The sequence below is a fragment of the Hevea brasiliensis genome, chromosome 2 (assembly GCF_030052815.1).
Source record: "Hevea brasiliensis isolate MT/VB/25A 57/8 chromosome 2, ASM3005281v1, whole genome shotgun sequence".
NCBI lineage: Eukaryota > Viridiplantae > Streptophyta > Magnoliopsida > Malpighiales > Euphorbiaceae > Hevea > Hevea brasiliensis.
The window spans coordinates 37,507,762-37,579,850 of NC_079494.1; the positions used below are offsets into that span (position 1 = coordinate 37,507,762).

General features: G+C 36.1%; 1 protein-coding gene and 1 long non-coding RNA gene across 2 annotated transcripts; both read left to right on the forward strand.

Annotated features, from left to right (window-relative positions):
- Positions 1-15,187: 15,187 nt before the first annotated feature.
- Positions 15,188-24,820, forward strand: LOC110663800 (SUN domain-containing protein 1). The gene is made up of 2 exons (XM_021823211.2): positions 15,188-16,370; positions 24,256-24,820. The coding sequence occupies exons 1-2, from the start codon at positions 15,258-15,260 to the stop codon at positions 24,559-24,561; spliced, it is 1,419 nt and encodes a 472-aa protein (XP_021678903.2). The 5' UTR covers positions 15,188-15,257; the 3' UTR covers positions 24,562-24,820.
- Positions 24,821-25,201: 381 nt separating this feature from the next.
- LOC131173258 (uncharacterized) lies at positions 25,202-27,342 on the forward strand. The gene is made up of 2 exons (XR_009143512.1): positions 25,202-26,400; positions 27,097-27,342. It is a non-coding gene; the product is annotated as an uncharacterized LOC131173258 (long non-coding RNA).
- Positions 27,343-72,089: the final 44,747 nt, after the last annotated feature.

Sequence of the window (72,089 nt, forward strand, 5' to 3'; positions counted from 1 at the left end):
GTGCTAGCATAGTCAGTTCACTTGCTGTTCCATGTGTCCAAATGAGTTTTGAAGTGCTAGTAACTAGTCCGTTAGGACAAGAGGTCCGAGTCAACAGAATCTATAGAGACTGTCCTTTGGTGATCCAAGGACATGTTTTTCTGCAAGATTTGATTGAAATGCCCTTCAAAGAGTATGATATCATCTTGGGCATGGATTGGTTAGCCAGGCATCACGCCATGATTGACTGTAGACTGAAGACAGTCACTTTTGGTCTCCCTTTGTACGGTGATGTGGTAATACATGGGGAGAGGCATTTACTACCATCAAACATCATTTCGGCTGCACTAGCCAGAAGGATGATCAGAAAGGGGTGTGAAGCATACTTGGCACATGTGATAGACACCCAAGTGGGGAGTCCAGCACTAAGGGACATTCCTACTGTATGTGACTTTCCAGATGTGTTTCCTGAGGAATTACTAGGATTACCTCCAGAAAGAGAGGTGCAGTTTGAGATTGATGTTATGCCTGGTGTGGACCCAATCTCTATAACACCATATAGAATAGCACCTGCAGAATTGAAAGAGTTGAAAGTGCAGTTGCAAGAGCTGCTTGACAAGAGCTTTATCCACCTCAGTGTGTCACCTTTGGGAGCGCCAGTGTTGTTTGTTAAGAAAAAAGATGGCACTCTCCGCTTATGTATTAATTATCGGCAGTTGAATAAGGTGACAATAAAGAATAAATATCCATTGCCTCGCATTGATGACTTGTTTGATCAATTGAGGGATGCAGCTGTATTCTCCAAAATTGACCTGAGATCAGGTTATTATCAGCTGAAAGTACAAGAGCAGAGTATTCCTAAAACTGCCTTCAGAACCCATTATGGCCATTATGAGTTCTTGGTCATGCCATTCGGGTTAACTAATGCTCCGACTGCTTTTATGGATCTGATGAACACTATCTTCAGACCATACCTTGACTAGTTTGTTGTGGTATTTATTGATGATATATTGGTATATTCGAGGAATATAGAAGAGCATGATAGACATCTACAGATTGTACTGCAGACTTTGAGGGAGAAACAGCTATATGCCAAATTGTCGAAGTGTAAATTTTGGCTGAAGGAAATATCTTTCTTGAGGCATATAGTATCAGAAGAAGGCATCAAGGTAGATCCAAGTAAGATAGAAGCTGTCCTTAATTGGAGGCCACCCAGAAATATCATGGAGATTCGCAGTTTTCTGGGTTTAGTTGGATACTACCGTCGATTTGTAAAGGGATTTTCCATGTTGGCATCTCCATTGACCAAGCTGCTTAGAAAAGATGTGAAATTTCAGTGGACGGATAAATGCCAACAGAGTTTTGATGAATTGAAGAAATGTTTGACTGAAGCTCCAGTCCTTACTTTACCTACCCCGGGTAAAGAATACACAGTTTAGAGTGATGCTTCTCACAAGGGGTTAGGCTGTGTATTGATGCAAGATCGAAATGTCATTGCCTATGCATCACGCCAGCTAAAACCGCATGAAAGAAACTATCCGACACATGATTTGGAGCTTGCAGCTATTGTGTTTGCTCTTAAGATCTGGAGACACTATTTGTATGGGGAAAAGTGTTACATCTACACAGATCATAAGAGTTTGAAGTATTTGGGTACCCAGAAAGAGCTGAATTTGAGACAGAGGGGATGGTTGGAGTTGATAAAAGACTATGATTGTCTGATAGACTATCAGCCAGGGAAAGCTAATGTGGTGGCTGATGCATTAAGTCGCAAGACTATGGCAAGTCTACGGGTTACTCCTTTGTCTATGGTACATGAGTTGAGATCATTACATGCCAGCTTAGAGATTAATGATGATGGGCAGACAGCAGTTGCATGGCATGTACAGCCAGTGTTGATTGATCAAATCGTAATGGTCGCTCGTAATGATGAAAGGTATCGGTCGTTGGAAGTAGTCCGGAAGGGCAAGAAACTAGAATTCTCAATCAGAGATGATGGTCTACTGCTACACCAGGGCAGAATATGTGTTCCTAATGATGTTGATTTTAGGCAGATCATTTTAAAGGAAGCACATGAGTCTCCTTTTGCCATGCATCCTGGTGGCATAAAAATGTATAGAGGGCTAAAGGAGCATTACTGGTGGATGGGTATGAAGAGAGATGTGGCAGAGTTTGTTTTCAAATGCCTAACTTGTCAACAAGTGAAGGCAGAGCATCAAGTACCGGCTGGGTTGTTACATCCACTACCAGTACCAGAATGGATATGGGAAAGAATAACTATGGATTTTGTTATGGGACTTCCGAGGACACAGAAGAGTCATGAAGTAGTTTGGGTCATTGTTGACAGACCAACCAAGTCTACTCATTTTCTGCCAGTCCGAATGGACTACAGTTTAGAAAGATTGGCCAAGTTGTACATTGATGAGATTGTGAGACTGCATGGGGTGCCAATATCCATCACATCAGACATAGATCCTAGGTTCACTTCTAGATTCTGGGGTAGTCTTTAGAGAGCCCTAGGAACTAGATTGAACTTCAGTACTGCATTCCACCCACAGATAGATGGCCAGTCTGAGAGGGTAATTCAGATCTTAGAGGACATGCTACGGGCTTGTGTGATTGAATTTGAGGGCAGTTGGGACACACACTTGCCTTTGATTGAGTTTGCTTACAACAATAGCTACCAATCAAGCATTGGGATGCCTCCATATGAAGCTTTGTATGGCAAAAAATGTAGAACCCTGTTGTGTTGGGATGACGTGGGTGAAAGAAAGATGATTAGACCCGAAATTGTTTAGCAAACTGAAGAGAAAATCAGAGTGATCAGGGATCGACTTAAGACTGCATCAGATCGTTAGAAGTCCTATATTGATTTAAAGAGGAGATATTGAGTATGCAGTGGGTGAGAAAGTATTCCTCAAGATTTCCCCTTAGAAGAGAATTATGAGATTCGGTAGAAAGGGAAAACTGAGTCCTCGTTTCATTGGGCCATATGAGGTTCTGGAAAAAGTGGGTCCTTTGGCATATCGTTTGGCACTACCTCCAGAGTTGGAGAAGATACATAATGTCTTCCATGTATCTATGTTAAGGAGGTATCGATCAGACCCATCTCATGTACTACCAGTAGAGGAAATTGACGTGAATCCAGACCTCACATATGAGGAAGAACCCATGGAGATTCTGGCTTATGAGGTGAAGTAGCTACGGAACAAGCAGATAGCATTGTTTAAAAGTGCTGTGGAACCATTATTCGGGCTAAGAAGCTACTTGGGAACGAGAGGAGGACATGAGGAGACAGCACCCAAAACTTTTCAGAGATTGATACCAGGTAAAATTTTGAGACGAAATTTATTTAATGGGGGGGGGGGGGAGAATTGTAACACCCCTAGTTGCATAGCCTGGTATATTTTACTGTTCCGGTGATCGGTGTCGGTCCGGACAATTAAGGGGATTAGAACCACACTTAAGACAACTAGATAAGCTATAAATACAAATAATTAGTAATTGCAAATTAGTTAAGTATAAATAAGAAAAACAGAACATAAGAAGTTAAACGAGCCGAGAGTCATAGCGATGGGTGACCTTCTCGGGAAGGGTTACGAAGTCAATTTAAACTCAAATTTCGAACCGTAAAATATGACGCCGCAGTCCTTAGGACCATTACGAACACAGTGGAAAAGAGAAAATCACGAAAAAGAATTGTTAAGCCAGTCAAATAATTAAGTCAGGGAGCTGGAAGAAATATTAAATTATTTACAAATCGAGTTGAACTGGCGAGGGGCAATTTGGTCAATTGACCCCGAGAGCTGACTCCTAACCTAACTATCAAATAAAATTAGAGAAAAGAAAATTTTGAAATATATAATTAAATTGAAGAAGTTATCGGAAAATAAAAGGAAAAGAAAACAAGTTTAATGAAAGGTTATTACATCATCTTGTGACATCATATATGAGGTCATAATTAATTTTTATTTACTTGATAATTTGGCTAAGTCAATTAAAGGATAAATATACAAAATAAAGAAATAAAATTCATTTCCCTTCTTCCCTTCCAAGCCAGCCGAAACTCCTTCTCTCCCTCCTCCATGATTGTCCACCATAAAAGAGTTATTCAACCATGAATAACTTGATGTTCTTTCACTGAAATTAACCCTAAACCCTAGAAAGCTTCTCAAGAACCCTAGACAAGAAGTATAGAAGAAAGAAAGAGGAAGAAAAATAGAAAATTGAAGTTTTGGGAATCCAAAGCAAAGGTTAGAGTTTTAACTCTCTATTTCCTAAATTTAATTTATGTATAGTTAGTGAAATAGCTTGTAAATTATGAGAAAGTTGAAACAAATTCAAAGTGGGAACTATAAGTGAATTTTGGCCAGCATGTGTGTAGGGGTATTATTGCATGGTTTGATTGAATTAGAAAGGGAAAATAAACATTAAGGATTTGAATGACTATGGTTAAAGGCTTTGAATTAGATAAAATGCAAAGAATTGGTGAACTAGGGTTTGGACACTTAGGGTTTAGGAGACAAAATTTGGAGAAATGGTGAGATGATGTGTTTGACCTAGTTTGAAGTGAGAAATAGTCATTTGGGACCAAATAAAGTGTATTGGAAGTGTTTGAATTGAGGTTAAATTCGGATTCAATGTGGTCATGCTATAGGCAGCAGGACCAAGGTCCCTTTGAGGGACTAAAACTGAAAATTTACAAGTCCAATTGATATGAGACCAATTGGGAATGAAACAAAACACAAAATGACACAATTTTCATTTAGGAAGCATGCCCAAAAAGTGACCAAAACCTAGTGAACAAATTGACCAAATCCAGAAATTCTCAGTCTGACCTGTACAAATTGACCAAATGAATTGGCCAAAACTTGAGCTAGACAGGTCTAAATGACCTGGAATTTTACCAGTGGACAGATGAGATATAGACCTAAAACTTTCATAAAGAACACAAACCCAAATTATGCCATTAACCAAGTCATTTGGCCACCCAAAATTGGTGACCTAAAACTGCCATAACCAAAATTTGCCCAGAAATTCTGGGTTAAGTCCAATCCAGCAGCCATGGTTTAAATGGCTATAACTTGAGCTACAAAACTCCAATTAGAGTGATTCAAAAAGGAGAATAAACTTAAGACAATAGGGAAAATTTTCTATGAAGAAAGTTTTGCCAAATTCTAATAGAAAAATAAACAATGGAATAGTGCAACTTAAGACACCAAAACTAAAAATTTGCAAATTTGCCTAAAAGACATAGAATTTAAGTAAACAACCAAAACCAACAAATTTAGTGACCAAAATGTGGTATGTAGGTGAAGTTGGAATTCCCATACCTATTAAGCCTTAGAAAGTCAACAAATTGACTTGAATAGTGTAGTGAATAGTAACCCAAAACACAAAAATTAAAGAACGTCAAGATTAGCACATTAGAGCTAGGCATAAGTGAATGTGAATTTATTTTTGGACTTATGATGAGTTATGATACTGAAACACTATGAAACTGTGCGTTTCAGTGAAAAAGAACACCGGGAAAGAACTCGAGGAATCGAGTCAAGGCCAAGAGGCGACTCGTTTAAGGTTTGTGCACAACATATAATTTTTGTAAATTATCTTCTGCATATTGTTTTGAATAATGTGAAATATTGAATTATGACATTCTTATGATGCTTTTGATTTAAATTGTTGAAAGTTAATTGTGTATATTTGAAATGGTAATGTTTAGCAAATTGTTAAGATAAGTTTTGAAACCACAGTGTCATGACCATATATTTGAACACCTCACTAGCATGACTAGTGGGGGTAATCAATTTCGAATTTTGATTCCTTCTCTGGCTGAAGTGTTGAGGTGTGTACCAGTAGAAGAAAAAATTGAATGGATATCCATATATTTGAGCTAGCCTTCCTTGTGATGTGACTTCTCTTTAGCCTCTGGCTATTGAGATTATATTTGTTTCGAATGGCATGATATAACTGTGGGTTTTATGAAATATGTTTTGATACTTCGAAATGAACTTGTTTGGATTAAAATCTCATAATTCATGTTTTGTATTTAATTCTCATATTCAGTCCAATTTTTGAATAAATGTGATTTAAATTCTGTATAAAGATTATTTTAGTATGCTGTGCATCACTGAGTCCTAGTACTCAGCGATAGTTGTTATTGTTGTCTCAGATATAGAGACTAGAAGAGCAGCTGAGTGAGCTGCTGAGAACAAAGGAGCTACCTGCTTGAAGCTATATCGGGTATAATTTATACCCTGATTGTAAATATTAATTTTGATGTATGTATTACACGTAATTGTATGGACATGTAAAATCGGTCTTGAGCAGCTTGTACAAAGTTTGTATAAAATTTGTAATAAATTTTAGTTTGGATTTTCTTAATGTAAATTTTAGTATGATGTATATATAAATTGTTTATCTTTAATGAAATATGAATGTATGAAATTGATTGACAGTATCTTGAGGATTGTTGAATTTTGAAACTTGAGAAATTGGTTGGAATTGATTGTGAATTTGAAGAAGTTGTTGAGAAAAATTATTGAAAGTGCTTTTTTTCAGGTATTTGAAGAACTGTTTTATCAAAATACAGACGGCACTCTACCGAAATTTTTATAAAATTTATGGAAAAATAAAATGGGCCAAAAATGTTAACTAGTTTTCAACTTTAATTAAATGATTTTAATACCTACTAGAAAATGTTCACCACTTATCAAAAGTAAGAAAATTGTTTTAAAATCCCTTGTAGGGTACTTAATGAGTTATCAGTAGGTGAAGTTCTATAGTTTATTAGGTATTCTACGGGATCATGTTATGCCTTACAAAGGGGTAAGGTGTGACATAATTCACATTTTATATTCCCAGTTATATTACGAATATATTATGAGGTCCAGAACTGAAAATTAAATTTTCCCTAGCTGTGACACCCCTTAGCCGTCTACAGTGTAGCCGAGCAAGATATGCCACGTAGTGTACCGAAACACCCTATTTTAATTCAATCATTTTTTTATTCTTCCTAATTTATTTTTTTCATAGTTATGAAGTACAATTTATGAAATATAATTCATTTAAGTCATTTATTGAAATTATAATTTATTTGAGGTTTTGAAAATTTTATAGAAAATCTGGCAGAGTACCGGCTAAAAATGGAGAAAGCAGTTCTTCGGAACCTGTGAAAAACACTTCCAATAATCATTTACAATCATTCTCAAACTCCAATAACCATCAACGTGGTCTCAACATTAGCAATCATTTCAAGTTCTCAACATTAATCCACAATTTCATTCAAATTCAAAATCAACTAAAATTTCATTAAAATATTCTCAAATTATATTAATTAACAAAATTCTTCAAAATATGTACATCAACATATGATTACATAAATTTACTATTTACACGAGTTCATAATTTACAAATCACAATCTACTACCTATTACAAAATGCAAAAATATAATTTCAAAAGGGACCTAAAGGTCCTACCACTAATGCACTGTAGATGAGAGGTGACTTTGACTCTAGGCAGATCTGTGATCTCACCCAGTCTGTGGTCTGCTAGGCTCTCTATCTGTCTCTCCAGAACCTACGCGTGGCAAAAAGCGATGTGCTAAGCAATAATGCTTAGTGGTGCCAATAATAAAATAAAAAGAACTAAAAGGAAATAAATATGTAGTGAGAGTATTGATGTCTCATGCAAACAAATTTTTGATAATTATTGGTAGTCTTATTTATTTGGTACTTGTTATATTCATTATTTCATTAAATTTATTAACTTTCATTTTTTTTGTTGCCCAAGTAACCTATACTGGATGACTGGACTGGATAAATGGGTAAACTAGCACTGGATATCAAGTACCTCGGGCCGTCACACCATCAGTCACATATGTGTCTCTCGGTGTGTAACAAAATAGCTGATGAGCTGTAATAAATATTAGGCACAAGACCAAGTATCATCACAATGTCAGAATGCCTAAAAGCCATCAAATCACATAATGGCATAATGCCATGTGCAATACTGCTAACTGAACCCTATTGGCATACCAACCTATCCAAACCAATCTTGCTAGGTGTACTAGGGCATGTTACACTTTTAAACTTTATAATTCTTGAAATTTAAGTTTAGTTGTTACTATTCATTTTATTAGTCAACTAAAATGTTGACTTTTGCATAGACCATAGGTACATTGGTTCTAATACTCCCAACATACCACATTTTGCATTCTAAAATTGTTGGTATTGGTTGCCAATACCATTTCTAAGCTTAATGTTAATTATTCAAAATTTTCAGACTTCAAGCTTTGTGTTTACTATTCCATTAGTCATTTTTGCAGTGGGAATTTGGCAAAGTGATCAACATGAAAGTTGTTCCTTTTTTTGTCTAGTTACGTTTCATTTTTCGAATCACTCCATTTGTACTTTTGTAGCTCAAGTTATAACCTTAAAACTACAATTGGCCGAATTATAAATTTTCCAGATTTTCTGGACTAACCAAATTTACAATATTTTGAGCAGTGACTGCAGGTCACTTTTTGAATGTGTTATGTCATAATTTGGGTTAGGTTTCTTCTTGAAAGTTGTAGGTCTATATCTCAGCTTATTACTAGTAAAATTTCAGGTCAATTGGACCTTTCTACACTGAGTTATGGCCAAATGACTAAACACTATTCATTTGGTCATTTTGCCCAGGCAGAATGTAGGTCACTCGGATTAGGGCAATCTTTAGGTCAACTTGGTTTGGTTTTATGGGCATGGTTTCTTCACCAAAGTTGTGCCATTATGTGTCTAGTTTCATGTCCAATTGGCTTGCACCAATTGAACCTCTACAACTCCAGTTATTGTTGCCCAAAACTACTGGACTCATGCCCAATCCTGCAGGTCACCAAGGGCAGCCATACTAACCTCAATTCCCACTACACAAACCACTTCATTTCTTGTTTACACATAACCAAATGGTCACTAATTGACCATTAAAACTTAATTTCACCAACACATGAACAAGATCCAAGTTTTTGTGTCCAAACCCTAGCTCAAATTCAAGGTTCACACAACACATATCAATTAGGCATACTAATCTATTTCAAATTTATGTCTACATATCAACACCATTTCTAAGCCATTTTAAATCCATCAAAACCATTAACTACCACTCCCATAAAGCTGGCCAAAGTTCCATTCTCAATTTCACACATGATTTATCTCAATTTCTTAATTATTTGTTCATATTCAAACTAAATTTTAGGAAATAAACAAAATTAAGTAATTAACATGCACTAACCTCTTTGGTCTCTTTATTGGCTTGTATGAACCTTGGAATTTCTTCACTTTATGATAATCAAAACCTTTCTCTTGATGTGGGGATTAATTTTTATGAAGGGTGTTTAGGGTTTTGGGGTGAGATTTGGTTAGTTATGAAGCTTTGGTGGAGCTTTCATAGAGGTTTGGGTGGAAGGGATAAGGTAGGCTACGGATGGAAGAAGAAAGGAAAAAAAAAATCTGATTTTTTTCTTTCATTTCTGCCCATTTAACTTATTTTAAGTGAGTTATAGCCATGTGTCACCATGTGACTGGGTGGAGGCACACTAATGACATCATGTGATGTCATAATTCCTTATTTAATTAATTTTTTTCTTTTTTACTCAATTTCAATTTAATTTGTAGCAATATTTATTTATATTTTATGTCATAATAATTATTTACTTAACTGGACAAGTCGGCCAAAAATCATCTCTGAAGACGAAATGACCAAAATGCCATTCGTTTGGCTTATTGAGCCAAAATCGTATGTACCAATTGAAAAAATTTTCTAAGCATTTTCTTGGCATTCTAATGCCATAAGAACCTCAATGACCCTTCTCTGGAGTCTCAAAAATTATTTTATGAATTTTCCTTCAAGTTTAGGGCTCCTAGTTGCAAGAACCGGAACTTCCCACTAGGTTACCCATCGCTAGGGCATCGGCTCATTTAACTTAGTTGTATTTTATTTCTAAAATTTTTCCTAAATTTTTCTTATTAATATTTGAGTTAATTATAGTTCCTCACTTTAGTTTAAATATTTTTTCGGACGTTCTAGCTGTCCGGACCTACACTGGTAACCGGAACAGTAGAATGTATGGAGTTGCTACAGGGAGGGTGTTACACTAGCAATGTAGTTGAGATACAAACTTATTTATGTATTAATTTTAATTTCTCTTTTTCTTCATGATAAGACAAGTATTCATAATTCAACTTAATTCCTCTCATGTACCACTTATTGGGTAGGATATTATTTTTGTTATAATTACAATGAAACATAATTCCTCATGTTGACTTCATCTCATTTATTCATTTGACAATTCACTTATGCTAATTACAATTTTATATTTCCAATTGTATTACTAATGTATCATGAATTCTATTTGTAATGGGCATATAAGCCCTAACTATCTATTCCTCATGATTTAGGTGAATTATCATTCATATTTCAAGTAATCTATGAATATTTCATGGATTTCAAATTTAGCTAAATTTTTCTTAAATCCTAATGTCACTCAAATTCACCATTCACAATTTACCTACCACACCTATATTAATAACTATAATGTTTCTTATAGTTTGATTTTCTACTTCACATAATTTAATGGTTACTACTCATTTGACCATTTCCATTCAAAGGTTGACTTTTTGATTTATAATAAATTTGTTGAGCCTAAATTCACCAAGATACCATATTTTGTATTTCATTTTTGTTGGCATTGATTGCCAAACTCAATTCTTAGCCTCCTAGGTTTTATTTCAATTTTTCAGAATTTGAGGTCCAAGTTTACTGTTCCATTGGACCTTGCTACAGTAGAATTTTGATAAAACTTTCTTCATGAAAGTTGTTCCTTTATGTGTCTTCTTGAATTTTCTTTTTGAATCACTCCATTTGGAGTTTTGTAGCTCAAGTTATGGCCTAAATACTATAACTGGCCGGATTAGTTTTGTCCAGAAATTCTGGACAGAATTTGGTTCAGTCAAATTTAGTGTCCTAACTTGGGCTAGAAATTTCAATTAGTTAGGTTCAAAATTTAAGTTTGTGTTCTTCATAAAAGTTGTTCTAAATTGTCTAAGCTTTCCATTGATATAAATTTCAGGTCAATTGGACATTTCTACAGTGAGTTATGACCATTTGAACAAATACTGTTCATTTAATCATTTTCCAGGGACAGCTTGTTGGTCACTCGGATTGGGGCAATTTCTAGGTCATTCTAACTTGGTTTTCTGAGCAGGGTTTCTTCATGAAAGTTGTATTATTATGTGTTAGTTTCATCTCCAATTGACCTTGCACTAATTGGACTTGCACAATTCTACTTATGGCCTAAAAACCACACTGAACTCAAGGTCTAGAAAATCCTGCATAAACACAACACCACACTCCCTTAACTCATTTGGTATCTTCTCAACATATTTCAACAATCATACATCCCAATAGCAATAATATTTGCTTAATTACAATAAATAAAACATAGATAATAAAATTCCCAAATGTATCAAATCCTAACCAAATTTATCAAACTTCAAAATTAAATGAAGTTCATAGCACTAACCTTGTCTTCAAGCTCTCCTTAGCCTAAATCAACCTTCAAATCCACCAAATCTTCACTCCCCTCATAGAACCACCTTGACTGAAATTCCTCTTGCCCCAAACTCTTAATTTCTGTTGGTTTTCTTAAGTGCTCTCTACTAGCTAGGCTTTAGTTTAGGGTGGGATATAGTTTTTCTAAGGAAATTTTGGTTGAGACTTAGGGTTTCAAGCTTTGAGTAGGTGTATCAATGGAAGAAATTGAAAAAAAAAGAGGGGGAGAGAGCAATGGACTGGAAGATGAAAAATGGGAAGACAGAATTTTCTTTTCAATTATTGATTTATATATTAATTTAATGCCCAATGGCAAATTTATAAATATTGTTAGATGGCACTTTTGCAATTAAATTGAAATTTCTAATCATTTTGGTTTGACTAATTAAATAATTATATTTAATTTTTATAATTTCAATTAATTAAACTAATTTAGTTTTGTTAACTTAATAAATTTCATTTTTGGTCAATGTGAAACTTCCAAATTTCATTGACTGAATTTTTAGTCTTATCAGGTTTTCAGTTTGCCTTTTTCTTTAGTACCCGATAAGTCTTTTTTTTACTCATTTTTTTAATTAAATTTTCATCAATATTTGTTCACATTTTAAGTCATATAATTCACCTACTTAAATTAACAAGTCAGTCAAAAATCTTCTCTGAAGGTGAAATGACTAGCCCTTCATTTTGCTTAATGAGCCAAAACTATCTGTACCGATTTTAAAAATTCTCCTAATCTTTTCTTGACATTCTGATGCTACTTAGGGGGCCGTAACTCTTCTTTGGCATCCCAGAAATTATTTCACGGGATTTTTCTCGGGTTTAGGGCTACTAGCTGTGAAGATAGCATCTTTCCGTTTTGTCACCCATCACCGGGGTACCGGCTCATTTAACTTCATTGCATTTTATTGCTTAATTTTTTCTAAATTTTTCCTTGCCATTATTTGGGTTATTTATAACTCTTCACTCTAGTTTACATATAGTTCCAGTCACTCTAGCTCTCCGGACAGCCATTGGTCACTAGAACAGTAAAATGTACGGAACTACCTAAAGTGAGGGCGTTACATTAATCACCAAGTAAAATGTGATTTAATTGATTAATTAAAGAGTTTAATTGATTAATTAAATAGGTTTAGTTTGCAATGTGATTGTAAAGTCCTTAGCATGGCTTCAAATCAAATCTAGGTTATTGAATGTATAGTACAAGTTAAATTTATATTTAAAGTGTTTAAATATGAATTTAATTGCGAGAAATTAATTAATGAAGATTAATTAATTAATTTATATTTGATATAAATTAATTAGAAGAGAAAAAATAATTATTTTGGGTTGAGAACTCAAAATTAAAACGTAAGGGTAATTTGGTCATTTCACATGGTGACACGTGGCACAATGAGATGTGACACATGGCATCATATAAGTTTGTCATTTGTCTTTCTATCATGCAAGGTGATCAAAGTCAAGATTAAGTCTAGCTTTGACACTTGGCTTAATGTGATTAAGTCAATTAAAAATAAGATGCAATGTGGTGGTGATATGTGGCAAAGAATTTAAGTGATTATTTGACCTAAGTATATAAAGTGAAGTTATAAGAAAAATCAGCCACCTCTCATTTCTCTCTTATATGTGACGGCATAAAGGGTTCTTCATCTCCTCTTTTCTTTTCTCACTTGATTCAAAGAAAAATCCATTGGTTTCTTTGAATTTAAATTGCTAGAAATTGTTTCTAGTGTTCTATACACACAATAACCTCTCCAAAAGCAGAACTCCAAATTATAATTGGTTGGCAAAAGCTTGAGAAGCAATATTGGGGGTGCCATTGGTGATCTTGGTGTGGACAAGCTAGAGGGATGATACTTGGGGTCCTAGGAGCTTCCTAAAGTTGTCAATTGTATCCATAGTGCATCAAAGAGGTAGTGCTCAAATTCCTCTTTTAAATTAGGGTTTAATTGAATTAATTTAATTCACAATTTTGAATGGCAAATGAAGATCCTAATACATATTAAAAGTGTTTTAATATGCAATTGAGCATTAAAATTAATTAGGCAGATAAGAGATGTGGCATGATGTATAAAACCCTAGAAGAAAAATTTTGAAATTCAATACTCCAATGCATCAATTATCATGCTTCCGCTCCTTCATAAACTTCATTGACTTTCTAGCTAATAACTTAAATATTACAAATGATTTAATTAAAAAATAAATTACATATCATAACATTTAATAAAACATATAAAAATAATTATACGAATAACATATAACTATGACTAATTGTTAGATAATTAAATTATAAGTAATGTAAATATAAATTAAAATATGTAATTATATAAGAATATATGATTTATTACCATTATAATTTAATAAATAGTGTGAATAACATATAACTATGACTAATTGTTAGATAATTAAATTATAAGTAATGTAATTATAAATTAAAATATGTAATTATATAAGAATATATGATTTATTACCATTATAATTTAATAAATAGTGTCATTATAATTATTAATTTAATTATTTTGTGAGTTAATTTGTTAAAAAATTATATATATTATCTTGTAATTTGATTTTGACTCATTAAACTCCGTGAATTGAGCTTAAGCTCACAATTTTAATACACAACTAAATACGAGTCAAACTCACAAATTTAATAAATAATTGAGTTCGTAAACTTTAATAAATGGGTTAGTTAAAAACTAATATGAGCCTCATAAAATTTAAATGAGTGAACTTAAGTTTTAAATTTGAATTCAAGTCGTATTTAAACTTATTATAAATTTAATGAGCCAAGTTTAAATTTTTAGTAAAAATTAAACTGGTTTAAATATTAAAAAAATACAAAAGCCAAAATAAGCTTTCTTTTTGTTATTGTCTCCCTGCTCCAACATACACTATCCCGCTTCCACTTTCCTATTTATTTTCTTTAAAGTTTCTCTTCATGCTTATTTTTAGCATTAGTTAAAAAAAAAAAAAATCTTATAATAAATACCAGTTAATCAAGTGAAAAAAATACAGCCTGTCTTTTCTGGTATGACGGTGAAATATGCAGGAAAACTTATACTGCCGTTTCTTCTCTTAATTCTTCTATTTTCCTTATTAAATTTCAAATCAATGAATTTATTTTAAAATCCACATGCCCATTCTTAATTAAAATATAATTAAAAATTGATGAAATATTTATTAATATATTATTAACTTAAAATTTAATTTATTATTTATCTGAATAAAATAACTAATTAATGATTAATCCTTAAAAATATAAATCACTTAAAAAGAAATATAAAAATACTTTTGTACATTTGAATGTACCAAAAAAAAAAGTTGTAAATGCATTTAAAAATTTAACGCATTTGGCTATTATGTGTTTTTCTTCTCTCATAGTTAAATTGAATAAATTTAAGTTTTAATATGTATAATTTTTTTTAATATAATTGACTTTATTTAAACTTAAAATTCACGAGAGGACTCATGTATGATTAATTAAAATTCATTTGTTAAAATTTTAAAATATTAATTGAGTCTTAAAAAAAAATTCGACCTTAATTATTAAAATTAAAAAAAAAATAAACAAAAACGTTTTTTTTGTTTTTTGGATTATAATCGAACACACTTTATATCCAAACGAAGCGCTCCAAACGTAGCATAGGTCACATCTTAAGTTCAAACCCAATTGCTCTGATCGGGCACAGCCATGTCTGGTTCAACGGTGTCGATCACTGCGAACCCTGCGGCTCGGCGGAGACCGCTCGTCGTCGGTGAGACGAAGACCAACAATATTGATTTTTTACCCAATGAAGCGCAAATTAATGGCGGCGATCTTGCTATTAACAATGTTATAGGCAATGATAAACTCGCGGCCTCTCACAGTAAGGATGTAAGCCACCATTCCATTCGGGGTGAGGCCGCTCTGGAAAGATCCTCGAAAGATTTGGCTCAAGTCAAGAGGAACAACGCCATGGCAAATTCCACCGTTTCGCCTCGAAGGACTCGTAAAGTGGTCGCCAAGCCCGAGAAGGGCAGGTGGCAAACGGTGTTTAGTGTTTTCACCAAGAATTTTGTGCTTTTGCTCGTGTTAATAGGGTTGGTGCAGATGGTTAGGAGGCTGGCTCTGAAACCAGGGGATTATTCTACATCGGGGACACAATTGGGATTATCGGAGTTTGAGGCCCGAATTGCGGAAGTTGAATCGTTTCTGAAGACTACTGTGAAAATGATTCAGGTTCAAGTGGAGGTTGTCGATGCGAAGATTGAAAACGAGGTTGGAGGGTTAAGGAGGGAAATGGACAAGAAGATTGACGCCAAAAGTGTATTTTTGGAGAGTGAGTTGAGGCAATTAGTAGCTAGAAATGAAGAACTGGAGAAGTCAATGGGTGAGTTAAAGGCTGTGGGCTGGTTGTCCAAGGAGGACTTCAAAAAGTTTTATGAGGAGTTGAAGAAGCAACAGGGCAGTGAACTTGGTGAAAGTAATGTAAGTTTGGATAAAATTAGGACATATGCGAGGGAGATAGTGGAGAGGGAAATTGAGAAGCACGCTGCAGATGGGCTGGGAAGGGGGGACTATGCACTGGCATCTGGTGGGGCAATGGTTGTGAAACACTCAGAGCCGTATATGGCTGGGAAGGGAAGCAGCTGGTTCTTGATGAGTGGCCGAAGTGGTATTCATCCTGATGCGGTTAAGATGTTGAAACCAAGCTTTGGAGAGCCTGGGCAGTGCTTTCCACTCAAAGGAAGTAGAGGATTCGTTCAAATTAGGCTTCGAACAGCTATCATTTCTGAGGCTGTTACTCTGGAACATGTTGCTAAGGTAATTCTTTTTAAATCACTATATGTCTTTCTGTTGTTGTGAAGTGTTGGCAGTTGTAAAGACTCATAGTTGTTTAAATTGTTAAGACGTTGCAGTTGAGTTTTACAGTTTTTTGATGTTTATAATCCTCTCATGTTTATAAATTTTGATTCTATAACCTTAATGTGATGCTTCTTGGTTGCTACAGATCTTTTATTGTGTACTATTTTAGTGATCAATTTGACAATATTTGTTTTAAACTAATAGTTAAAATACAATGATTTACACATGCAACCAAGAGAGTTGATATATTCAAGTAGCCTATTTGCATTTGTAAGTTTGGCTAGTGCTGCCTATGCTTATTCTTTAGGATGATGGAATATTAATCACAGATCAACTGGGAATGAAAATCTTTTTGTGTTGACCATTATATGAAATGTGGTATAGTTGGTCTGGAGTTGTATGATTTGTATGACTAGCAGACATTAGAATTCATTTGCAGATAGGATGACTTTGTCGTCATTTTTGGATGGGAAAATTGAGTCCACTCAACTCAACTAAACTACACCTTTATCCCAAAAATTTGGGGTCGTCTATATGGATTCGCTTTCTCCACTTTAAACGATTTTGGGTTAAATCCTCAGAAATGTGTAATGCTACTAGGTCATGTTGTACTATTCTCCTCCAAGTCAATTTAGGTCTACTCCTTTTTTTCTTTCTATCCTCTTGTCTAACTGGAGCCTGCCTCCGTATGTCTACGCTTCACATGACCAAACCACCTCAATCTCCCTTCTCTCAACTTATCTTCAATTGGCACCACTTCTACCTTTTCTCTAATACTCTCATTACGGACTTTATCTAATCTAGTCCGTAAATTGAGTCTGCTGACTGGAATTTTGTACATTTAAGAGGACTAGATTTACAAATGATAAATAATAGTAGCGTGGAGGTTCAGCAATAAGAATAGAATTATTTAGAAAAGTCAACTAGTATGTTGGAGGGAAGTGTTGTTTGTGGCAGTTACTGAGATTGCAGTTGCTATTGGTGGGAATCTGAGTATAAATGAGCTGGAGAAGCTCTTTGTAAGGCATTCCAAGACATTTTCAATGAAGATTCTATTCTTCTCTTGATGTCAACAATTCAATAGGGAAAGACCACAGATCTTGATGTTAAAAAGGTTACTGTCTATTTTGAGGACACTGTAATTTTTCATGGTGGTGGAGATAAGAAGGATGAAAGATGTGAGCAGCTGTGGGCATCAATGGGAAAGGGTACTGCAAAGGTTGACAGGGAGAAAGCACAAGAAAGGAAGAGGAAGCTGATGGCAGAAATAGGATAAAAAAGATGTTGAGAATGTTGATAATGGTGAGAACATTGAAGTCTTTAACAATGAAGAGGACAGAAAATTTTATGACGAAAGAAAATGTGGGAAAAATTATTGGAATTCTAGTGGTAGTATATTTGAGTTGAGGTCTCGTAAAAATGATACTTAGGGGGAATCAGTTTGAAATTTGGAGACGAAGGAAGAAAATAAAATCATTACACTTCATGAATATAAGTGCTGTCAGGCCCTTGCTGCAGCTGCCTGTTTACCAAATGAACCTGCAAAAGTTGCTGCTTTTCTTCTTCTTCTTCCCTTTTTTTTTTATTGAAAAAGGGGGGGGGGGGGGAATGCATGTATGATCTCTTTTGGTCTACAATTGCTGCAATTAATCATCACTAGCAAGTTCTCCAAGGTATTATTCAATGAACCAACTTACCAGCTGAAGATGCCACTTGAGAAGACAGAACCTTCATTCAGGCTCAGTTTCAGACTTTGATCATTCTTGGGGAAAAGAATGCACTCATAGAGGGGGTATTGTCACATATAAGAGGACTAGATTTAAAATAATAAATATGTTATGGAAAGTCAATCACTATATTATTTCTCTGTATATTTTGTATTCTGTATTTCTATTTAGAATTTCTTATTTAGGATTTATTCCTAATCAGTAGAACGCAATTATAGGAATCAATTGTATATATATACCCATATACAGATTAATTGAAATTAAGGAGAATCGTCTCTTTCTACATAATATCAGAGCAGGTCATCTATCTAGGGTGACTATTTGTTCTCACCACCTAGCTCAGGAGAGACTTTGGCCGCCGACCGGCCGTTTCAACTCTGATCAACATCGCCGGCGTCGCCTCAACCCCCTCATTCCGCCACTGTGTGCTGTTGCCTGATTCAGTACACCATTAAAGGACTTCTAAGGTTTGGCTCTCAGATCCTATTTCGGTATGCTTGATTTGTGATTTTGGATTATTTTGCTATTGTAAGCACTTTGGATTAGCGTTTTGTTTAGTTTTCTTTGTCTCAACAAATAGTAGACAATAAGAATGTTATTTCTGATGTGATTCCGGTGATGACTAAGATTACGGAACACAAACTTAATGGTTCGAATTATTTGGAGTGAAGTATGATTGTTAGGGTCTATTGGTGTAGCATTGATAAGAATGATCACTTTACTAAAGATCCACCTACTGATGATACACGACAAACTTGGCTAAGGGATAACATTGATAAGGATGATCACCTTACTAAAGATCCACCTACTGATGATACGCGACAAATTTGGCTAAGGGATGATTCTCGATTTTTTTGCAGCTTCGGAATTCGATTCACAGTGAGGTAATTAGTTTAATTAATCATTGTGAATTTGTTAAGGAATTGATGGATTACTTAGATTTTCTGTATTCTGATAAAGGGAATATCTCCCGTATTTATGATGTTTGTAAGGCATTCTACCGTGCTGAGAAAAGGATAAGTCTCTCACGGCTTATTTTATGGATTTTAAATGGGCTTCATCCCCTTTTGAGTTAGTTCATTCTGATATTTGGAGTCCTTGTTCTGTTACTTCTAAAACTGGATTTCGTTATTTTGTTACTTTTGTTGATGATTACTCTCGTGTTACCTAGTTATATTTAATGAAGAATCGTTCTGAGTTGTTTTCTATCTTTTGTGCCTTTTGTAATGAAATCAAAACTCAATTTAATATTTCTGTGAGCATATTAAGAAGTGACAATGCCAAAGAATACTTTTCAGCACAATTTCAGTCTTATATGAGACAAAATGACATTCTTTATCAGTTTTTCTGTGTGGATACCCTATCCCAAAATGGCGTGGTCGAAATAAAAAATCGGTATCTTCTTGAGGTAACTCGTGCTCTTTTTTTTCATATGAAAGTTCCTAAACACTTTTGGGCGGATGCAGTTTCTACGGCATATTTTTTGACCAATCGTATGCCGTCTTCTGTCCTTAATGGGGATATTACTTACACTGTTTTGTTTCCTGTAAAATCTTTGTTCCTTGTTGAACCCGTATTTTTTGTTGTACCTGTTTTGTACGTGATGTTCGTCCACAGGTTACTAAATTAGATCCAAAGTCTCTTAAATGTGTCTTCTTTGGGTACTCCCGGCTCCAAAAAGGGTATTGCTGTTTCTCTCTTACTCTTAATCGTTATCTTGTTTCTGCAGATGTCACATTTTTTGAGTCCACTCCATTTTTTCCTCAATCATCTGTGTATGAGAGTCAGGGGGAGGAGGATGATCTCTTAATATATACTGTCCAACCAATTTCTAGTCTTTTCCCATGGCCTGTTCCTTCTGTCTCTAGACCTACTCGACCTCCCGTTGTTCATGTTTATTCCAGGAGATTGGAGATTCCTGACTCAGATCCTTCACCAGCTACTTCGTTGGGAGATCCTGTACTTTATACTGATCATGATTCTGATCTAGACTTACCCATTGCTCTTCGTAAAGGTAAACGTTCATGTACTTACTCTATCTCTTCTTTTGTTTCTTATAATCAATTGTCTTCTTATTCTTGGTGTTTTGTTACTTCTTTAGACTATGTTCCTATCCCTAATACTGTTGGTGAGGCACTGTTTAATCCTGACTGGTGTGCTGCTATGAAAGAGGAAATGGAGGCTTTAGATGCTAATGGTACATGGGAACTGTTGCCTTTGCCCACTGGTAAAAAAACTATTGGTTGCAAATGGGTATTTACAGCAAAAGTAAATCCTGATGGTTCTGTGGCTAGGTTAAAAGCACGCCTTGTGGCAAAAGGATATGCTCAGACATATGGGGTTGATTACTCTGACACTTTTTCTCCTGTAGCTAAACTTACTTCTGTTCGCTTGTTTATCTCTTTAGCAGCTACATATGATTGGCCCCTGCACCAATTGGATATCAAGAATTTTTTTCTTTCATAGTGATCTTCATGAGGAGGTGTATATGGAGTAACCACCTGGGTTTGTTGCTCATGGGGAGTTGGGTAAAGTTTGTAGACTTCGGAAGTCTCTTTATGGCTTGAAACAAAGTCCTAGGGCCTGGTTTGGGAGATTCAGTGAAGCAGTACAGGAATTTGGTATGCAAAAGAGTAAGTGCGATCACTCAGTATTTTATAGGTAATCTGAGGCTGGTCTAATTCTCCTGGTAGTCTATGTGGATGACATTGTCGTCACTGGGAGTGACTCTGCAGGTATTTCATCTCTTAAAACCTTCTTCCAAACTCAGTTTCAGACCAAAGACTTGGGATTGTTAAAGTATTTGTCGGGTATTGAAGTTATGAGAAGTAAGAAGGGTATTTTCTTGTCTAAAAAAAAATGTCCTTGATCTATTGACAGAGACAGAAAAATTAGGTGCTAAGCCTTGTAGTGTACCAATGACTCCAAATTTATAACTGTTAGCAGGGGATAGTGAGTTGTTTGAAGATCCAGAGAGATACAGGAGATTGGTAGGAAAATTGAACTACCTTACAGTCACTTGTCCTGACATTGCTTATGCCGTTAGTGTGGTAAGTCAGTTTATGTCTTCCCCAATTGTTGCTTATTGGAAAGCCTTGGGACAAATTTTGTGTTATCTGAAGGGCGCTCCAGGAAGAGGTTTGTTATATGGTAATCATGGGCATTTAAATGTTGAATGTTTTTCAAGTGCCGACTGGGCTGGATCTAAAGTTGACAGGAGGTCAACTACTGGATATTGCTTTTTTATTGGAGGAAATTTGGTGTCTTGGAGAAGCAAGAAGCAGAGTGTAGTTTCTCGATCTAGTGCTGAATCCGAATACAGAGCCATGACACAATCAGTATGTGAGGTAATGTGGATACTTCAATTACTAGATGAGACAGGTTTTAAGACCTCCCTGCCTGCGAAATTGTGGTTTGATAATCAAGCTGCTCTCCATATTGCTTCTAATCTGGTGTTTCATGAGCGGACCAAACATATTGAGATTGACTGTCACTTTGTTCGTGAAAAGATTTAATAACAGATCATCTCAACAGGACACATCAAAACTGGAGAGCAGTTAGGAGATATTTTCACAAAAACTCTGAATGGAGCTAGGATTGACTACATTTGTAACAAATTGGACATGATTAATATCTATGCTCCAACTTGAGGGAGAGTGTTATGGAAAGTCAATCACTATATTATTTATTTGTATATTCTGTATTCTGTATTCCTATTTAGAATTTCTTATTTAGGATTTCTTCCTAATTAGTAGAACACAATTATAGGAATCAATTGTATATATATATACCCATGTACAGATTAATTGAAATTAAGGAAAATCATCTCTTTCTACAAAATAATAGTAGTGTGGAGGTTCAGTAATAAGAATAGAATCAGCTAGAAAAGGCAGCTAGTATGTTGTAGGAAAAAATTGTTAGTGGCAGTTACTGAGATTGCTGTAGCTATTGGTGGGAATCTGAGTATAAATGAGCTGGTGAAGCTCTTTGTAAGGCATTCCATGATATTTTCGATGAAGATTCTACTCTTTTCTTGTTAAATTCTATACATTCTCTTCTCTCTGTAGTTTCTTTGCTTCTTTCTCTTCTTTTCCTATTCTTTGTTCTATTTTCTCAGCTATAACTGAATACTTTGGATTCCTAACCCTAACAAAATCTCGATGGAAAAGTCTAATTTACTTTTCAAATATGCAACATTCAGAAGTTGATTTTTCTCCTTTTTTGATGGTTTGATACAACAAACAATATCGAGGTATGGATGCTGTAGTTTAAGGTTATATTCATGATTCGATCTTTTCCCACTTGTTGCTGTGCAAAATTTTGATAGTGCCTTCTATTGGCCATGGGTTTGTTACTGGGGAATCCTTTATGTCATTGTAGTCTAAAAATAATTTAAAATCAACGGTTAGAATAGAGTAATATGGGGAAATATAGGTACCAAGTTTGATGTTTAGTTGGGATATGGTTTTAAACTAAAACGTCTGGATAATAATTGTTTTTAAGGTAGATTGAATCTGAGGAAGCTTTCAACTGTTTTGCCATTAGTAGCTGAAGAAGTTTTAAAATTTTTCCATTTTAACTGTATATAACATGTAAAACTTTAAGTACATACCATTGAATTGACTTTAATTAATTGTGTTCTATTATCATTGAGTTTGGCAAATAATTTTGTGCACTTTGATTGCGTTGGCAAACTTTTAATCAAATGATCTATGTCAATCAACTTTTCTGATTATAAAACCTGCAAAGGGTACTATATTATTTTTTCTAGTCTGTTAAAATAGTTGAATTTTTTTTTCCTCCTGGATTGTCAGAGGCTGTACTCTTCTATCTCATATAGTGGAAACTTGTTACATTGTTTTCTTGTCCATTTTCATAAACTGCTTGGTTACTTGAGATGGGCCTTGTAATCATGTGTTATTATAGGTTTCTTAGGTAGGAAGGAAGATGCAAAGTGTGCAAAAAATAAAATGGAAAGAAGATTATGTTGAGAGGTAAGTAAGCTAATCCTTGGGACTGTAGGATGCAGGACAAAAGATTGTGGGAAACTAATTTTTAGCAGCATATTAGGATTTTAAAAGATTAAACTAGAAAAATATATTCTTTGCAGCTGTTTAAATGATTTTAGAGAGACTAATTTCAAATGCTAAAGCTAAATAATGTTAGCAATGTTAAATTATGTCGATGATTGTTCTTAGGTAAGGCCAAGTTGTATTGGTAGATTGGCTTTGACCAATTAGAGGGCCTGTTAAGCATTGAATAAATAGGAAGGCTTAAGTGCAATGTCTTTTGACTTCAAATGATTGTTTATTTCTCAAACAATATGTAGAAATATAATAGAATGTCACTTTTAACTGCCTATTTTTGTCTCCTAGGAAAAGTTGATGTAGGACAGCTAGGACTATGAAGAACTTGAGGAAACAAAAATTCCTAAATCTGAATTCTTAAATTTTCTTGTGAAAAGAAAAAAAAGATTGTAAGTTTCTTAGTTAAACTTCTGCAGGCTTCCCACTGAAGGTTAGAATTCTAGTGTAAAATCCCAAATAGAATTAGAGAACAATTCCTATAAAATAGTTATTTCTTTATTTATTGAAATAAGAAAAGCATATATTATAGGCTGAGAGTAATCTTAAATGTGTAAGAACTTGGACTCCTAGTCTTAAGCAGGACGGAGTTCCAATAACAAGGCTAGAACATACCTAAACTTCAAACATCCTTTAATGCATGTGGATAGTAAATTCTGGAGTCCATCAGGGTGTAAAAGATCTGAAAATTTACTTATTTTGACTATCGTCCCTGGTAGGCGCATAAGATGCTTGCTTGTGAGAAATCCTGGTGTTACTAGGACAAGTTCATTAAAGTAGGACTCCTCGTTTTACTGGGTCGGTCGGGTTGGTGGCTCACTTGAAACATTCTATTACGTATATTGAAAAATAAACACTTGTCATTTGTAAACTTTCTCTATGATTCTCTAGAAAAAAAAAAAAATCAATTTTTTAAAAAAATTTTTAGCACCTTTATTGATTGTTATTGCTACTAATTTATTTATTTATTGGTTTTTTTCTATCATTAATTTATACTCTGCTCCAATAATATTATTGTTCTTTTATGGACAGAGTGTTGCTTATGACCGGTCAAGTGCTCCGAAAGACTGTCGGGTGTCTGGGTGGCTGCAGGGGAATGACATAGATCTTGCAATTCATATTGAGAAGATGTTTCTTTTAACTGAATTCACTTATGACCTTGATAAGAGCAATGCTCAGACCTTTGCTGTGTTGGACTCTGCAGCCTCTCGTGTTGTTGACACTGTTAGGCTGGATTTCGTATCCAACCATGGAAGCTCATCCCATACTTGCATTTATCGCCTTAGGGTGCACGGTTATGAACCTGATTCTGTTTCAGTGATGACAATGGAATATTGATACCATCTCTTGTGAATTCTTATTTTTTTTTAATTTTTATTTTTTTCACTTAATATAGATTTGTTTGTTTAAATCAGTCACTTTCTCCTTGTGAATTTATGGTACGTTTTAGTGAAATGAGTCAGTGCATTATAAATCCTTGCTGGTTAGATTGTTAGATTGTTAGATTGTTAGGTTGGTCTTTGTATTTCTGGGTCAATTCTGTAGTGTATTCTAGACAATGTTACTGTTTGTGTTACATCAATCTTCGAGTTTCCTACACCCTTGCTCACAATTAGGGTTTATTTTATTTTGTTTTTTTATTTAATGCTAACGATTAGGTCCTTTTTAGTTGAACGGTTTGGAGCTTCCGCGAAGATATAGGGTGTTTTGATGAGTTGCGATTTCTGAGTTCTAGTTGTTATGGTTCCGATTTAAGTTAATCCAACATTTTTTTTCCCATTTAAAGAAATAAGTTGGTTCGAATCGAAATTAAATAAAAAATATTTTGTTCGGTTGAATGTGGTTAAAGGAGATGGCTCCAATTTGATTTAAGCTTGTGAATCATTAATCAGTTTCAATTATATTTCAAGCCCAACTCAGGCTGTGGTGGCGTCTGCCAGCAATCCAACATGACACAACCATCATCAGGTCATCTCTCTCTCTCTCTCTCTCTTCTGCATGCATTCTATACCTTATTTATCTATGGGTGACGTATTAATGCATATATTATATGCCTTACACAACAGATCATGTGCCTTAAACTGTGTCTAAGGAGTTACCACAAAGAATATGCTCATCTTTAGCCTTAGGGTGTGTTGATTGTGAAATTAATTTTAAGGATTTGGATTTAAGCTTTGCTTAAAGTTTCTATGTATCTTTTCTTGAAAATGGAGATGTAATTCATAATTGTGATGGGAGAATGTTTAATTTTATTTTGGATGGAAGATTGAAGCTTTAAAAGAAAATAAGAAGAAATGAAAAAGGAAAGAAGAAGAAGATGAAAAAGAAGAGAGGGGTAGAGATCGTTACCTATAGCTTTTCGCTCAATTTCTCAGTAATCAAATTACTAAGCAAAGTTGAGTCACTAAATCTGCAGAAAATCTGGAAATTTGTAAAATGACCATATAAACAGTAAAATTTGCAAGGTTATAACTCTCTCTAGAAAACTCTAATTTAGGTGATTCTTGAACCGATAGAAACTTAAAACATAATACAATATTTCGTATGAACAACTTGAAGCCTAATTTCGAACTTAACCCAACCAAATTGCTGAGTAAAGTTGAGTTAATAAATCTATCAGAGCAGTGAACACTAACGTAAATAGTAAATTTTAAACAGCCATAACTCTCTATAGAACTCTTCGATTTAGGTGATTCTTGAACCAATGAAAATTTAAAATATAGTAGAAAATTTCATATGAAGAACTTGGAGCCAAATTATGAACTTAACCCAATCAAATTGTTAGCCAAAGTTAAGTCACCAAAGCTACCACAATCAGCCTCACGTGAATAGTAAAATTCATTTGACTATAATTTTGGCTACACAACTTCAAATGAGGTGATTTAAAAAGAGAAATAAAGATGAGACCTAGAGGGACAATTGTCATGAAGGACTCCTCATCAACGTATGATTGAAACTAGGTAAAAATTGGGTTCAAAGTTTAATGTACTAGGTTGCCAGAAAATCAAAACTCTTTGAAATTTGCAAAGCTAACTTGGGATGCATTAGACATTCATGTAATGAGTTTTTGGCAGCAATTGAGATGAGTGTTGAGGTATTCTATTTGCATATTTTCAGTAGAGAAGGAGGTTAGGACGAACAATGAGAAGTAAGTAAAGATAAAGGAGTTCATTGAAGGTTTGTGCACAACTAACATTTTCTTTGTTTTTAAACTTGTAAATTGTTTGGAATGTGTTTATTTGACTGAGTTTGCTTTGAACAAGTTTATTTTGACTGAAATATAGTTTTTCTCTTGCATTTGAGAAATTTGAGTGTTGCCACCTTTATATGGATATTATGATGAATTTAAATGTGTTTATTGGTTTATAAATATGATTGTTGAGCGGGAAATTTTTGGAAACTGTTTTGAAACTACAGTTAGCATGACAGTCTCTTTCGAAACTCCCCAGTAGTAATGGCTACTTGGGGTTGATAATTGATATTGATTATGTCTCCCATTAATAATGGTTAGTGGGGTAAGTCTACATGATTACTCATTAGCTAGCTAGCCCTTCCCTCATTAATAACGGTTAGTGAGGTTGAGATTGCTTTGTCGTGGTGTACAACACAGCACTAATCGTGAAATTTTGTGTCATGGCCTAAACTGTATGTTGATGTTGGCAACACTAATACTTTGTGAATTGTGATTTCTCATTTGAAATGTTATTCCAATAAATGGCTCTTATGGACTTAGAACTATTGTGAAGTTTTCATGCTTAAGAAAAATGTGATTTATTATGATTTGATAAGTTGTATTTTACTTTAAGTTTTAAAGTTATTAGTTGTGCACCACTGAGTGATATACTAAGTGATAGCTTCTTTATGCTATCGCAGCTAAGGAAAAGGAGAAGGCTGTCGAGTGAGAGACTTGGAAGCATCATTTTGGTATTGATTGTGGGTATTTACGTTAGGTATACCCTTGTGATTCCTTTGGATGTATTTTGTACCTATATGTATGGATGTACGGACATTGAGCAGTTTGTATTAAAAAGCATTTCATTACTAAAGTATTTTGAGTTTTTAACTATTTATATTTTATTTGAAAACTTATGGAAATGTAACTTTGCAATATTCAATCTATTATTATTTCCAATGAATGTTTACATTGAATTTTAACTATTCCCATGAAATTTTCTGCCAAAGAATTGATAAGATCAAAAGCTATAATTTGCTTAAAATCCCTTGTAGCATAATTAATGGATTATCAATAGATGTAGTTCGGTAATTTATTAGGTATGCTATGGGAACATGTCATGTCTTACAAGGGAATAGGTGTAACAGTCGCACATGGGCCCCATGCAACACCTTGATTGATAGCAGTAAGTCTCACCTAAAATGTGTTTTCGTATTTTTAAAAATTTCTAAAAATTATCCTTAGCAACTTTAATTCTTGGATTAAGGTGAAATTCTTAGTAGATTGAGCTTTGTAAATTATTTTGATGAAAGTTTCTTACTTTTCACATTGAACCTATAACGCCCTAACTTTAGGTAGTCCGTACATTCTACTGTTCCTGTGACTAACATATGTTCGGACAGTTAGAATATCTGGAACCAGACTTAAACTAAAGTGAGGAGCCATAAATAACCTAAATAATGACTTTGTAAATTTAGGAAAAATTAAATAAATGAAATGCAAAGAGATTAAAGGAGCCGAGGCTCCGGCGATGGGTAACCCTAACGGGAAGCGACTGAGAATACAGTTGTCAATCTCAGACCCATGGGAAAACCTATGAAATAAATATTTGGGACTTAATTGAAGGATTAATGAGGTTTAATGACAATAAAAGCATCATGGGAATGCAAGAAAAAAATTATGCTAACCGGTAAGGACAATTGTGATGTCATGAACACAATGAAGGGCATTTTGGTCATTTCACCCTCAGAGTTAATTTTTGACCAACATGTTAATTTAATTAAGTGAGATTTATATAATAAATTATGAAGAAATATTGATAAAAATTTACATGAAAATGAGTAGAGAAAAGAAGAAAAGAAAATAAAAAAATGAAATTTAATCCTAATTATGACATATGCATGATGTCATAATGATGCAATTAAAATCTCTAACCAATTAAAAAGAGACAACCACTTATAAAAGGGATAAAAGAAATTAAATTAAACAAAATTGAATCATTTTCTTCCTTGGAACACATGGCCGAACCACCATTTTAAGAGCTCTCCTCCATTTCTCTTCATTCTTACTTGAAATTCCATGGAATCTCACAACAAAACCCCTAATCCCCAGCACAAAAATTAGTTATTAGGTCTTGGAGAAGTGTTTGGCAGCTAAGAATTTGAAAGAAAGTAATGTTTGGAAAGCCTTGGAAGATTGACCAACTAAGGTTAGTGCTAAACTCTTGCTCCTTCTTCTTCTAATGGTAAAAATGAAGTGATTTACAATAAAATTACATGATAAATGATGAAATTGATGGATGTATGCTTGACAAGAATTTTGGCCAGCTTTTTTAGGAGTAGGATTTGAAGTGTTGATTGCAAATAAACTTGATAAATTGCTTGAGTATGATGATAAGTATGATTAGTGTGCTTAATTAGTATGTGCCGTATGAATCTTGAATTGAGAGTTAGGGTTTTATGGAGAAAATTGGGGTTTTGTTAAATTGTTATTGAAGTGATGTTGTTAAGGTCAATTAATGACCATTTGATGTGGTTTGACCTTAAAATGGAGTTCGTTTTCGAGTTGAAATGCTAAAAGAAGAAGTGATCCTTTATGTTGGAATTCTGGACTTTGAGTCCAGTAGGTTTAGGCAGTCATAAGTAGAGTTATATAGCTTCAATTGGTGTAGAGCCAATTGGAGGTAAAACTTAGGATATAATGCCACATTTGTTAGGAAGAGACCCTACCCAGAAACCTAACACAAAGTGACCTAATATTAGATTGAATCCGGGTAACTATATGCTGGACTTGAAAAAATGACCATATGAACAGTGAATGTTCAAATGGGCATAACTCATTATAGAGAGGTCCAAATAACCTGATTCTTAAACTCATGGAAAAATTAGACATAGTAGAACATTTTTCATGGAGATCAGGAACCCTAATTCTGACCCTAACCAAATAAAATTGCTAACCAAATTTAGCTCAACAAAGCTGCCAAAACCAAACTGATAAGAAAATACTGGACATAGACCAATCCGATCAGTTGTGATAAAAATACCATAACTTGGACTAAAAAACTCCATGTGGGATGATTCAAAAAGGGAATTAAAGTTAAAACATTAAGTAATAACTTTGATGAAGAAAGGTTGGCCGAATTTCTAATGTAGATTGGCCTAATGTAACAGTGAACTTAGGTTACAAAATCTGAAATTTTTGAAATACTTTTAGAATGACTTGAATTATGGTTGGCAATTAATGCCAACAACTTAATGAAAAAAAATGTGGGATGAACATGAATTTGGAACTTATGTTCCTATTATATATGACATAACCAAAAATTTAGCATGAATTGTGACATCCCTTACCCGTCTACAGTGTAGCTGAGCAAGATATGTCACACTGTGTGCCGGAGCACCATATCTTATTTTATTACAATTTACCCTTTCTTAATTTGTTTATTTATTTATTTATTTATCACTAAGTGAAATTTAGGTCATTTAATTTATTTATTAAAATTATGAATTAATTTAAGGTTTCGAAAATTTTATCAAAAATTCGGTAGAGTGCCGGCTAAAAATGGAGAAAACAGTTCTTTGAAACTTGTGAAAAACACACCCACATTTTCATTCATTCCCAAACTCCAAATAATTTCATCACAAAGTCATCACAATTCATCAAATCTCAACACTTCTCAACATTTCAAACTCAAAAATTCAATTTCATTCCATGCATGAATAATTACATACTCATATTTACAAAGAAATGTTCAAATTCATTAACTCATAATATGTACAATAATTATAGAAGTTTATCATTTACATGACAAAATGTAGATCTAATACAAAATATAAAATACAAAATGAAGCCTAGCAATCCTACCAAATGCATTGCTAGTCGAGGTACCACAAAATGCAAAATGCAGATCCAAGTCTGATTCCCAGTCTACGGTCTACTGAGCTCGCGCTCCGTATCTCTAGTACCTACGCGATGGAAAATCCAATGCGCTAAGCATTTTTACTTAGTGGTGCCATAATAGAAGAAAATATAATATACAAATAAAAGTAAAAATTCCTAGTTTTTGTGCTTATAAGAAAATAAATAATTACTAAATTATTATTTAGTTGAAGGCTAATTACATCTCATGATATTAACTCTTCCTAGCATTTTATTAATTGTTCTCATGATGATTTTGAGTCTCTTTTTATTGAAATCATTCTTGTTCTTTATCTTGATATTTAATTTCCTTACTTCCTTTAATAATCAATTCAATTACATTTATACTTTTTCATGCCCAAGTAACCTATACAAATTGACCAGACTGGATAAACGAGTAAACTAGTACTGGGTACCAAGTACCTCGGGACATCACACCATCAGTCACAATGTGTCTCCCGGTGTGCAACAGAACAGCTGATAAGCCGTCATAGAAATCAGGCACAAGGCCAAGTATCACAATAGTTTTAGAATAGCTAAAAGCCATAAAATCACAGAATAGCCACATAAGGCATAAATCACAGAATGGCATGATGCCATATGCAGTACTGCTATCAGAACTCTATTGGCATGCCAACCTATCCAAACCAATCACATTAGGCCTACTAGGGCATATTACAATTTTAAATATGAAATTCTTTGTAATTGAAGTTCGATAGTTACTATTCATCGCATTAGTCAACTAAAATATTGACTTTTTCATAGACAATAGTTATATTAGTCATAATATCACCAATATACCACATTTTGTATTCTAAAATTTTTGGCATTGGTTGCTAATACCATTTCAAAGCTTATTGTTTATTATTTAAAATTTTTAGATTTCATGCCTTAAGTTTACTGTTCCATTGCTCATTGCTACAGTAGAAATTTGATAAAATTCTCTTCATGAAAGTTGTTCCTTTATGTGTCTTCTTTAATTCTCTTTTTGAATCACTCCATTTGGAGTTTTCTTGCTCAAGATATGCTAATTTTAGCAAGGCTGGCCGGATTGGTATCTACCTAGAATTTCTAGGCAGAATCTCATTCTGGCAGCTTTGGTGTCCTGATTTTGGTGGGCAATTTCATTAAGTTCTACTCAGAATTTAGAGTTGTGTTCTTCATAAAAGTTGTCCTAAATTGTCTTAGCTTTCCATTGATATAAATATCAGGTCAATTGGACTTTTCTACACTGAGTTATCACTAAATGAATAAATACTGTTTATTTGGTCATTTTCCCAGGGCAGAATGTGTACTACCCGAATTAGGTCAATTTTTAGGTCATTCTATTGTGGTTTTCTGGGCATGGTTTCTTCACAAAAAATGTTGCATTATGTGTGAAGTTTCACCTCCAATTGGCCTTGCACCAATTGGAGCTACATAAATGCTGTCCAAAGACACTGGACTCCAATGGTCCAGAATTGATCACATGGGGTAGCCTTACCAATTCACAATCCCATGTCACAATTTGCCTCATTTTATGGTCAAACAACTTCAAATAGTCATTAATTTACCTTAATAATGTCAATTCAGTAACAATTTAACAAAACCCACAAATTTCCACAAAAAACCTAACTTCAATTTCCAATTCATGGCATACACACACCAAACTCATACCAAATCACTTTATTCATCATCTATAATCATCAATAACATAATTAAGCCATTTAATTTCATCAAAAACCAACATCCTTAAACTTTCTCATGGCTATCGAAAATGGGGAGTTGCCCTAACATGCACATATTTGTTCAATTTCTCAATTTCCTAGCATAATTCATGAGACTAACACAAAATCTAAAGAAAAGAAGAAGGACTAGGCACTAATCCTTGTGTGAGCAATTCCCTAGCTTACAAAACTTCTTGATTTTTCTTTCTTTTTGCTACCTCAAGCCTGCTCTAGTTGCAAGGATAAATTTTAATGAAGGGAATAAGTGGATTTATGGTGAAATTGAGTGGGATTTGAAGCTTTGTTAGAAGATCAATGGAGGAAGAGGGAAGAGAGGGTCATGGCTGGATGAGGAAGAAGAAACTAGAAACTAGTTTCTTAATTTGACTCATTTTTCCCTTTTTAAAGAATTTTAATTGTGTTGTTGAATGGTGATTGGTGGAAGACATTTTAATGACATCATAATGATGTCATAATGAGAATTTTAGATCATTTTCATTTCTTTTCTTTTCTATTCATTTTTAATGTAATTTTTAGCAATATTTATTCATACTTTATGTCATATAATTTATTTACTTAATTAGACAAGTTAGCCAAAAATCATCTCTGAAGGTGAAATGACCAAAATGCCCTTTATTTAACATGTTGAACTAAAATTGTCTATACAGATCTAAAAATTTCTCTGACCATTTTCTTGGCATTTTAATGCCATCAAAACCTCAATGACTTTTCTCTAGAGTCCCAAAAATTATTTCATGGAATTTCCCTTGGGTTTAGGACTATTAGCTGTAAAGACAGCAACTTTCCGTTAGGTCCCCCATCGCTAGGGCATCAGCTCATCTAACTTGGTTGTGTTTTATTTCTAAAATTTTTCCTTAATTTTTCTTGGTATTTTTTGAGTTATTTATGACTCCTCACTCTAGTCTAAATACAATTTCAGACATTTTAGCTGTTTGGACGGACCTTGGTCACAAGAACAGTAGAACGTACGGTCAGGCTAAAGTGAGGGTGTTACAACTCTTTCCCTCTAATTTAAATTTTATCCTCGAAATTTACTTGACTTAAGTAATCAAGGAGCTGCTACCTCCTTGTTTTTTCACTTCCTTGTATTGCCTCATCAATGTCTAGTTTTGGCTCCTCTCTAGCGTCCATGGCATATACCCATGGTGCCAACTTGACTTCAAGCCTTTTGATTGTCTCAGAAACAACCTTCTGTGAAATATCAGCCATCTCATCTCTACTAGGTCTTCTACCCCTTTGTATTGTGGGGACAGATCTATTAGTTTGTGCTAGAGCTGTCAAATCACTCCTCTGAGGGCAATCTCTTATGAAATGATCCGTAGTCCCACACTTGAAACACTTTCCAGTTAACAGTCGACACTCCCCTCTGTGTCTCCTACTACAGTGCGTACATTTAGGCACTGGGGCTGATCCCCTTGTTACTATGCCCGGGGAGCTAGCTACAAATATTCCATCCTAGCCTCTCTTGCTCTGTGTCTGGTCCTATGAACCCTTTAACTTTTTACTATCAGTCGGTATACTTGACTGCCCTAATCTAAATTTGCCTATCTTTCCTGCTCTGTTCACTTACTCTAACCCTTTCTACTTTCAGTGCGGCTTCAACCAATTTTGTAAAATCTGAAATCCCCAAAGCTGTTATCATAATTTTGATATTATCATTTAGCCCCGCTTTGAACCTTCTGCACCTCTCTACTTCTGTGGGGACTATCTCCCTCCCATATCTACTCAGTCTCATAAATTCTCTCTCATATTCTACTACGGTCAGCTGTCTCTGCCTCAAACTAATGAAATCTCTTCTTTTATCTTCTAGATACACACTCCTAATGTACTTCTTCCTGAACTCCATAAGGAAGAACTCCCAAGTTATTTGCTATGGGGGCACCTCACTAGATACTGTGTCCCACCACTGATAGGCATCATCTTGGAGCAGGGACACAGCACCCTCCAGGTTCTGCTTTGGGGTGCAATGAAGTTGTTTCAATACCCGTATGGTTTTGTCTAACCAATTCTCAGCTGCCACTGGGTCATCTTCCTTCTTACCCACGAAATCCATAGCCCCAAATTTTTTGAGCTTTTCTAAATGTGACTTCTACTGTAGAGGTGGTGGCGGTGGCATAACCCCGGCCATCTGTCTAAAAAACTCGGTCATTTGCTAAAAAATTGTGACACCCCTTACCCGTCTACAGTGTAGCTGAGCAAGATATGCCACACAGTGTATCGGAACACCATATTTTATCTCAATTATTTTTATCCTTCCTTAATTTATTTCTTCATGGTTATGAAGTGCAATTTGTGAAATTTAACTCATTTAAGTCATTTATAGAAATTATAAATTCATTTGAAGTTCTGAAAATTTTATAGAAAATCCGACAGAGTGCCAGCTAAAAATGGAGAAAACAGTTCTTCGAAACCTGTGAAAAACACTCCCAAATATTCATCCATATTCTCAAACTCCAATAACCATCAACATGCTCTCAACAATTTTCAACATTCACAACCATCTCAAGTTTTCAACATAAATCCACAATTTCATTTAGGTCCAAAATCAAATTTAATTTCATGAAGATATTCTCAAACCATATAACTAACGAAATTTTACAAAATATGTACATTAACATATGATTAATAAATTTACTATTTACATGAGTTCATAATCTACAAATCACAAACTACTACCCATTACAAAATGCAAAAACAAAATTCCAAAATGGACCTAAAGGTCCTACCACTGATGCATTGCAGATGAGAGGTGACTCTGACTCTATGCAGATCTGTGACCTCACCCAGTCTGTGGTCTGCTGGGCTCTTTGTCTGTCTCTTCAGAACCTACGCATGGCAAAAAGCGACGCGCTAAGCAATAATGCTTAGTGGTGCCAATAATAAAATAAAAGAACTGAAAGAAAATAAATATGCAGTGTGTATATTGATATCTCATGCAGACAACTTTTTGGTAATTATTTGTAGTCTATTTATTTGGCACTTGTTATATCAATGATTTCATTAAATTTATCAACTTCCATTTTCAGTTGCCTAAGTAACCTATACTGGATGACTGGACTAGATAAACAGGTAAACTGGCACTCAGTACCAAGTACCTCGGGCCGTCACACCATCGGTCACATATGTATCTCCCGGTGTGCAACAGAACAGCTAATAAGTTGTAATAATTATTAGGCACAAGGCCAAGTATCACCATAATTTCAGAATGGCTAAAAGCCATAAAATCACAGAATGGCATAATTCCATGTGCAGTACTGCTAACTGAACCCTATTGGCATGCGAACCTATCCAAACCAATCTTACTAGGTGTACTAGGGCACATTTTCAAGTTTTTGATAGAATTTTTCATGCTTTACATGTAAGGTTACTTTTCATTTTACTATTTAGGTCAAATTATTGACTTTTCAATGCATAATATCTACATAAGTTCTAATCACATAAATTTACCACATTTTGGTTTTCAAAAGTGTTGGCATTAGTTGCCAATCCATACTTCTAACTAATGGTGAATAAATAAGAAATTTTAGTTTTGGGTGCTAGAGTTCACAGTTCCATTAGGCCATTCTACAGTGAGAATTTGGCCAAATGTTCTTCATCAAAGTTGTTCTTTATTGTGTCTAGTTACATTTCTTTTTCTGAGTCACTCCATTTGGAGTTTTGTAGCTGAAGTTATGGCCTAAACACCATAACTGGCCGGATTGTAATTTTTCCAGATTTTTTGGGCAGAATCAATTCTGTAGTTTTTGTACACTAATTGCAGGTCAGTTTTTGGACATGTTATGGTCAAAATTTGGGTTTATTTTCTTCATGAAAGTTGTAGGACTATGTCTCAGATTTCCACTGGTAAAAATTCAGGTCAATTGGACCTTTCTACACTGACTTATGACCAAATGAATGAACACTATTTATTTGATTATTTTCCAGGGACTGCTTATTGGTCACCCAGATTAGGTCAATTTTTAGAGTTAGGTTAGTTTTCTGGGATAGGTTCCTCCATCAAAATTGTTGTATTTTGTGTCTAGTTTGACCTCCAATTGGCCTTGCACCAATTGGAGTTACCTAGCTTGAGTTATGACCCCAAGAGCACACTGGACTCAAAGGGTCCAAAATGCACACTTAAGGTAGTCTCATTCTTTACATTAGTTAATGTCACCAATCACTCCATTTCCAATTCAAACTACACCAAATGGTCACTACATGACCATTACAACATCATTTTGTGTTCACTTGCATCTACTCCCATATTTGAGTTTCAAACCCTAACCCTAAAATTCCAAAGTTTCATTTTCTTGCACTAAACTCATAAACTAATATTTTGAATGATATAATCATATTAAGGGAAGCCTATTCACACATTTAATCCAAAGAAATCATTAACACATAACAAGTCCTTGGCTGTAAAAAAAATAGGGTGACACTATAACATGCTTATTCTTAAAGAAATTACACATATCCTAGCTCAAATTTTCATTCTAACAAGAATTTAAAGGAAAGAGTCAAGGAATTGGACACTAACCTTATTTGAGTCCCAACTTGAGCTTGTAATTCCTCAATATTTTTCCTTCTAATGGCTGCCCCAATCTTGATCTAGTGATAAGGGTAAATTTTAATGGAGGATGAGATTTATGGTGGAATTTAGTGGAGTCTGGAGCTTAGTGGAGCTTTCATGGAGTTTTCTTTCCTCTCTCTCTCTCTCTACGTTATGGCTGCCCAAAGGTTGAAGATAGCTGTTTAGTTCTTTAATTTTTATCTCCTTTTATTCATGTTTAAGTAGTTTATAATGATGTGTCAAAATTTGGTTGGGTGAAAATATTTTAATTGCATCATGCTTGTGTCATAAATATGACTTTTATTTCATTTTCTTTTCTTTTCTTTTCTTTTCTACTCATTTTTAATTTAATTTTTAGCAATATTTATTCACATTTATATCATAATAATTATTTACTTAACTGGACAAGTCGGCCAAAAATCATCTCTGAAGACGAAATGACCAAAATGCCCTCCATTTGGCTTATTGAGCCAAAATCGTCTGTACCGATCTAAAAGTTTTTCTAAGCATTTTCTTGGCATTCTAATGCCATAGAAACCTCAATGACTCTTCTCTGGAGTCCAAAAAATTATTTTATGAATTTTCTCCTGGGTTTAGGGCTCCTAGTTGCGAGGACCGCAACTTCCCACTGGGTTACCTATTACTAGGGCACCGGCTCATTTAACTTGGTTGTATTTTATTTCTAAATTTTTTTTTCTTAATTTTGCTTATTAATATTTGAATTATTTATGATTCCTCACTCTAGTCTAAATATTTTTCTGGATGTTCTAGCTGTCCAGACCAACACCGATCACCTGAACAGTAGAATGTACTGAATTGTTACAGTGAGGGTGTTATAACTCTTTCCCTCTAATTTAAATTTTGTCCTCGAAATTTACCTGATGCAAATAGTTGAGGGAATTTTTGCCTCATTGTCTCTTCACTTTCTCAAGTTGCCTCCTCGGTGTTGTGGTGCCTCTAAAGAACTTTCACTAGTGAAATATGCTTATTCCTCAACTCTTTTACTTCCCGAGCCAAGATTCGTATGGGTTCTTCTTCATATGTCAAATCCGGTTGTACTTCAATTTCTTCCATGCAGATGACATGTGAAGGATCTGAGCAGTATCTTCTTAGCATAGATATGTGGAACACATTGTGAATCTTGTCTAGCTCTAGTGGTAAAGCTAGCCTGTAGGCCACTGGACCCACACATTCAATGACTTCATATGGGCCAATGAACCTAGGGCTTAACTTACCTTTTCTTCCAAACCTCAGTACTTTTTTCCATGGTGACACCTTGAGGAAAACCGTGTCGCCAATTGCATATTCTATTTCTTTTCTCTTCAGGTAGGCATAGGATTTCTGTCTGTCAGAGGCAACCTTCAGATTGGCTTTGATTAATTTTACCATCTCCTCAGTCTGTTTCACTAGGTCTGGCCCTACTAGTTTATCTTCGCCCAATTCAGTCCAAAACACTGGAGTTCTACATTTCCTCCCATACAATGCTTCATACGGGGCCATTTGGATGCTAGCTTGGTAGCTATTGTAGTAGGCAAATTCTGCCAGTGGAAGGTATCTATCCCAACTTCCCTCAAACTCAATGACACAACTCCTCAGTATATCCTTAAGGACCTAACATATATTTCATGTTATTATTATCATTTCAGTTCGATATTTGTATTAGTTCAATTGGTTTTAATTGTTTACCTAGATTACTCTTTCTGATTGCTCATCCGTCTAAGGATGGAAAGCTGTGCTGAAGTGGAGTTGCGTAACCAAGGATTCATGCAACTTTTTCCAAAATCTCGATATAAATCTTGGGTCTCAATCAGATATGATGGAAAGTGGAATTCCATGCAGTCTAACTATCTCACTAATATACAATTCTGCTAACTTCTCCAGTGAGTAGTCAGTCCTAACTAGCAGAAAGTGTGCTGACTTCGTCAATCTATCTATTATCACCCATACTGCATCATGCTTCTTCTGGGTGAGAGGTAGACCACTTACAAAATCCATGGTGACCCTATCCCATTTCCATTCAGGTATGCGTATAGGTTGTAGCAAACCCGATGGAACTTGATGTTCTGCTTTGACTTGCTGACATGTCAAGCATTTAGTCACATAGTCAGCTATGTCTCTCTTCATACCAGGCCACCAATACTGAAGCTTCAGATCATGATACATTTTTGTACTTCTGGGTGCATAGCATAAACACTAGTGTGTGCCTCTTTTAGAATACTGGCTTTCAATTCCCCATCATCTGGTCACACACTATTCCTTTGTAGTACAGACACCCATCTGCTTTCACTTCATAGTCAGTTTCCTTCCCTTCTGAGATTTTACTCATAATCTCCATTAACTTCTCATCTACTTTCTGCCCATCTAAGATCTGCTGTAGCAGGTTTAGCCTCACTTGCAACTCAACCAAAATAGCTCCATCTCGAGCCAAGGATAGACGGGAATTCAATGACCTCAAGGCTGTGATGGATTTTCTGCTCAAAGCATTAGCAACTACATTTGCCTTCCCAGGATGGTAGTCAATCACACAATCATAGTCATTCAGGAACTGAACTCAATCCATCACCTCTGTCTAAGATTGAGCTCCTTCTGGGTTGGCAAATATTTCAGACTTTTGTGGTCTGTGTAAATGTAGCACTTTTCACCATACAAGTAGTGCCTCCATATCTTTAGTGCGAAGATAATTGTTGCAAGTTCCAGATAATGGGTAGGATAATTCTGTTCATGTGGCCTTAGCTGCCTGGAAGCATAGGCGACTGCCTTCCCCTCTTGAATCAATACACACCCTAACCCATTATGTGAGGCATCACTATAGACCACAAAGTCTTTCCCAGATACTGGCTGTGTTAACACAGGTGCCTCTATCAACATAGCTTTTAGCCTCTCAAAACTGGCTTGACATTTGTCATTCTAGTCAAATTTGACATCCTTGTGTAACAGCTTGGTCATTGGAGCAACTATTAAAGAAAATCCCTTAACAAATCTTCTATAATACCCAGTTAGCCCCAAGAAACTTCTGACCTCAGTTGTATTTCTGGGAGGCTTCCATTCCATCACTGCTTTTATTTTTTTGGGATCCACTATAATCCCATCAGCTGACACTATGTGTCCAAGGAATGCAATCTCACTTAACCAGAAGTCACACTTGGACAACTTAGCATATAGCTTCTTTTCTCTTAGGGTTTGCAGCACAATCCTCAAATGCTCATCGTGTTCTTCCTTGGTCTTGGAATACACTAAAATATCATCAATAAAGACTACTACGAACCAATCTAGGTATGGATGGAAGATACGATTCATAAGGTCCATGAATGCTGCTGGTGCATTTGTTAGGCCGAAGGGCATCACCAAGAACTCATAATGCCCATATCGGGTCTTGAATGCAGTCTTTGGTACATCTGCATCCTTCACCCTTAACTGATGATACCCTGATCTGAGATCAATTTTGGAAAATACTCCTGCTCCCTTCAACTAATCAAACAGATCATTAATTCTAGGCAATGGATACTTATTCTTCACAGTCACTTTATTCAACTGCCTGTAATCAATGCATAACCTCAAAGTCCCATCCTTCTTCTTTACAAACAGCACTAGAGCTCCCCATAGTGACACATTGGGGCGTATGAACCCCTTATCTAGTAACTCCTACAACTGGATTTTTAGCTCCTTTAACTCAGTAGGTGCCATCTTATAAGGAGCAATAGAGATTGGTGCTGTACCCGGCAGTATCTCAATAGCAAATTCGACTTCCCTTTTTGGTGGCAAGCCAGGCAATTTTTCAGGGAACACATCTGGGAAGTCTCTTACTGTGGGTATGTCATACAGTTCTGGCTTAGCCTGCCTAGTATCCACTGCATGTGCTAGGTAGGCTTCACAGCCTTTTTTCATCAGTTTTCTTACAACTATGGCTAAGATGACATTGGACAAGAAATCTATCCTTTCCCTCACAACTGTAATCTCATTACCCTCAGGAGTTTTCAAGGAAATCCTCTTCAATTTACAATCAACCATTGCCTGATGACGTGATAACCAGTCCATTCCTAAAATCACGCCAAACTCATGGAAAGGCAATTCAATCAGGTCTTCCAAGAATTCATACACTCTGGCCCAATGGATTAGTGACCAGAATGTCTTAGTCACTCTCCCCTACTAGTATCCCCCTTTCTATGGGTAGGTTGATGCAAATGTATGAATGAGTGGATCCCGGATCCACTAATGCATGCACAGATGTGTTGTAGAGGGAGAACGTACCCCTTATAACATCTGGGGCATCTTTCTCCTCCTGAGCTCTCATGGCATAGGCTCTAGCAGGTGCTCTGGCTTCTGGCCTCTTGACTGGCTCAGATGCAGGTCTCAGTGATGGACCAACTGCCTCAGATTTACCAAATTTCCTACTCCTTTAAGGTGCAGGGGCAGGTCTATCTGCTTCTGCTGGAGCAGCTGTGGCAATTTTGCGTGGACAGTTCTTTAACCGATGCTCTATCGAACCACACCTTAGATAGGCACCCGTCACTCTCCAACACTCCCCCTTATGCCACTTCAGGCAGTGTGGACAAGCAGAAGATTGCTGGGGCTGGTCCCCTGAACACCGTCCCTGGAGAGCTGCCCACTAATGGTGTGGACTAGCCTCTCCTAGGTGTGAACTGTGGCCTGGGCCCCTGGGACTGACCCTGACCTAGAGGCTGACCTGAACTTTGAGCAGGTGGACCTTTGAACTTCTTCCCAGGTGCAGGAGATGAGTTAGGCTGACCCGGGCCCCTCTTCTATTATCTCTCTCTCCTAATCTGCTCACTTATTCTGACTTTCTCAACTTTTACTGTAGCTTCCACTAACTTGGTGAAGTCTGTGATTCCCAAGGTAGTGATCATTATCTTTATGTTGTCATTTAGCCCCTCTTCAAATCTTTTACACCTTTTGGCCTCATTAGGGACTATCTCCCTTCCATAACGGCTTAGTTTAATAAATTCCTTTTCATACTCTGTCACTGTTAGCTGTCTCTGCCTCAGGTTAATAAATTCTCTTCTTCTCTCTTTTAGATATACACTACCCACATACTTCTTTTTGAACTCTGAGAGGAAGAAGTCCCAGGTTATTTGTTCTGGTTGCACTTCACTGGACTCTGTATCCTACTATTGATAGGCATCATCTTGCAGTAGAGATAAAACAACTTCTAAGTTTTGCTCTGGGGTGCAGTGAAGTTGTTTTAAAACTCTTCCCATTTTATTCAACCAGTTCTCAGCTACAACAAAATCATCTTTTCTCTTGCCAAAGAAATCTACTGCTCCAAATTTCTCAGTTTTTCCAGATGGGATTTCTACTGTAGAGGTGGTGGTGGTGGCATTACCCCTGCCATTTGTCTGAAAAACTCGGCCATTTGCTGGAACATGACTTGTGGAGGCTGAGCAGGCTCTGCTGGTGCTGGTGGAGCAGGTTCTCCCTGTAACATCCTCACTTTACGTAGTCTGTATGTTCCACTGTTCTGATGACTAATGCCTGCCCCGGTAAGTCGGAATGTATGGAACTACATTTAATTGACAGTGAGGAAGCATAAAATAATGAAATATGTAATGAGAAAAATTAAGAAAAAAATAAAAGAGATCAAATGTGACTAAGTTAAATGAGCCAAACCCGTAGCGATGGGTGACCGCATCGGAAAGTTATGGCGAGGACCGTTGATTAGCCTTGGATAGTGGGAAACTTGGGGAAATATTTTCGAGACCTAATTAAAGGTCTACTGAGGTGTAATTGACATTGGAAATGTCAAAGAAAAATTAATAAGTTAGTATAAACGAAAAATGAAAATTAAAGAAATCGGCAGTACAAGGAGTAAATCGGTGTTACCAAAAAAGTCTGAATTTGACCCGTAGAGGGGCATTTTGGTCAATTGACACCTAGAGTGGACTTTTGACCTAAATTTCCATTAAAAATAAGTGATATTATACTTTTAAAATGTCATGAAAAATAAGAATTGTAGTACATAATGTAAATAGTGGAAGTTGGTGGCAAATTGGCAAATTATGGAACTTGGAAATTAATTAATTATAAACTACACTTAGTGGAGCACTCACTACACATGAAGTGGACATATAAAAGGCCTTTGGACAGCAAATGAAGTCATCTTCAACCTCTCCAAAATCCAGCCGAAACCAACTCCATGAAGAACCTCCATGGATGTTCCAACCAAGCTCTCTCTCTCTTGATTCAACCCTCCATCTTTCAATATTTCTTCACTAAAGTTTGTCTACACACCATGGACAACATATAGATAGCAAAAAGGAGAGAAAATTCCATGGATTTGTGAAGCTCAAGTTGAAGTTAGTGCTAGTTTTTCATTCCTTGCTTCATTAAAGTTTGTTTTAAGGTTGAGATGAGTTGAATGGTGAAGAAATTTGAAGGTTTTGATGAGTTATTGATGTGTACAATTTTTTGCAGCCATGGGAGCTCATGTTCTTTGAATTTTTCTTACATAAAATTGATAAGAATTGGTGTTGATGGAGTTAAATTGAAGTGCTAGCCAATTAATTGCCATGTATGTGTAAGTAAGTATTGAATTTAGGGGTTTTGGAAAGAAATATGGAGACCTTAGCAAACTGCCATTCTTGGCAGCCTTGAAGTGCATGAATTGATGCTTGATATCATGAATTAAATTGATAAATTATGATAATTATGGTTTAAGGGCAATATATATGAAGTAGTGGTGGAATTATATGTAGTAAAAATTAAGTGAATACATGTATATATTGTGTTGAATTTAATTTTGAGAATTAGGGTAGTAATATGTATATTGAACACTTGTGTATTCTGCCCAAATTGACCAACTTGAGACTTGATGAATGAGATTAGAAGTGCTATGAATATTGTATTGTAGTTTGGGAGAAGAAAGATTAAACATTGGAAGTGTTCTTTTATGTATAGGTTGTGTGTGTTGAAGGCAGTAGGTAAATTGAACCATAAGTGAAAATTTGTGACCCTAATTGGTATGAGGTCAATTGGAAGCAACACTAGATATAAAATAGGCCAACTTTCATGTAGAAATATTACCAAAATTCTGCCTAGAAATGACCTAAAGAAATGACTAAATCTGGATTGCCATTAGTGAACCCAGAATTTTTGACCATATGAACAGTAGCCATTCAATTGGCCATAACTCACACAAGACAGATCCAAATGACCTAAAATTTATACCATGGAAAGATTAGACATAGAGCTACAACTTTGGTGAAGATCACAGAACCCAAAAATGTCATTTACTAAGTCAAATTGCTTGCACAAGTTGAGGTATCAAAACTGTGCAGAACCATTGCAACCCAGAAATGACCATATAAATAATAGTCACTCATTTGACAATAACTCACTCAAAATAGGTCCAAATGACTTGAAATTTATACCATGGAAAGCTTAGACATAGAGCTACAATTCTTATGAGACATCAAAGCCTAGAATGACCAGAACCAAGTCAAATTGCTTGCCCAAGTTAGGGTAACAAAACTGCCAGAATTGAATTTGACCTAAAATTGACTAAATTTTGTACTAAAGATGCAATCTGTCCAGCTTTATTAAATTGACCATATCATAGTCTATACAACTCAGAATGACTTGAAATTTGTGCCAAAAGTTCAATAAGACATAGAGCTACAATTTTGCTTCTTTGACCAGAAGCTAAAAACTAAGAGAAATAGGACATTAAGCTAGACCAATCTAGCACACTAAAACTGAAAATTTGACATTAATATGCAATGAAGCCTTGAAGTAATTTGGCAAAAAATGCCAACTTGTGAGAATTGTAAATTGCACTATATTTATAACACCCCTTACCCGTCTACAGAATAGCCGAGCAAGGAGTGCTGCACGGCGTGCTGGAGCACCTAGTCTGTGAATATCACATTTTCAAAACTCAATTAGATTTTAAGAAGTGTTTATGTGCTATTTATAGCATACTGGTTCTATTTTCACACTTTAATAAAGTCAGTGTTTTAAAATAGTAATAAAAATTTGGCAAGGTGCCGTCTGAATTTTGGACAAACTGTCCTTCCAAACCTGTTGAAAACAGTTCAATATGGTAATATGAAAATCTCAAACATTTCAAGGTCTCTATTTCTCAGTAAAGTCAATAGACTTTTACAGTCATTAAATAATTCCATAATACAGTTCATAATAATTTAAATATATACAGAAAATCTCCATGTTATTTAATATGTACAAAATATTACAAACTTTAGAGCTTTCATAACATTACAAAATATAGGGCTGAATTTCAAATATACAACAAAAGTACAAAATACAAGATATCCTAAGTCCTACCATGTATGCAATGCAGTACAGATGACTCTGGACTCCTGTGCAGATCTGATGTCTCACTCGGTCGTAGGTCTGCTGGGCTCCCCAGCTGTATCTCCAATACCTACACGTTACAAAAGCAACGCGCTAAGCAATTTTGCTTAGTGGTGCCAAATATAAAGAAATATACACTAAAATAAAGTAAATAAAGTGTTTATGAATTTTTGGTGGTGCTGTATATCAGTAGACTGGATTTATGTATTTGAATTTTTAATAGTACTTGGATTACTGCCCGTGTAGCCTATATACTGACCAGACTGGATAAACGGATATACTAGCACTGGGTACCTAGTACCTCGGGCCGTCACACCATTGGTCACAAAGTGTCTCTCGGTGTGCAAATAGAGTGGCTAAAAAGCCATTTAGTCAATCTGGTGATAAGCCAACAATAAATACACAATATGTATAGCCGTAGGCTATTAAAGTCACAGTGCGGCATAATAAGCCGTAAAAACACAGTATGGCATGAAGCCATTTACAGAACAGCTGTCAGAATCCTATTGGCATGCCAACCTATCCATACTAGTAAACTAGGCAAACTAGGGCACATTATAAATTAATTGTTTAATGCTTCAATCTTTGGAGTTTACTAACTATTATATAATTCACAAGTCAATGCATATGTTGACCTTTTTAGGTAATATGGATAAGTTGTTTCTAGCATCAATATGTCAAAATTTATATCTCAATATGCTGCCAATATAGTGCAATTTACCATTTTTACAAGTTGGCATTCATTGCCAAAATGCTTCAAGCATCACTGTATGCAAAATGTCAAATTCTCAATTTTTGTATGCTAGATTTGTCTAGCTTAAAGTCATATTTCCCTTGGTTTTTAGCTTCTGGTCAAAGAAGCAAAATTGTAGCTCTATGTCTTGTTGCACGCGGGGCAAAATTTTAGGTCATTCCGAGTTGTGTAGACCAAGATATGGTCAATTTGCTAAAGCTGGATAGATTGCACTTTTGGTGCAAAATTTGGTAAATTTTTAGGTCACTTTTGGTTCGGCAGTTTTTGTACCTGAACTTTTGCAAGCCATTTGACTTGGTTCTGGCCATTTCTGGGCTTGGGTGTCTTCATAAGACTTGTAGATATAGGTCTTAACTATTCATGGTCAAAATTTCAGGTCAATTGGACCTGTTTTGAGTGAGTTATGGCCTAAATACTAACTGCTGCCCAAATGGTCAGTTTTCAGGCCTTAAATGCACTAATCCGGATTTGGTCACTTTTTAAGGTCAGTTTCTAGGCAGAATTTTTGGCAACATTTCTACATGAAAGTTGGCCTATTTGGTGTCTAGTTTCACCCCATATTGGCCTCATACCAATTGGGTTCACAGTTTGGCACTTATGGCCTAATTTAGGTGCTGCCTTCAAAACACAACCTGCACAAAGCACATACACTCCCAATTTGATGTTCCTTCCCCTCCTCATTACTACAATATTCAATCAACAACACTTCTATACATGTATTGTACACAATTTCAGAAACAATTCTGGGCAGAATGTTCAAGTGCTTTCATCATTAAATTCAACATTCACTTCCACCAAAATTCAACATACTTCAATGTTAATATTACACATGTACTTCAACATATTCATACTTCAATATCACTTACACTTGCTGCCCACAATTTAACATTAACATATATCATTAATAACCACATGTTCACACACAAATTCATGCTATTAGGGGCTGCCAAACATGGCAGTTTGCTCAAGGCATCAAGGTTCCATTTCACACCTTTAATCTAAACACTACATGCACATATTTATGCATAAACTTACTACAACTTTCGTTTGAATTAATCAACCTTCATTTTCATTCACTAGAAGTAAAAATAACTCAAGCTTAACAAGGGTTCATGGCTGCCGAAAATGGACAAGTCCATTTCTCACTATTTCTTTCATTTCTCTTCACCAAAACACTCACCTCAACCTAAACACAAGCTTTACTAAAGCAAGGGAGAGGTTTTGGACACTTACAACTTTTGGAGCTTATCAAAACTTCACCAAATCTGGTTTTTCTTGTTGCCAATATCTTCCTCAAGGTGAATAGGAAGCTTTAATGAAGGAAGCAAGTGAAAATGAGGGCTTGATGATAGAGAGAGAAAGCTTCATGCATGGTGGCCATGGAGGACTTTGAGAGGATCAATTCGGCAAGCTTCTCCCAAGGTTGAAGATGACCCAATTCTGCCCACTAAGGTGTATTTTATGTAGTTTATAATATAGTTAGTGGAGCACTAATGAGTTGTTTAATGTTTAATTATATTAAGTTTCCTTTATTTACACATTTACCTCCTTTCTTTCACAATTTACATAATGTATCATAATTTAATTTTTCATGTCATTTCTAAAGTGTAATATCATTTATTTTTAATGGAAATTGAGGTCAAAAGGCAACACTATGTGTAAATGACCAAAATACCCCACTTCAGGTTACATTTCTGATTTTTCTGTAACACCGTTTTTTGTTTGTTTCTCGATTTTTCATTTTTCTTTGTACTAATCTATTAATTTTTGTTTGATATTTCTAGTGTCAATTACATTTCAATAAAGCTTTATTTATGTTTCAAAATTAAATTCAGAGGGTTCCCCGCGGTCCTGAGGTTGGCAACGGCCTTCCTAGTGCGGTCACCCATCGCTGTGGTGCCGGCTCGTTTAACTTAGCTTCATTTTCTCTCTTTCATTTTTCTTTAATTTTTCTTGTATTTTCTTTTTATTTATTTCATCATTATATGTCTGTTCACTATCACCGAAGTGTAGTTCCAGACATCTTGACTTACCTAGATTGTTATTTGACTACTGGAGCAATAGAACGTACAGAACACGTATAGGGAGGATGTTACAACTCTTCCCCTCTAAATAAAAATTTCATCCTCAAAATTTACCTGATGTGAAGAGCTGAGGGAACTGTTGTCTCATTGTCTCCTCGCTCTCCCATGTTGCCTCTTCCGTGTTGTGGTGTCTCCATAGGATTTTCACTAGTGGAATTGTCTTGTTTCTGAGCTCCTTTACCTCTCGTGCCAAGATTTTAATTGGTTATTCTTCATATGTCAGGTCAGGTTGTACCACAATTTCTTCTGCTGAGATGACATGTGAAGGATCTGATCTGTATCTTCTGAGCATCGAGACATGGAACACATTATGTATCTTGTCCAGCTCAGGTGGTAAGGCTAATCGGTAGGCTACTGGTCCCACACGTTCAATAACTTCATATGGGCTAATAAACCTAGGGCTTAATTTTCTCTTTTTCCCGAATCTCAACACTTTCTTCCACGGTGATACTTTGAGAAATACCTTCTCGCCAACTTCATACTCAATGTCTTTTCTCCTCAAGTCAGCATAAGATTTCTGTTGGTTTGAGGCAATTTTCAAATTGGCCTTTATCAGTTTCACCTTTTCCTCTGTCTGTTTTATCAGGTCTGGCCCCACTAGCTTATCTTCACCCAATTCAGTCCAACATACAGGTGTTCTGCATTTTCTCCCATCTGATTGCTTCATAGGGTGCCATTTGTATGCTAGCTTGATAGCTATTATTATATGCAAATTCTGCCAGTGGAAGGTATCTGTCCCAACTTCCCTCAAACTCAATAACACAACTTCTCAGCATATCCTCGAGGACCTATCACACATATTCAGTTATCACTATCATTATTATCATTATCAGTTCAATTTATTGTTTATAATAACTCAATGAGTTTCAAAATTTACTTGGATTATTCTTTCCGACTGTTCATTCGTCTGAGGATGAAAAGCCGTACTAAAATGGAGTTGTGTGCCCAAGGATTCTTGTAATTTCTTCCAAAATCTAGATGTAAACCTCGGGTCTCTATCAGATATAATGGAAATTGGAATTCCATGTAGTCTAACTATCTCACTGATGTACAATTCTGCTAGCTTTTCCAGTGAGTAGTCGATTCATCGCGAGAAAATGTGTTGATTTGGTCAACCTATCCACAATCACCCATACTGCATCATGCTTCTTCTGAGTGAGAGGTAGACCACTGACAAAGTCCATAGTGACTCGGTCCCATTTCCATTCAGGTATGTTTATGGGCTGTAACAAACCTGATGGAACTTGATGTTCTGTTTTGACTTGTTGACATGTCAAGCATCTAGTTACATAGTCAACTATGTCCTTCTTCATACCTGGCCACCAGTATCGGAGTTTCAGGTCATGGTACATTTTTGTGCTCCCTGGGTGCATAGCATACACACTATTATGTGCTTCTTTCAGAATACTGGTTTTCAACTCTTTATCATTTGGTACACACACTCTTTCTTTATAGTACAGGCACCCATTTTCTTTCACTTCATATTCAGTTTCCTTCCCCTCAGTGATTTTGCCCATAACAGCCATTAATTTCTCATTTGTCTTCTGCCCATCCTGTATCTGTTGTAACAGATTCGGCTTCACTTGCAACTCAGCCAAAATAACTCCATCATGAGTTAAGGATAGTTGGGCATTCAGAGATCTTAATGCTACAATAGATTTTCTGCTTAAAGCATCAGCGACTACATTTGCCTTCCCAAGGTGATAGTCAATCACATAATCATAATCTTTAAGGAATTCAATCCATCGCCTCTGTCTCAAATTAAGTTCCTTCTGGGTTGGCAGATACTTCAAACTCTTATGGTCTGTGTATATGTAGCATTTTTCCCCATACAAGTAATGCCTCTATATCTTCAATGCGAAGATAATTGCTGCTAACTCTAAATCATGAGTAGGGTAATTCTTTTCATGTGGCCTTAACTGCCTGGAAGCATATGCGACCACTTTTCCTTCTTGCATGAGTACACACCTTAATCCATTGTGTGAGGCATCACTGTAGACTACAAAGTCTTTTCCAGACATTGGCTGTGTTAACACTGGTGCCTCTGTCAACATAGCCTTCAGCCTCTCAAAACTGGCTTGACACTTGTCATTCCAGTCAAATTTCATATTCTTGTGTAGTAATTTGGTCATTGGAGCAGCTATCAGGGAAAATCCCTTTACAAATCTTCTATAATATCCAGCTAACCCCAAGAAACTTCTGATCTCAGTTGTATTTCTGGGAGGCTTCCATTCCATCACTTCTTCAATCTTCTTGGGATCCACTCTAATCCCTTCAGCTGATACTACATGTCCAAGGAATGCAATCTCATTCAACCAGAACTCACACTTGGACAATTTAGCATACAATTTCTTCTCTTTTAAAGTCTGTAGAACAATTCTCAAATGCTCATAATGTTCTGCTTTATCCTTGGAATACACCAGGATGTCATCAATGAAGACCACTGCGAACCGATCTAAGTATGGATGGAAGATACGGTTCATAAGGTCCATGAATGCTACTGGAGCGTTTGTTAACCCAAATGGCATCACCAGGAATTCATAATGCCCATACTGGGTTCTAAATGCAGTCTTAGGCACATTTGCATCCTTAACCCTTAGCTGATGATACCCTGATCTGAGATCAATCTTAGAAAACACACTGGCTCCCTTCAACTGATCAAACAGATCGTCAATTCTAGGCAATGGATACTTGTTCTTCACTGTTACTCTGTTTAACTGCCGGTAGTCAACACATAACCTTAGTGTCCCACCTTTTTTCTTTACAAATAGTACTGGAGCTCCCCACGGTGACACATTGGGGCGTATGAACCCCTTGTCTAGTAATTCTTGTAGCTGGATTTTTAACTCTTTCAATTCAGCAGGTGCCATCCTATATGGAGCAATTGAAATTGGAGCTGTACCCGGCATAATCTCAATAGCAAATTCAACTTACCTTTCTGGTGGCAAACTAGGCAATTCCTCAGGAAATACCTCAGAGAAATCCCTTACTGTGGGTATGTTAGACAAGTCAAGTTTACCCTGCCTAGTGTCAACCACGTGTGCCAGATAGGCTTCACACCCTTTTCTCAGCCATCTCCTTGCAACTGTAGCTGAGATGACATTGGACAAGAAATCTGTCCTTTAACCCACAACTATTATTTGTTCGTTCTCTGCAGTTTTCAAAGAGATTCTCTTCAATTTACAATCTACTATTGCCTGATGATGGGATAACTAGTCCATTCCCAAAATCACATCAAACTCATGGAAAGGTAGTTCGATTAAGTCTGCTAAGAACTCTTTCCCTTGAATCTTCAATGGACAGCCCTTATACACCTTGTTTACTACCACACTGTGGCCTAGTGGATTTGTGACCAGGATGTCTTGGTCACTTTCCTCCACTGGTATTCCCTTTTCTATGGGCAGCTTGATACAAATATATGAATGAGTAGATCCAGGATCCACTAATGCATGCACAGAAGTATTATAAAGGAGGAACGTACCCTTGATAACATCTGGAGCATCCTGTTCCTCCTGTGCCCTTATAGCATAGGCTTTGGCTGGTTTTACGCAGCCTGTGTGACACCCCTTGCCGACTACGATTGTGGCGAGCAAGTTATGCCACTCAAGGTGTCTTGAGCACTCTATTTTATCTGATTTCATTACAGTCCTTAATTTATTTATTCAAAAACTTTATTGAAGATTTAGGCTATTTTTACTTTTATCAAAATCTAACTAAATTGGAAATTTCAAAAATTTTGACGATAATCCGACAAAGTGTCGGCTGTAATTTGGACTAACAGTTCTTCTGAACCTGCCAAAGACAATTTCAATATATATTCAATTTCTCAAACTTAATAGTCTCAAAAATTTTCAAACATAATGTATCTCAATACAGTATCCAGATTTCTCAGAAATCTCATTAGATTTTCAATATCTCAATATTCACAAGTATAATCTCATTATAACTCAAATTCAATTCACATACTAAAATACTTACTTTGAATAGCTTCCATAATTCATAGGTTAATTACATGATTTTATTTTGTACAAGATATACAAATAATTTACAATGTGCTAGGAATGAACAATATACATAACATGTATAAAATGAGCCCTATCTACAAGCATTGCCGAGGAGGTGACAATCTTGAACTCTTCTGACATTTCTGCAGATCTGGACTCCAAAAATCTCAGTCGACAGTCTACTGGTTTTACCTTCAGTACCTGCGCGAGGAAGCAATTCCATCGCGCTAAGCATTTCTGCTTAGTGGTGCAATAATATAACCAGAAATAATATATACAAGTAAAGAAAGAAATAAATGATAATTCAGATACTCAAGAATCAATTTAATTTGGTATGGTATTTCTAGTATCAACGATCTTATATACTAGTTTGTTCCTCTTTGGAAGTGCTTAGTTTATAACTTTTCAGTAATACTAGCAGGTATATAATTTATTCTATCTGTATTGTATTTCAAGTCTATATGGTTCTGCAATTTATATTTTTGTTATGTTTCTTTTGCTAATCTCTTTTGCTTATTCATTCAATACTTAATTTAATTGTACTGGATTTTCATTATACTTAACTTAACTTAGCTGCCTGAATTGAATAATACTTTAATTGACTGCCCAAGTAACCTATACTAGACGATGGATGGATAACGGGTCGTTGGCACCGATTGCACCGCTTGGGCGTCATACCATGGGACAGAGCGTCAACCATGTATGCAGTCAGTATGGCTAAAAAGCCATGATATCACATAATCGGGCATAAAAGCCATGCATACGGGCATAAAAGCCATGAATACGGGCATAAAGCCATGAATACAGGCATAAAGCCTTTCGCAGTACTGCTAAAACAATACTCTATTGGCATACCAAACTATCCAAACCAATCTTGTTAGGTATACTAGGGCATTTGATACTTTAAAATATTAATATATTGTGCTTTATGACTTCATTATTTCATGATAAATTTCAATCATAATTCATACATTCATTTGATCATTTATATGATCACAATTCACATCAATTATCCTTTTATACCATTGTACTCAAAATACTTCTCCTCTTTACAATAATGAGAACTAATGTCTCATTCATACCTTAATATGGTTTATTTATCCATTCATTATGTTATTCATATTGATCCCAATTCTAAACAATGGTTTACATGTACCATTGTATTCAAAACATTTTTCCTTTCTCATTTATACATTCAAGAGTCTACTTATGTAATTACAAATTTTATATTTCAAGTTGAGTTACTAATATTTTATGAATTCCATTTGTGATGGGCATATATGCCCTAACTATCTATTCACATCAATTAGGTGACTTATTTTTCATGTTTCAAGTAATCCATGAATATTTCATGGATTTCAAATTTATGGCCTAAATTTCTTTTTAACAATTTTGACTAGGATGCATAGTCCATATTTGTCATACAATTCTAAGCATTTAAGCTTAGAATTGGTTCTAGGTCTTCATCTTAATTCACTAATCATTTTGATTACTATTCACCATACTAGTCAACCAAAATGTTGACCTTTTTATACTTAATGGATATATTAATTCTAATTACACCAAGATCCCACATTTTGAGTTTTACATTTACTAGTATTAATTGCCAATTGCAATTTAAAGTCCCCTAGATGCATTTCTAATTTCAAATTTTGAATTTCAAGTTTTGGTGTCACTATTCATTTCATTAGTCAACTAAAATGTTGACTTTTGCATAAACCATAGGTATATTGGTTTTAGTACTCCCAACATACCACATTTTGTATTCAAAACTTGTTGGTTTTGGTCACTTTCTCAAAGCTTAGGTCATTTTGGCAAAATTGCCAATTTTTGGTTTTGGTGACACTATTCACCTCATTGGTCAACAAAAATGTTGACTTTTGCATAGAAAATATGTACATTGACTTTGGCACTTCAAACATACCACATTTTTCATTCAAAACTTGTTGGCATTAAGCATTAATACCATTTCTAAGCTTAAACCAAGAGAAGCAAAATTTTCAATTTTGCTAACTCAACTTTACTATTCCATTGGGCACTATTGCAGTAGGAATTTGAGGAAATGGTAAACATGAAAGTTGTTCCTTATTTTGTCTATTTGAATTTCCTTTTTTGAATCACTCCATTTGGAGTTTTGTAGCTCAAGTTATGGCCAAAATAAGTTTACTGTTCACGTCAATCGCTCATGCTGCACTTTTGGGTTTTGGCAGATTTTAGTCCAACTTTGGTCAGTAATTTGATCAAGTTAAGTTCATAATTTGGTCTAACTTTCTTCATATGAAATGTTCTACTATGCCTTAGGTTTTCATCGGTTCAAGAATCGCCTAAATCTGAGTTTTCTAGAGAGAGTTATAGCCATCCAAACATTACTGCTCAAATGAAAATCTGCAGAGTTGCGAGTTTGAGCAAGATGCTTGACTGCCATTTGGGTTAGGTTCTAGTCATAATTTGGGGTAGGTTTCTTCATGAAAGTTGTTTGTATATGTCTTAACTTGTTGCTGTAAAATTTCAGGTCAATTGACCATATCTACAGTGAGTTATGGCCAAATGAGCGATTCGCTCATTTGGTTATTCTGCGATTCTTTGTTGCGAGTATCCGGATTGGGGCCAAGTTTTGGTCCACTTGCTTTGGTCTTTTGGGCATGGTTTCTTCAGCAAAAATGTGCCATTATAAGCCTAGTTTCATGTCCAATTGGCCAAACATCAATTGGACCTACACAGCCAAAGTTATGGCTGTGCAAGTGGACTGAATTTTCAGTCCCTCTGCACTAACAAGGCAGCCTACACATTCACTTGGCTATACTATTTTTCAGTCCAATTCATGGTCAACATACCTAAAATGGTCACTAATTGACCCTTATAATGTTCTTTCACAATTCCATAAGCTAAATCCAAGTTTCACTTCTCAAAACCCTAATGTCCAATTTAAATTATCCATAAACCTCAATTAGCACACTAATTCAACATCCATGCATATTCATACCTTAAACATCATTTCTATCCATTCTAAATTCATTAAAACAATCAACCTCATCCTTCCTTAGGGCTGCCAAAAATTAAAGATGCCCTAACACATATAACTTACTTCAAACTCTTACAATTTCTTAACTTAAAATGATGCTTTAACAAGGATTAAAGGAGTGAGAGTGAAAGGATAGCACTAACCTCACTTTAACCTCTTGTAGGGCAGATTTCTTCAAGCTAAAACTTCACTTTCCTTCCTTTTCTAGGCTGCCAAAAGCTTTGTCTAGGTGTGGGATTAATTTTTGATGAAGAGACTTATGGGTTTTAGTGAGTGGATGAAGAGAAAATCAAGTTCAAAGCTTGATAAAATGGTGGAGGGAGAGGGAGAGATTCACGTCCAAATGAAGAAGAAGAACCAGAAATTTTGTGTCTTCATTTGTTATTTTTTTCTCTTTTTAATTTGGCTTATTAGGTTGTGATTGGTGGAAGCCCTCCAAATGACATCATGTGATGTCATATTTAGGTTTTTCTTTTATTTTCTTTTCTTATTTTCTCTACTCATTTTCACATTAATTTTTAGTAATATTTATTCATATTTTATGTCATATTAATTATTTACTCAACTGGACAAGTCGGCCAAAAATCACCTCGGAAGGCGAAATGACCAAAATGCCCTCCGTTTGGCTTAACGGGTCAAAATTGTCTGTACCGATTGAAAAATTTTTATAGGTATTTTCTTGGCATTCTAATGCCATAGGAACCTCAATGACCCTTCTCTGGAGTCCCAAAAATTATTTTATAATTTTTCCCCCGGGTCTAGGGCTCCTCGTTGCGAGAACCGCAACTTACCTCTGGTTACCCATCGCTTGGGCACCGGCTCTTTTGACTTAACTGTATTTTATTTCTAAAATTTTTACTAAATTTTTCTCATTAATATTTGAGTTAATTATGGTCCCTCACTTTGATTTGAATATTTTTTCGGACGTTCTAGCTGTCCGGACCGACACCGATCCAGAGCGATGGTATGCGAGTAATTGCTACCGGAAGGATGTTACAACTGCTCTCTCCACAGACTTTGACACAGGTTTCTGTGAAGTACCAGCTGCCTCAGCCTTACCTGGCCTTCTACCCCTTGGAGCGGGAGGGGCAGGCTTATCAGTTGATACCAGAGTGGATGTAGCAGTTCTGCGTGGACAATCTCGGACTAGGTGGTCTGTAGATCCACACCGTAAACAAGCACCTATCATCCTCCAACATTCACCCTTATGCCATTTTTGGCAATGTGGGCAAGAAACAGATACTGTTGGGGCTGGTCCCCTGTACCCTGTTCCTGGAGAGCTAGCCATTGAAGGGGTGGACTGGCCTCTTCTTGGTGCAAACTGAGATTTGGGCCTCTGTGATTGACCCTGACTTGGTGCTCTACTAAAACTCTGAGTAGGTGAACCTCTGAATTTCTTGCTAGTGGCAGAAGATGTACCAGTCTGACCCTGACCTCTTTTCTGCTGTCTGTCCCTTCTGTTCTGCTCATTCATTCTAACCTTTTCAACCTTCAGTGCAGCTTCCACTAATTTGGCAAACTCTGTAATCCCCAAGGCTGTAATCATTACTTTAATGTTATCATTGAGTCCTTCCTCAAATCTCTTGCATCTCTCTACCTCATTAGGGACTATTTCCCGCCCATAGCGGCTCAGTCTGACAAATTCTCTTTCATATTCAGCCACTGTCAGCTGTTTCTGGCGTAGGGTAATAAACTCCCTTCTCTTCTCTTCCAAGTATACACTGCCCACATACTTCTTTCTGAACTCAGTGAGAAAGAAATCCCAAGTTATCTATTCTGGTGGCACCTCACTAGTTACTGTATCCCACCACTGGTATGCATCATCCTGCAGTAGTGATACAACAGCTTCCAAATTCTGCTCTAGAGTACAATGAAGTTGTTTCAAGACTCTTCCAGTTCTGTCCAACCAGTTTTTAGCTGTGACAGAATCATCTTCCCTTTTGCCCAGAAAGTCCACTGCTCCAAACTTCCTGAGTCTCTCCATATGAGATTTTTGATGTGGAGGTGGTGGTGGTGGCATAACTCCTACAATCTATTTAAAGAACTCAGCCATTTGCTGAAATGTGGCTGATGCATTTGGTACTGGTGGAACAGGTTCCCTCCAGTCTCCTGGTTTAGTCATAGATGGAGCATGACTTTCCACTTCCTCATCGACTGCTCTCTGCGATGTGGAGTCCATATTCTGATTAAAATAACAAAACAAATCAAAAGATCTGCATTAGAGTCATCTTAACACTTACAATGCTATGCATGATATGCAAACAATCTAGGTCCAGAAACGCCTAAACCGTGCTCTGATACCACTAAATGTAACACCCCTTACCCGTCTACAGAATAGCCGAGCAAGGCGTGCTACACGGCGTGCCGGAGCACCTAGTCTGTGAATATCACATTTTCTAAACTCAATTTGATTTTAAGAAGTGTTTATGTGCTATTTATAGCATACTGGTTCTATTTTCACACTTTAATAAAGTCAGTGTTTTAAAATAGTAATAAAAATTTGGCAAGGTGCCGTTTGTATTTTGGACAAACTGTCCTTCCAAACCTGTTGAAAACAGTTCAATATGGTAATATCAAAATCTCAAACATTTCAAGGTCTCTATTTCTCAGTAAAGTCAATAGACTTTTACAGTCATTAAACAGTTCCATAATACAGTTCATAATAATTTAAATATATACAGAAAATCTCCATGTTATTTAATATGTACAAAATATTACAAACTTTAGAGCTTTCATAACATTACAAAATACAGGGCTGAATTTCAAATATACAACAAAAGTACAAAATACAAGATATCCTAAGTCCTACCATGTATGCAATGCAAGATGCAGATGACTCGACTCCTGTGCGGTCGATGTCTCACCCGGTCGTAGGTCTGCTGGGCTCCCCAGCTCTATCTCCAATACCTACGCGTTACAAAAGCAACGCGCTAAGAAATTTGGCTTAGTGGTGCCAAATATAAAGAAATATACACTAAAATAAAGTAAATAAAGTGTTTACGAATTTTTGGTGGTGCTGTATGTCAGTAGACTGGATTTATGTATTTGAATTTTTAATAGTACTTGGATTACTGCCCGTGTAGCCTATATACTGACCAGACTGGATAAACGGATATACTAGCACTGGGTACCTAGTACCTTGGGCCGTCACACCATCGGTCACAAAGTGTATCCCGGTGTGCAAATAGTGTGGCTAAAAAGCCATTTAGTCAATCTGGCGATAAGCCAAAAATAAATACACAATATGTATAGTCGTAGGCTATTAATGTCACAGTGCGGCATAATAAGCCGTAAAAACACAGTATGGCATGAAGCCATTTACAGAACAGCTGTCAGAATCCTATTGGCATGCCAACCTATCCATACTAGTAAACTAGGCAAACTAGGGCACATTATAAATTAATTGTTTAATGCTTCAATCTTTGGAGTTTACTAACTATTATATAATTCACAAGTCAATGCATATGTTGACCTTTTTAGGTAATATGGATAAGTTGTTTCTAGCATCAATATGTCAAAATTTATATCTCAATATGTTGCCAATATAGTGCAATTTACCATTTTTACAAGTTGGCGTTCATTGCCAAAATGCTTCAAGCATCACTGTATGCAAAATGTCAAATTCTCAATTTTTGTATGCTAGATTGGTCTAGCTTAAAGTCCTATTTCCCTTGGTTTTTAGCTTCTGGTCAAAGAAGCAAAACTCTATGTCTTGTTGCACGCGGGGCAAAATTTCAGGACATTCCAAGTTGTGTAGACCAAGATATGGTCAATTTGCTAAAGCTGGACAGATTGCACTTTTGGTGCAAAATTTGGTAAATTTTTAGGTCACTTTTGGTTTGGCAGTTTTTGTACCTAAACTTTTGCAAGCCATTTGACTTGGTTCTGGCCATTTCTGGGCTTGGGTGTCTTCATAAGACTTGTAGATATAGGTCGTAACTATTTATGGTCAAAATTTCAGGTCAATTGGACCTTTTTTGAGTGAGTTATGGCCTAAATACTAACTGCTGCCCAAATGGTCAGTTTTCAGGCCTTAAATGCACTAATCCGGATTTGGTCACTTTTTAAGGTCAGTTTCTAGGCAGAATTTTTGGCAACATTTCTACATGAAAGTTGGCCTATTTGGTGTCTAGTTTCACCCCATATTGGCCTCATACCAATTGGGTTCACAGTTTGGCACTTATGGCCTAATTTAGGTGCTGCCTTCAAAACACAACCTGCACAAAGCACATACACTCCCAATTTGATGTTCCTTCCCCTCCTCATTACTACAATATTCAATCAACAACACTTCTATACATATATTGTACACAATTTCAGAAACAATTCTGGGCAGAATGTTCAAGTGCTTTCATCATGAAATTCAACATTCACTTCCACCAAAATTCAACATACTTCAATGTTAATATTACACATGTACTTCAACATATTCATACTTCAATATCACTTACACTTGCTGCCCACAATTTAACATTAACATATATCATTAATAACCACATGTTCACACACAAATTCATGCTATTAGGGGCTGCCAAACATGGCAGTTTGCTCAAGGCATCAAGGTTCCATTTCACACCTTTAATCTAAACACTACATGCACATACTTATGCAAAAACTTACTACAACTTTCGTTTGAATTAATCAACCTTCATTTTCATTCATTAGAAGTAAAAATAACTCAAGCTCAACAAGGGTTCATGGCTGCCGAAAATGGACAAGTCCATTTCTCACTATTTCTTTCATTTCTCTTCACCAAAACACTCACCTCAACCTAAACACAAGCTTTACTAAAGCAAGGGAGAGGTTTTGGACACTTACAACTTTTGGAGCTTATCAAAACTTCACCAAATCTGGTTTTTCTTGTTGCCAATATCTTCCCCAAGGTGAATAGGCAAGCTTTAATGAAGGAAGCAAGTGAAAATGAGGGCTTGATGATGGAGAGAGAAAGCTTCATGCATGGTGGCCATGGAGGACTTTGAGAGGATCAATTCGGCAAGCTTCTCCCAAGGTTGAAGATGACCCAATTCTGCCCACTAAGGTGTATTTTATGTAGTTTATAATATAGTTAGTGGAGCACTAATGAGTTGTTTAATGTTTAATTATATTAAGTTTCCTTTATTTACACATTTACCTCCTTTCTTTCACAATTTACATAATGTATCATAATTTAATTTTTCATGTCATTTCTAAAGTGTAATATCATTTATTTTTAATGGACATTGAGGTCAAAAGGCAACATTATATGTCAAATGACCAAAATACCCCACTTCGGGTTACATTCCCGATTTTTCTGTAACACCGATTTTTGTCTGTTTCTCGATTTTTCATTTTTCTTTGTACTAATCTATTAATTTTTCTTTGATATTTCTAGTGTCAATTACATTTCAATAAACCTTTATTTATGTTTCAAAATTAAATTCAGAGGGTTCCCCGCGGTCCTGGGGTCGACAACGGCCTTCCCAGTGCGGTCACCCATCGCTGTGGTGCCAGCTCGTTTAACTTAGCTTCATTTTCTCTCTTTCATTTTTCTTTAATTTTTCTTGTATTTTCTTTTTATTTATTTCATCATTATATGTATGTTCACTGTCACTGAAGTGTAGTTCTAGACATCTTGACTTGCCTAGACTGTTATTTGACTACTGGAGCAATAGAACGTACAGAACACGTATAGGGAGGATGTTACAATATTGGTAGCATATTGAAATGCAAATTGTGACATGTTGATACTAGAATCAACTTATCCATGATGTATAAAAAGGTCAATATTTTCATTGTCTAGTGAATTATATAATGACCAGTAAACCCTGAAAATAAAGAAATAAATATTTAATCTTGTAATATGCCCTAGTTTGCCTAGTTGACTAGTTTGGATAGGTTGGCATGCTAATAGGATTCTGACAGCTGTTCTGTAAATGGCTTTACGCCATATTGTGTTTTATGGCTTATTATGCCAAACTGTGATTTTAATAGCCTATGGCTATATAGATTATGTTATTATACTTGGCTTATTGCCTCACTGATTGATTATATGGCTTTTAGCCACACTGTTTGTACACCGGGAGATACTTTGTGGCTGATGGTGTGACGACCCGAGGTACTAGGTACCTAGTGCTAGTATATCCATTTATCCAGTCTGGTCAGTGTATAGGCTGCACGGGCAGTCAATTAAAACATTATTCAATTTAGGCAGTTAAGTTAAGTTAAGTAAAATGAAATTTCAGTACCATTAAGTTAAGTATTGCATGAAATGAGTAAAAGAGATTAGCAATAAAAACATAACAAAAATACAATTTGCAGAACCATAGAGACTTAAAGTACAATATAGTTAGAATAATTTGTATACTGAGTATATTTACTGAAAGGTTATAACTTAGTACTTTCAAAGAAGATCAAACTAGTTTATAAGATAGTTGATACTAGAAATATCATACCAAAATTAAATTAATTCTTGAGTATCCGAATTATGATTTATTTATTTTTTTATTTGTATATATTATTTCTTGTTATACTATTGCACCACTAAGCAGAAATGCTTAGCGCGATGGAATTGCTTCCTCGCGCAGGTACTGAAGGTAAAACCAGTAGACTGTCGACTGAGATTTTTGGAGTCCAGATCTGTAGAAGTGTTGGAAGAGTACAAGGTTGTCACCTCCTCAGCAATGCATGTAGATAGGGCTCGTTTTAAGTATGTTTTCTAATCTGTACATTATAATTAATGCTTATATTGTAATGTGAATTAGCAACTGTAATTTCATTTGTATATCCTGTACTTGACAAATTTATGTACTTAATTGGCAAATTATATACATTAGTGAAATATAAAAATTATGATATCTGAGTTGATTATGTAATCATAATGATTCTGAATGAGATTGAGTTTGAGAAATTTTGAGACTGAATCTGAGTTTGAGAAACTATTGAGAATGCTTTGAGTCAATCTGAGTTATGAATTTGAGTATATATTGAAATTATTTTTGACAGGTTCAGAAGAACTGTTAGTCCAAATTACTGCCGACACTCTGCTGAATTGTCATTAAAATTTTTGAATTTTCCAAATTAGTTAGATTTTGATAAACAGTAAAAATAGCCTAAACCTCAGGTAAAGTTTTTGAACAAGTAAATAAAGAACTATAATGAAATCAGATAAGATTAGGTGCTCCGGCACTCCGTGTGACACGCTTTGCTCGGTTGCACTGTAGACGGGTGAGGGGTGTTACACTCCCCTGCACCCAGTCTCAGCTGCTGCAGGTGGAGCATGACTCTCCACTTCCTCCTTAACTGCCTTATGAGATGTGGGGTCCATATTCTAATCAAAATAACAAAGACAAACAGATCTGCATTAGTATCACCTTGACTCTTACAAATGCAATGCATGTTATGGACTTGATCTAGACCCAGAAACGCCTAAACCGTGTTCTGATACCACTAAATGTGACACCCCTTACCCGTCTACAGTGTAGCTGAGCAAGATATGCCACATAGTGTACCGAAACACCATATTTTATCTCAATTATTTTTATCTTTCCTTAATTTATTTCTTCATGGTTATGAAGTGCAATTTGTGAAATTTAACTCATTTAAGTCATTTATAGAAATTATAAATTTATTTGAGGTTTTGAAAATTTTATAGAAAATCCGGCAGAGTGCCGGCTAAAAATGGAGAAAACAGTTCTTCGGAACCTGTGAAAAATACTCCTAAATATTCATCCATATTCTCAAACTCCAATAACCATCAACATGGTCTCAACAATTTTCAACATTCACAACCATCTCAAGTTTTCAACATAAATCCACAATTTCATTCAGGTCCAAAATCAAACTTAATTTCATGAAGATATTCTCAAACCATATTAATTAACGAAATTTTACAAAATATGTACATCAACATATGATTAATAAATTTACTATTTACGTGAGTTCATAATTTACAAATCACAAACTACTACCCATTACAAAATGCAAAAACAAAATTTCAAAAGGGACCTTAAGGTCCTACCACTGATGCACTACAGATGAGAGGTAACTCTGACTCTATGTAGATCTGTGACCTCACCCAGTCTGTGGTCTATTGGGCTCTCTATCTGTCTCTCTAGAATCTACGCATGGCAAAAAGCGATGCTCTAAGAAATAATGCTTAGTGGTGCCAATAATAAAATAAAAGAACTAAAAGAAAATAAATATGCAGTGTATATATTGATGTCTCATGCAGACAAATTTTTGGTAATTATTTGTAGTCTATTTATTTGGCACTTGTTATATCAATGATTTCATTAAATTTATCAACTTCCATTTTTAGTTGCCCAAGTAACCTATACTGGATGACTGATCGATAAGCAGTAATCGCACTTTGGGCACCAAGTACCTCGGGCCGTCACACCATTGGTCACATATGTATCTCCCGGTGTACAACAGAACAGCTAATAAGCTGTAATAATTATTAGACATAAGGCCAAGTATCACCATAATTTTAGAATGGCTAAAAGCCATAAAATCACAAAAATGGCATAATGCCATGTGCAGTACTGCTAACTGAACCCTATTGGCATGATAACTTATCCAAACCAATCTTACTAGGTGTACTAGGGCACATTTTCAAGTTTTTGATTGAATTTTTCATACTTTACATGTAAGGTTACTATTTATTTTACTATTTAGGTCAAATTATTGACTTTCCAATGCATTATAGCTACATAGTTCTAATCACATAAATTTACCACATTTTGGTTTTCAAAAGTATTGGCATTAGTTGCCAATCCATACTTCTAACCAATGGTGAATAAATCATAAATTTTAGTTTTGGTTGCTAGAGTTCACTGTTCCATTAGGCCATTCTACAGTGAGAATTTGGCCAAATGTTCTTCATCAAAGTTGTTCTTTATTGTGTCTAGTTACATTTCTTTTTTTGAATCACTCCATTTGGAGTTTTGTAGCTAAAGTGTGACACCCCTTACCCATCTACAGTGTAACCGAGCAAGTTATGTCACTTAGTGTGCCGGAGCACCAATTTATGTTTCTATTACGATTTATCCCTTTTTATTCATTTATTTTCAATTTTGATAAATCTAAATTTTTTCGCAAATTTTATAGAAAATCCGGCAGAGTGTCGACTGTAAATTGGAAAAACAGTTCTTCTGAACCTGTTTAAAAACATTTCCAATATAATTTCCAAATCCAAACTCTATTATACACATTTCAAGTCAATCTCAAAATCTCAATCTCAAATCACAATAATATTTTCAAAACTTTTCTGTTCACTTCATCACTTGAAGCATATTCATAAATATTTCCCAACATTTCATTTTTCAATATACATTATGCAGAAAATTTCAATAATATGAAATTTCATATATTTACATTAATACATAATTACAAGAGTTTATAGTTACAATCCAAACTAATACAAAATGCCAAAATACAAAATGCTCCCAAAATCCTATGTCCTACCATATGCACTGCAGGTGTGAGGTGACTAGGGACTCCGGATGCAAATCTGAAGGCTCACCCGGTCTGATGTCTGCTGGGCTCACCAGCTAGGTCTCCAGTGCCTGCGCATGGCAAAAGCGACGCGCTAAGCAATTCTGCTTAGTGGTGACAATATAAAATAGAATAAAATAAAATAAAATAAAATAAAATAAAATAAAATAAAATGAATATGCAGAATGTGTGTTTACATTTTTGGTAGACTTAACTTCTAATATTACTTGCATTATTATTCGATTAAAATTTTATGAGGTTTATTATCATTGCCCGAGTAACCCATACTAATTGACTAGACTGGATAAACGGGTAAACTGGCACTGGGTACTAAGTACCTCGGACCATCACACCATCAGTCCGGTGTGCAGCAAAACAGCTAATAAGCTGTAATAATTATCGAGGTTAAAACCCAAGTGTAATAATTCAAATAACATAGCCAAAGGCTATTATGTCATAGAATGGCATGGGAAGCCATGAGACAAAGAATGACATGAAGCCATATGCAGTACTGCTAACAGAACCCTATTGGCATGCCAAGCTCTCCAAACCAATCTTGTTAGGTATACTAGGGCATTTCACACTTTTAAGTTTCACAATTTTTGGAATTTAAGTTTTAGTGTTACTATTCCATTCATTGGTCAAAAAAAATGTTGGCTTTTGCATAGGCACTAGGTACATTAGTTCTAATATCATCAACATACCACATTTTGCATTCAAAATTTGTTGGTATTGGTTGCCAATACCATTTCTAAGCTTAATGTAGTTGGGCAGAATTCTCACTTTTTTTTTGCTTTGTCTTTACTGTTCCATTAGTCAATTTTTCAGTGGGAATTTGGCAAACGGATCAACATGAAAGTTGTTCCTCATTTTGTCTGATTGCATTTCTTTTTTTGAATCACTCCATTTGGAGTTTTGTAGCTCAAGTTATGGTCCAAAAACCAAAATTGGCAGGATTGAAATTCTGTCCAGAATTTCTGGACTGACCATATCTACAGTGTAGTGAACAGTGAAAGCAACTCACCTTTTGAATATGTTCTGGTCATAATTTGGGTTAGGTTTCTTCATGAAAGTTGTTGGTCTATATCTCAGATCATTGCTAGTAAAATTTCAGATCAATTGGACCTTTCTACACTGATTTATTGCCAAATGACCAAACACTATTCATTTAGTCATTTTGCCCAGGTAGACTGTAGATCACCCGGATAAGGGCAAGCTTTTGGTCAACTTGGTTTGGTTTTATGGGCATGGTTTCTTCACCAAAGTTGTGCCATTATGTGTCTAGTTTCATGTTCAATTAGCCTTGCACTAATTGAACCTCTACAATTTAAGTTTTGGCTGCCCAAACCTGCTGGACTCATGTCCAATTCTGCAGGTCACCTAGGGTAGCCACACCAAACCCAAATCCCATCACTCAACACACTTCATTTTTTATTTAAACAGAACTAAATGGTCACCAATTGACCATTAAAACCTATTTGCATCATCACATGGTCAAGTTCTCATTTTCCACCCCAAACCCTAACTCATACATTACCATTCATACATTTACATACCTTCCATTGTCCTAAGTATTGTATTAATGTTAAAGGCAGCCAAATTACAATTTAACTCTAAGAAATCTTCAAAACTCTACTAGGTTCAAGGCTGCCCAAAATTTTGGGATGGACATACACAAGATATTTAGCAAATTTCTTTGCAATTTTGCACTCAATTATACTTATTCAACATAAATTTGAAGAGAAACATAAGTTTAAGTCACTAACCTCTTAGGGAGCTAATCCAAAGCTTGTAAGAACTCTATCTTTTTAATTCTTTTTGCTCCCAAAAGCTTCACCAAGATGAAAGAGCAAGATTTTGTGTTGACAATTAGGGTTTTTGGTGGAAGAAAGCTAGGAAAAATCAAGCTTGAAAAAGCTTGTTCATGGTGGTTAGGGAAGGAATGGTTTACGGCAAGGAAAAGAAGAAGGGAGAGAATTCTGATTTTTCTTCCATTTTCAGCCCATTAAGTTTATTTTAAATAAAGTTATGCCATGTGTCCATATGGGATAGGTTGGGAGAACTTTAATGACATCATTATGATGTCATAATGTCATTTTCTTTCCTTTTCTTTCCATTTCTTGTATAATTAATTTCAATTAAATTTTTAACAACATTTATTCACATTTTATATTATATAAATTATTTATTTAACTGTACAAGTTGGCCAAAAATCATCTCTGATGACCAAAATGCCCTCCGTTTGGCTTAATGGGCCAAAATTGTCTGTATCGATTGAAAAATTTTTCTAAGCATTTTCTTGGCATTCTGATGCCATAAGAACCTCAATGATCCTTCTCTGGAGTCTCAAAAATTATTTTATAATTTTTCCCCCTGGTCTAGGGCTCCTAGTTGCGAGAACCGCAACTTCTCACTAGGTTACCCATCGCTAGGGCACCGGCTCATTTAACTTGGTTGTATTTTATTCCTAAAATTTTTCCTAAATTTTTCTTATTAATATTTGAGTTAATTGTGGTTCCTCACTTTAGTTTAAACATTTTTCTGGATGTTCTAGCTGTTCGAACCGACACTGGTCACCGGAACAGTAGACTGTACGGACTAGCTAAAGTGAGGATGTTACAACTCTTCCCCTCTAAGAAAAAATTTCGTCCTCGAAATTTACCTGATGTAAATAGTTGAGGGAACTATTGCCTCATCGTCTCTTCACTTTCCCCCAGTTGCCTCTTCAGTGTTGTGGTGCCTCCAAAGCACTTTCACCAGTGAAATTTGTTTATTTCTTAGTTCCTTCACTTCCCGAGCTAGGATCTGTATAGGTTCTTCTGTATATGTCAAGTCCGGTTGGATTTCAATCTCTTCCATGGAAATGACATGTGAAGGGTCTGAGCGATATCTTCTCAGCATAGAAACATGGAATACATTATGAATTTTATCCAGTTTTGGTGGTAAAGCTAGCCAATAGGCCACTAGTCCCACACGTTCAATGACTTCATATGGGCCAATGAACCTAGGACTTAACTTACCCTTTCTTCCAAACCTCAATACTTTCTTCCACGGTGAGACTTTGAGAAACACTTTATCACTAACTGCATACTCTATCTCTTTTCTCTTCAGGTCGGCATAAGACTTCTGTCTATCTGAGGCAATCTTTAGGTTAGCTTTGATTATCTTCACTTTCTCCTCAGTCTGTTTCACCAGGTCTGGTCCTACCAGCTTGTCTTCGCCCAATTCAGTCCAACACACTGGGGTTCTATATTTCCTCCCATACAGTGCTTCATACGAAGCCATTTGAATGCTAGCTTGGTAGCTATTGTTATATGCGAATTCTGCCAGTGGGAGGTATCTATCCCAACTCCTCTCAAACTCAATGACACAACTCCTTAGCATATCCTCCAAGATCTATCACATAATTCACTTTGTTACTATCATTTTAATTTATTAATTACAAAAATTCAGTCAGTTCTTAGGTTTACCTGGATTACTCATTCTGACTGTCCATCCGTCTAGGGATGAAAAGCCGTGCTAAAACGAAGTTGTGTGCCCAAGGCTTCTTGTAACTTTTTCCAGAATCTCGATGTAAACCTTGGATCTCGATCAGATATGATGGAAAGTGGGATTCTATACAGTCTAACTATCTCACTGATATACAATTCTGCTAGCTTCTCCAGTGAGTAGTCAGTCCTAACTGGCAGAAAATGTGCTGACTTCGTTAATCTATCCACTATCACCCATACTGTATCATGCTTCTTCTGGGTGAGAGGTAGACCACTAACAAAATCCATAGTGACCCGGTTCCATTTCCATTCAGGTATGCTTATAGGCTGTAGCAATCCTGATGGAACTTGATGTTCTGCTTTAACTTGCTGAAATGTCAAACACTTAGTCACATAGTCAGCTATATCCCTCTTCATACCAGGCCACCAATAATGAGGCTTCAAATCATTATACATTTTCGTGCTTCCTGAGTGCATAGCATAAACACTAGTGTGCTCTTCTTTCAGAATATTAGTCTTCAGTTCCCCATCATCTGGTACACACACTCCTCCTCTGTAGTACAGACACCCATCCGCTTTCACCTCATAATCAGTTTCCTTCCCCTTTGGAATTTTACCCATAATGGCCATTAATTTTTCATCTGCCCTCTGCCCATCTTGTTTCTGCTGTATCAGGGTTGGCTTTACTTGCAACTCAGCCAAAATAGCTCCATCTTGAGCTAAGGACAGACAGGCATTGAGTGATCTTAAAGCTGTGATGGACTTTCTGCTTAAAGCATCAGCAACTACATTTGCCTTCCCAAGATGCTAATCTATCACACAATCATAGTCCTTCAGGAACTCAATCCATCGCCTCTGTCTAAGATTGAGCTCTTTCTGGGTTGGCAAGTAATTCAGACTTTTGTGGTCTGTGTAAATGTAGTACTTTTCACCATACAAGTAATGCCTCCATATCTTTAGTGCGAAGATAATTACTGCAAGCTCTAGATCATGGGTAGGGTAGTTCTGTTCATGTGGCCTTAGCTGCCTAGAAGCATAGGCGACCACTTTCCCCTCTTGCATCAACACACACCCTAACCCATTATGCGAGGCATCACTGTAGACCACAAAGTCTTTTCCCGATACTGGCTGTGTTAATACTGGTGCTTCTGTCAACATAGCCTTCAGCCTCTCAAAACTGGCTTGGCACTTGTCGTTCCAGCCAAATTTGACATTCTTATGCAACAACTTGGTCATTGGAGCAGCTATAAGAGAGAACCCCTTCACAAATCTTCTGTCATACCCAGCTAGCCCCAAGAAACTTTTGACCTCAGTTGTATTTCTGGGAGCCTTCCATTCTATCACTGCTTCTATCTTTTTGGGATCCACTCTAATCCCCTCTGCTGATACTATGTGTCCAAGAAAGGAGATTTCACTAATCCAGAAGTCACACTTGGACAACTTAACATACAGCTTCTTTTTTTGCAGGGTTTACAGAACAATCCTCAAATGTTCATCATGTTCTTCCCTAGTCTTGGAATACACCAGAATATCATCAATAAAGACCACGACAAACTGATCTAAGTATGGATGGAAGATACGGTTCATAAGGTCCATAAATGCTGCTGGTGCATTTGTTAACCCAAACGGCATCATTAGAAATTCATAGTGCCCATACCGGGTTCTGAATGTAGTTTTTGACACATCTGCATCCTTTACCCTCAACTGATGATACCCTGATCTGAGATCAATTTTTGAAAATACACCGACTCCCTTCAACTGATCAAACAGATCGTCAATTCTGGGCAACGGATATTTATTCTTCACAGTTACTTTGTTCAACTACCGATAATCAATACTCAATCTCAAGGTTCCATCCTTCTTCTTCACAAATAGCACTGAAGCTCCCCATGGTGACATACTGGGGCGTATGAGCCCCTTATCAAGCAACTCTTGTAACTGAATTTTCAACTCTCTCAATTTAGTGGTGCCATTCTATAAGGAGCAATGGAAATGGGTGCTGTACCCGGCATTACCTCAATAGCAAACTTGACTTTCCTTTCTGGTGGTAAACCAGGCAACTCTTCAGGAAATACATCTGGGAAGTCTCTTACTATGGGTATATTACCCAGGTTTGGCTTAGCCTGCCTAGTATCAATCACATGTGCTAGATAAGCTTCACAGTCTTTTTTCATCAATCTTCTTGCAACTGTGGCTGAGATAACATTAGACAGGAAATCTGTCCTTTCACCCACAATAGTGATCTCATTACCCTCAGAAGTTTTCAGAGAAATCCTCTTCAATTTGCAATCAACTATTGCCTGATGACATGACAACCAGTCTATTCCCAAAATCATGTCAAACTCGTGGAAGGGCAACTCAATTAGGTCTGTCGAGAATTCATACCCCTGAATCCTCAACGGGCAACCTTTATACACCTTATTCACTACCACACTGTGGCCTAGTGGATTTGTGACCAGAATGTCTTGATCACTCTCCTCTACTGGAACTCCCCTCTCTATGGGTAGTTTGATGCAAATGTAGGAATGAGTGGATTCTGGATCCACTAATGCATGCACAGAAGTGTTATAGAGGGAAAACGTATCCCTAATGACATCCAGGGCATCTTGCTCCTCCTGAGCCCTGATGGCATAGGCCCTGGCTGGTATTTTGGTATCTAGCCTCTCAGCTGACTCGGATGCGGGCCTCAGTGATGGACCAGCTGCCTCAAGTTTACAAGGCTTCCTACCCCTTTGTGGTGTAGGAGCAGGTCTGTCAGTTTGTGTTGGAGCAACTGTAGTGGTCCTCTTCGGACTATTCTTGATCTGGTGTTCTGTGGATCCACACTGTAAGCATGCACCAGTCACTCGCCAACAGTTTCCCTTATGCCACTTCTGGCAGTACTGATAGGTAGAAGATGCTGGAGCTGGTCCCCTAAACACTGTCCCTGGAGAGCTGCCCACTGATGGTGTGGACTGGCCTCTCATAGGTGTAAACTGTGGTGCAGGCCCTCAAATCGACTTCGACCTTGTGGTGGTCCTGAACTCTGAGCAGGAGGACCCTTACTCTTCTTACTGGGAGCAAAAAATGTACTGGACTGACCCGAACCCCTCTTTCGCTGTCTTTCCCTTTTATTTTGTTCATTGATTCTGACTCATTCCACTTTTGATGCAGCATCTACTAGCTTAGCAAAATCAGTAATCTCCAATGCTGTGATCATGACTTTGATGTTGTCATTGAGCCCTTCTTCAAACCTTCTGCACCTCTCTGCCTCTGTAAGGACTATCTCCCTCCCATATCGGCTTAGTTTGGCAAATTCACGCTCATACTCAACCACTGATAATTGTCTCTGTCTCAGACTGATAAATTCTCTTCTGCGCTCTTCTAGATACACTTTGCTCATATATTTCTTCCTAAACTCTATGAGGAAGAATTCCCAAGTGATCTGTTCGGGTTGCACCTCACTCGTTACTGTGTCTCACCACTGATATACATCATCCTGAAGTAGGGACACAACACCCTCCAGGTTCTACTCGGGGGTGCAGTTTAGCTGTTTCAGTACTCTGATTGTTCTATCCAACCAGTTTTCTGTGGTCATGGGATCATCCTCCCTCATCCCAAAGAAGTCCACAGCCCCATGCTTTCGTAGTTTCTCCAGAAGAGATTTCTGTGGTGCTGGTGAAGGTTATGGCTGTGGTTGTGGTGGTGGAATTACCCCCATCATTTGCCGGTAGAATTCGGTCATTTGCTGAAATAGAGCAAACTGAGGTTGGGCAGGTGCCTCAACTGCTGGTGGAGTAGATTCTCCCCTGCCCCCAGATTCAGCCCTTGGTGGAGCATGACTCTCCACCTCTTCCTCAACTGCTCTTTGCGAAGCAGGATCCATATCCTATTCAAAATAAGAAAACAAACAGATCTGCATTAGTATCACCTAAACACTTACAAATGCAATGCAATGGTATGCACTCTATCTAGGCCCAGAAACGCCTAAACCGATGCTCTGATACCACTAAATATGACACTCCTTTCCGTCTATAGTGTAGCCGAGCAAGTTATGCCACTCAGTGTGCCGGAGCACCAATTTATGTTTCTATTACAATTTATCCCTTTTTATTCATTTATTTTCAATTTTGATAAATCTGAATTTTTTCGCAAATTTTATAGAAAATCCGGCAGAGTGCCGGCTGTAAATTGGAAAAACAGTTCTTCTGAACCTGTTTAAAAACACTTCCAATATAATTTCCAAATCCAAACTTCATTATACACATTTCAAGTCAATCTCAAAATCTCAATCTCAAATCACAATACTATTTTTAAAACTTTTCTGTTCACTTCATCACTTGAAGCATATTCATAAATATTTC

Coding starts and splice junctions, on each gene's coding strand:
- LOC110663800 (XM_021823211.2), top strand. CDS start 15,258: ATGTCTGGTTCAACGGTGTCGATCACTGCGAACCCTGCGGCTCGGCGG. Junction 16,371..24,255: donor CTCTGGAACATGTTGCTAAG/GTAATTCTTTTT, acceptor TTTTATGGACAG/AGTGTTGCTTATGACCGGTC.